Consider the following 72089-nt stretch of genomic DNA (forward strand, 5'->3'; position numbering starts at 1 on the left):
CCTCTGGTTTCTTAAGGTGTGAAAGGTGCGAATAACTCCTATTTTCCACTTGAAATAGAATAAATGAAGTGTTCTGTTCAACTGTTCTATATGCCATCGATCTGATTGAAATGATACAGTAAATGGCTGTTTATAGAGTTTTATAGGAACACATCCATGACTGTCTGATAAAGGATGGGTGTATGAGAAGTTAGTTTTAGCTTTAACATATTTCTTAAGGGAAGGAGAAAACTCCATTTCTAGAGGAAAATAAAATCTGACCAAAATGATTTGTTAGAAGAAGCTAAGAGATACTCTAACGAGATTTTAAGGAAGCTGCAACATGACTTTGGCTCAGAAGGAAATGCCAGAGTTTCTGTGGTATTTTCAAAGTATTTTTACACATTTGATAACAATCTTCTTTATAAATATTTTTGTGACAGTAGTGGTCTGTATCACACTACTTTGCATTTGCTATATGTGATGCCAAATAGAATTCTTCTCTTGTTACACTTCATGCTCCAGAAATACCAAACCACTTGTAGGTCTCCAAGTGTATCATGCTGGCTGAACATTTCGTGTTTCTCCTCTGCTGTTTGGAATGTCCTTCCCAGCTTACACGTAAGACTTACGGACTCCTGCTCTTCTAAGTCTAGGTTGAAACATCATTGCTTCTACAATTATTTCCTTGTATCAAGCTATACTTAAGAGCTCCTCATCCATGGTCCCATGGTGCCTCTTGAGGTAAATGTATCTATTTATTTCTCCATTTCATCAAGAGACTATAAACAATTTCAGGTCCAGAATGTGAGGGGTTTTTCTTGTTTTTTGTTGGTCTTGCTCTTTTCAGGACCTAGAGCAGTTGTACTTGCCATACAGTAAGAAGTCATCAATATGTAGATAATGAATGACGGGAAATTAGACAACCAACAGTGATCAGTAAATCCTCTAGTAATGGAGAGCCTCTATAATATTTTCCATATTAAAAAAGGAAACTTCCCAAATCATGTAAAACTATTTTTCCTAGGTGAGGCATCATTTTAGGATTGAAAATCAGTGAGGCCAAATCTAAACGAGGTTATTTGACAGTTTATCTGTCTTCTTTCCAACCTTGATTTTCTGAGCAGTTCCCCTCCTTAAGGCACTACTCTCCTTTCATTTTCTAATATTCTTCTCCACATAAAATCAGAAAAAGTTTAGATGCTATTTGTTTGTGCTCATTTCACGATGGATCATAAATTAGGAAGTTCCAATATGTTACCTTAGTTATATGTAAATAATGTAGTCTAGTTCACTAGTTTGGAGTACAAAGTTCCTTTTAATATTCAAATTAACTTTGAGATTTCTGGTTCAAATGGCTCAACTGAGCTCATGCTTTTTTTTACTTTTCCTTCTTGCACCCCTATGAAAACTTATAATAATGAAAAATATAAAATCTTCACAACAAAGGGAAGGAAAGATGGACAAGGATCTTAACTTGTTGGGTAAGATGGAAAATAGATGAAACAGTAACTAATATTGCAGCATAGGTGACCTATAACCTAGAAACAATGTACAGAGGGGTGCTGCCGAAAGAGAGCCAATCTGCTGTGCATCACCTTGCAGACACTCAAAATTTGCAGGTACGACGCACAGTGCGTGATGCTAAAGGCAGAAAAAGCAATGTGAGGAATAATGTATGGCTTTTTTTCCCTGAAGACATTAAGTAAAGTGGACACAATGTGGAGAGTTAAGATGAAGCGTCTGGGCAAAATCCGGGCTGCTTCGGCATTCTGGAATATGGGGGTTCCACCCTGTCCATGCTTTCTAAAGCAACACCTGCCTGTTGACAAACTCACCCATAGATTCAGAACTTCCCATAAGCGTTTCCAATTCTCCAGTCTTCAATAGGATGACCAAAGATCATGGAAATGAATGAGGAAGAACAAGACAGCAAGCAGGAAAGTTGACCTGAGAGGAAACAGATGACTTAGGAAACATAAGAGAACATTTTGTTTTTCTCTAATGAAAATCTCCTTTAAGATTCTAGATTTGTAACACAAGGGAAGTTTACCCTGAAAAAGGCACAATCAGATAAGAAGAAGATTTTCTTAACAAAAATGTTACGGAATACCTGGGGGTGGTGGGGGAAAGCTGAAGAGAAATCTCAGGAATTTGAGTAAAAACACATGGAAAAAATAACGTAAGGACCAGAGAGGATCATTGCAGTGGCTCCAACAAGAGGTGAGTTGTTTGTCATTGTGCAGGTTGTGCAGTCCACAAAATGAATGCAAAAGCCAGCACTTAAACTGAGCATTGTAAACGTTCAGAATATTGAAGCTAAAGAGAGTATTTTTCTTTATATTATTCAGCAAATGTATTTTGTATCCCAAATATCAAAGTCTAAAGATACAAGTGAGGGTGTGGAAATGAGAACTGTGATGCACTGTTGCTGGAAGTGTTAACTGGAACAGTTACTTTGAGGAGCATTTGGTCAATATCTAGTGAAGCTGAAGATGCACACATGTAATAAGCAGGACCCTATGGGACCCTCCTGGAACAGACCCCCCCCCCCAGACCCCCGCCATGTCCTCTGCCCATCTCTTGTTTGTAGAAAAACTTTGGCCAAAGAATAAATTTAATCAGAGAAGTGAGAATGCAGAAGCAAAGAAAAGCAGTCAAACAGAACAAAATAGTAATAGTTTAGTCATTTAAGTCAAGGACCTTAATTCCTCCTCGAGGGCTATAGATAATATTCTGAACCATACCCTTTGAGCCGTTTTACAGATACTGAAACCCCTCCAGGTGGAAGAAGTTAACTACATGATGACCAGACTGTAGCCATGACACTGCTGTTCCATCTCACACAATTCCAAGAACTGGCCTCAAGGAAATGGGAACAAACCAACTGTGGGACTGAAGATTAACTGTACTTAAAACAATCAAGATGATGCTGATCAGACCATCACGTGACCACTTTCTTTTTTTTAAAAAATAAATTTATTTGTTTATTTACTTATTTTTGGCTGCATTGAGTCTTTGTTGCTGCGCGCGGGCTCCCTCTAGTTGTGGCGAGCGGGGGCTACTCTTCGTTGCGGTGCGCGGGCTTCTCATTGCAATGGCTTCTCTTGTTGCAGAGCGTGGGCTCTAGGCACGCAGGCTCAGTAGTTGTGGCATGCAGGCTCAGTAGTTGTGACTCACAGGTTCTAGAGCACAGGCTCAGTAGTTGCGACGCATGGGCTTAGTTGCGTCCCACATCCTGCGGCATGTGGGATCTTCCTGGACCAGGGCTCGAACCCGTGTCCCCTGCTTTGGCAGGTGGATTCTAACTACTGCGCCACCAGGGAAACCCCCACGTGACCAATTTCAAGATGACTGTCAGAGCTAACTGTGTTGTTCTGCATGTAGTCCAACCCCCCACCCAGCTCCCACCTGTGTACCCCTTTAAAAACTCTTGCTCCCGATTGGCAATGAGAAGTCAGTTCTTTGGGACATGAGTCAACCTTCTCCCCAGGATTGCTGGCTCCCTCAATAAAGCTATCTTTCCTTTTACCCAACTTTGTGTCTCAGTATTGGATTCTTGAGTGACAAGCAGCAGAACCTGAGTTAGGTAACACACAGACTGTGACTCAATACTTCCACTTAAAGATATATTCCCTGGAGAAAATGCTACCTTTCCTTAAGGAAACATAAACAAAAATGTTCTTTGCAACATTGTTTATAATAGAAAAACAGCTTGTGTAATAGTTAAAATTACTATGTATCGGGCTTCCCTGGTGGCGCAGTGGTTGGGAGTCCGCCTGCTGATGCAGGGGACATGGGTTCGTGCCCTGGTCTGAGAGGATCCCACATGCCGCAGAGCGGCTGGGCCTGTGAGCCATGGCTGCTGGGCCTACGCGTCCGGAGCCTGTGCTCCGCAACGGGAGAGGCCACAACAGTGAGAGGCTCGCGTACCGCAAGAAAAAAAAAAAAATTGCTAAGTATCAACATACATAACTCTCAAAAACATAATGTTGAGGAAAAAGGCAAGTATGCAAAGTGGTATTCTGATGTATATTTACAATCATATATTGTATTTAAAAATAAAAATATAGTTCTATACATTTCAAAAAATGTTTTTAAATTATGTGTTGGCTGTGTTGGGTCTTCATTGCCGTGTGCGGGCTTTCTCTAGTTGTGGCGAGTGGGGACTACTCTTGGTACACGGGCTTCTCTTGTTGTGGAGCATGGGCTCTAGGCACGCAGGCTTCAGTAGTTGTGGCACATGGGCTCAGTAGTTATGGCTCGTGGGCTCTAGAGTGCAGGCTCAGTAGTTGTGGCACATGGGCCTAGTTGCTCTGCGGCACATGGGATCTTCCCAGACCAGGGCTGAAACCCATGTCCCCTGCATTGGCAGGCAGATTCTTAACCGCTGTGCCACCAGGGTAGTCCCCTATACATTTTTTAATAGTGAAAGTAGATTAAAACATTTCCAGAGAGTAAAAAAGCATAAAAACAATCCGGGTCATCTAGAAAGAACATGAATCAGACTGGCATAGGCTTCTCATAGCAATACTGAATATTATAAAATATGACCTGATACATTAAAAATCCTGAAGCTAGGACTTAAGCCCTCATTTTGCCACAGTGGTAACTATTGAACTTCCTCCACAAGCTCATATCACTACCTTTAGGACCAATCCTGTCTTTAAGTAGGATACGTTAAAGCATATTCGGCAATCTGTCTAGAATTCAGTAGAACCTTCCTCACTAATGCTAATGATCCAGCTTTGACCCTATCTTCACTTCTAATATTTAGAAATTATCTTTTCTCTGAAAACTTTTTTTCCCTATAACACACACAGTATGACATGCATAAAGGAAAGTGCACAAATCATAAGTGCTCAATTGATTATCTTGACGTGCACACACTCATTACCAACACCTGGTTAAAAAATAGAACATTATCAGGACCCCGGAAGTCTGTGTTCCCTGCCAATCACTATCTGCTCCTTTCTGCCCAAAGTTTACACTAGTCTGTCTCCGAGGGCCTGCTGCTGCACTTTATGTACAGAAAGTTGTACAGTGTATATTCTCTCATAACTGGCCTCTTACACTCCACGTTGTGTTTGTGATATCCAACCAGGTTGTTACATATAGAAGTGGTTCATTCTTCTTCACTGTTGTGTAGAATTCCATTGTACAAATAAACTGTAATTTATTTACCTAATCTACCCCCAGATTTTGGCTCTTGTGAGTAATGCTGTTCTGGACATTCTTGTGCCTTTCTTTTGGGGTACGTGAGCATTCATTTCTGTTGGGTATCTATGAATATATATATGTATTCAACTTTAGTAGATGATGCCAGTGTTTTCCAGCATAGTTGTACTAGTTGATGCTTAACTTACAGTGTAAGAGATTTCTCATTTGTTCTTAGCCTCACCAAAAATATGTCTTTTAAATTTTGTTTCTTGGGGCAGCTTATGTTATCTCATTGCCATTATAATTTGCACTGCCCTGGTGACTAATGAATTTAGGCCCCTTTTCAAATGTTCAGTGGTCATTAAATTATCCTCTTATGTGGTATCTGTTCAAGACTCTTGTCCACTTTTCTATTAGGTTGTCTGTTTTCACTAATTTGTAAGAGCTTATATATTATGGACACAAGTCTTTAGTCAATTATATCAATTGCAAATATCCTCTTCTACTCTGATTTGCATTTTCATGATTTTAATGGCGTTTTGTTGAAAAGCAGAAACTTAATAAAGCATAATTTTTCTATCACTTTTTTTTCAGTTGAAAGTGCTTTCTGTATCCTGTTTAAGAAAGATTTTCCTATCCCAAGGTAATGAATCTTTTCCTCTGCTATCTTCTAGTAACTTTACTGTTTTATATTTCATAGTTAGAGCTATAATCCACCTGGAATTAATTTTTGTGAATGACGTGCGGTATGGAAAAAGTATTATTGTTCTGCATAGTTGCCTAACTGACCTGGCACCACCATTTATTAAAAAGACTGAGGTTTCCCCACTGCTGCCTCTATGTGTGTGTGTGTGTGTGGGGGGGGGTGGTGGTTAAAGACTACTATTGTAAGTAAACATGTTTTCTTTTGAGACATTCTGTGACTTGATTATTATAAGTAGTCACAAGTAGATGCAAATGTATTTAAAGTTTTGCTTGGAAATTACAACTGAGTCATATAAGAAAATCAGAGGAAAAAGGAGAGGGCAAATAGGGTTAAGGAAGTTAGAAATGCGAGAAGGCAGAAACACATCTATAAGGGATTCCAACAATGAGGAGGTGGGTCAGAGTCCGCTAGATATGCTCTCAGATAATTAAAATGAGACTGTATGGTCTACATTAAAGCCTAGGTCATGGCCATAGGAAGGATCGGCTGCATTGGAATGCACCCAGATCTCAAGATTGACGAGGTGGGTGGCAGTGATTTGTTACAATTTAAACCTGAGACTGAGCGAAGAACCCATAGGTCACTAAAAGAGACTAGGTGGAGGCTTCCCACAAGCTGTAAGTTACTGAAGGAAGTGAGGACAGCAATGCCTAATGAAGATGCTTTAGGTTTGAACAAAAGGACTCATTGCCGAGTAACTGTATCGTGCACTCTCTATTCCTTACTCTGAAATTCTTCTCCATAATAACGTGCCTGTCAGAGATTCCCAGATTCCAGTAGCTAACACTTAGGAGAAAAACAGAAAGCCGCTAAAGTGTGAGAGTATCAGGAATTTCACTTGATACTTCTCACTTTCAAAAGGGGAAGTCTCGGTTTCCACCTCTGGCTGGTGATCATGTGGAGAGAATGAAGAAGTTTGGAAGAAGGCACACCTCGGCGGGGACAGTGGGGTGGCACAGGGCTCAGGGTTAAGAGTGAAAGAGCTTGGACCTTTATTTCATTGCAGACAATAATGTGACAGCTCTACGTCAGTTTATTAGGAATAATCTTTCACTCAGTCCATCAATAGTCATCTGATTTACTCACAAAGATCACCTGGTCGGCATATACGTGTCTAGCTATTAACAGAGCCTTCAGGTGAGGGGAAAAAACCTTTCGGCCTTTGGTGTTCCTACTGAAATGTGTTTCTAGGCTTGTAATAAATGGTATTTGTTTTCTTAAATTTAAATTTCTTAAATTTCTTAAATTTCTTAAATTCCCTCAGTGGTAAGCCAAAAAATTGCAATGTAAGCACAAAGTACTAAATATATTATCTCAGTCTGTTTAAGTTCTGAGTTACTAGTTGAACCATTTTGTTGTTGAGTTATTGGAATTAGGAACCACTTGAGAGCTTGTATCATGTACGTAACCCAATCTCTGAAGTATCTAGTACAGTGCTCTGAGTATATGGGTACTTAATAAATGCTTTTTGATTGATTACAAGAAAATCTTTAGCAAAATTCGATAACACTCACTAAAACTGAGCTCAGTTGAATTGGGGATAGGTGAAAGAACACTCAAAAATAACAAAGGGCTTCAAAATACTGTCTTCATTGCGGTTACAATAATCATTGCAAAGCAGATACACAAAAAGAAGAGGACCTAATGAAAGCTTCTAATTTCAGCAATCAAAGCCCTTATATTTTCAGTTTGCACAATTCCCAACACCTAGCCTTTCTGAAGTAGTATAAAAATACCCCTATGATTCCCTCATAATTCTAACAGCCTCTAAATTGTTGAGGGAAATCTCTGGACTGTTTTGTTTTCAACTTCTAAAATCCATGTCCTTTATCTTTCCTTAATCTTTGGGGGTTCAGCATTTTCCCGTCGAACTAGTTAGTTTTATTAGCCATTGTGCTTCTTGGTGTAGTACATTCTGCTTGTTCAGAGCACGGCCAATTCTGTTGGAAGAACCAGGAAATGACTAGAAAATAGTTTTGGAGACTGGACAGTAGTCTAATATGCTGAAGCCCTCCAAATGAGGGTTTAACTTAACCTTACAATTGTTGACATTCTATCAGTATGAATTCTGGGTTCAGTATGAATTTTTGGTATGGAAAACATTGCACCTGATCAATGTTTTTCCTCCACTCCTTATTCCCCAAATGTTAATATATTCTGGTAAGCCTTCCACTCCTGGGTAAGTGGGTGGAATCTTGGGAAATAATTACACCTAAAATCATCTCTAGGTCTTAGGAGGTGCTTTGAGGATGTACTTTAATTTGATGTCCTTACGGATCTTTCACATAAGTTCAATTCAACAAACATTATTGAATTCTCCCATGTGTGCAACATTAACGCAAGTGATGGGGTACAAAGATGAGTAGTTCCTGTTGTCAGTGGTAACAATCTAATGCAATGATACCCAGCCCTGGAGCATGCAGCTCACTTGGGGAGCCTGAAACATACCAATACCTGAGCAGACACAACCAGAATCTTTTTCTTTTGTTTTTGCGGTACGCGGGGCTCTCACTGCTGTGGCCTCTCCCGTTGCGGAGCACAGGCTCCAGACGCGCAGGCTCAGCGGCCATGGCTTACGGGCCCAGCCGCTCCGTGGCATGTGGGATCCTCCCGGACCGGGGCACGAACCCGTGTACCCTGCATCGTTAGGTGGACTCTCAACCACTGCACCACCAGGGAAGCCCTAACCAGAATCTTTTAAAATAGGTCTTGGGTGGAGTCTGGGCATCAGTGTTTTTTTAAAAGCTCCCCAGGAGATTCTAATATACAATGAAGACCAACCAACGTAATAGGTGAGCTAATACAAGTTAACATGTATTGAGGACTGCTTTATGCCAGGAACTAGTCTTTTCTTATGTTTTATATCATTTTATCCCTCCAATAACCCAATAGGATAAATATATTGCAACTTCCATTTATGGATGAGCAAATGAGTCAGGGCAAAGTTTAACGACATATCCAAGGCCACAGAGTTAGTATGTGAGAGAACCAAACATCAATGCCGGAGTCTACTGTGGAGCCCATGTTTCTCACCACTACACACACTGCCTCATGTTACCTGCCCGGCAGTGATTTAATTTGATAAACTCTTTCATGATAGCAGTTTGTAAAATATACTGAGGGAAGAGAGGTCAGAGCTGTTGATTTTGACCATAGATAGAGGAGGTTGGAGAATATTTTACAATGGAAGAACTATTTGAACTTTTAAATGATGAATAGGATTTATAGGTAGAGAGGAGAGTTCAAACAGAAGAGACATCCTCTGAAAAGGCACTCAGAAGATGGGCATGGAATATTCCAGAAACGTGCTCTGTATTTTGGGTAAATTCTCCAGTCTCTTTAAACCCTTTACCTGTGAACGATCTAGTCTCAGTACCCAGCCTGCCTATAAAGTACACTTTGCCTCGGTGCTTTTCCTCTCTCACTTTATATTTCAAGATATATAGATATATACTTTAATATACTTAACATTTTAAAACTTATAAAATGAGTAAAAGTACAAGTGGAAGCCCTTGTTGGTGTCTTGGTCAGGTCTTTCTCAGCACTGGGTTCTTCTAAGCAACAGTGTTGAGAAAGTGGGGTAGGTTTTACCTCAAGTAAAATAGTCTTCATAAATGGAATCATTAGTTTTAACTACTTCAGCTGTCGTAATAACAACAAAAAGATGTTAATGATTATCTCCATACCCATCCTCACTAGATAGCCTTTTGCTCTTGGGATGTCATCTTTATGAAATAGGCAGTAAGTAGAGTTGGATGAGATACACCAGACTCTGAGGGTTGTTGACAAGAGACCTCCATGAATGTCTCATATAGGCTGCATCTGCATATGAAATGATAAATTGAGATAGCTTTCTAGATAAATCAAGTAAAGTCCAAGAGGTAAGGTGTGGGTAGGGCTGCTTTAGGTAGGCTGATGGCATAAGAATGAGAACTCTGAAGTAAGCAATTGGTGCAGCAATACATTCCTTATAAGGTCATAGGGTTCATCCTTCCAGGCTGACACGGCCTCCTTTATACATGGTATAAAAGATCAGGAACCTGTGTTCTGGGTTCCTCTGGCACAGCCAAGTCCTCACTTAATCTGCACTTCATTGACCACCTCTGTTGACCACTAAACTTGGTGCTATGGACTGAATTGTGTCCCCTCCAAACTGATATATTGGAGCCCTAACCTCCAACGTGATGTTATTTGTGGACGGGGCCTTTGGGAGATAATTAGGTTTAGTTGAGGTCATAAGGTTGGGGCCCTCAGGATGGGATTAGTGCCCCAGTAAGAGGAGATACCAGAGAGTTTGCTTCCTCTCTGTCTCCTGTGTGAGAACACATCAAGAAGGCGGCTGTCTGCAAGCCAGGAAGAGTCCTCACCAGGGAGCTAAATTGGCCAGCACCTTGATCTTGGACTTCCTAGATTCCAGAACTGTGAGAAATAAACTCCTGTTGTTTAAGGCCCCCAGTCTATGGTATTTGGTTACGGCAGCCCAAGCTGACACTTGGGAGCACACTGATGAGGGGACAATAGAAACACTGGAAACACTCATTTGTATCCGTGATCTTAGGTGTAGTATGATTTTTGGTGAAAGCCGTTGAGAAAACAACCTTGAATCCAGTCTGAGCTGTCATTTCTGTCAATTAACCCTCTTATCTTTCCCTCTGTTACCTTGTCATTTCAAGCAAGATATTTTATTTTGCGTTCTCAGAAGATAAGTGAGTTGTGTTTGAGTTTTGGGTAGACTATCTTGACAACCAAGTAGTGTTATAAATACTTTAAGTTTTATGAAAAGAATAAACTTAGCATAACCTGCCTTGACAGAAGTGAGATGCTTATGTCTGCGAAGTGTAGTTGTTGGTGAAAAAAAAATCAACCTCAGGATCTGTGGGATTCTAGTGACACCTGCTGGACTCATCAAATGGTAGCCATCGTTGTTTGGTTAACCCTGTCTCTTCCACTGTGACAAAAGACAACCAGACCTCACAGTTAGGAGAGTGACCTCTAGCGAAAGATCCTTGGAAATTTTCTTTTTAATTGAATTTATAAAGGCTTAGAATACCATTTAGACAATATATAATTAGGGATAAGAAAGGTAAGAGTGTAAGTACTGAGCATATTCAAACTCATCAGTGATGTTCAGTTCTTTGCCCTGTGAAGAGAAATCTCCTAGATGTACCAGAATAAAATTTGATGATTATAGCCTGTTTTATTGATTTATCATTTTGCATTGACATGTTGTTTTATATCAAAAGGCTATGTAATTTAGTCATTTAGAGCAAAGGCTCTGGAGTCAGAGCCAGAGTTAAAACACAGGATTTGTCACTTACTAAATTTTTGCCCTGAGCAGGTTATTTAACTTTCCTGTGCCTCAGTTTCCTTGGCTTAAAGTGGGGACAGTTGTACCTACATCATAGAGATGAGAACATTGCCTGACACAAAGTAAAACACTCAACAACTGTTAGCTATTTTTATTACAAGAAAATTAACGAAATCCCTGCAGTTTCTCTCATTCTGTGATAAAATTACTCTCTTAGCTATCTCTTTGTTGGGAGTAAGCTGAGGACAAAAGACTCATCCCGAGGATGGGGGAGACATTTGATAAAAGGGAGGGTTCACATTTGTGCTTGTCGCCTCATATAATCTAGATGGAGAATCCACGGAGACCACATCACAGACGTCAGAAAGAGAAAAACAAATACTGTATGTTAACACATACATATGGAATCTAAAAAAAAAAAGGTTCTGAAGAAACTAGGGACAGGACAAGAATAAAGATGCAGACGTAGAGAATGGATTTGAGGACACGGGGAGGGGGAAGGGTAAGCTGGGACGAAGTGAGAGAGTGGCATGGACATATATACGCTACCAACTGTAAAATGGATAGCTAGTGGGAAGCAGCCACATATTACAGGGAGATTAGCTCAGTGCCTTGGGTCCAACTAGAGGAGTGGGATTGGGAGGGTGGGAGGGAGAGGCAAGAGGGAGGAGATAAGGGGATATATGCATACGTATAGCTGATTCACTCTGTTATACAGCAGAAACTAACACATCATTGTAAAGCAACTATACTCCAATAAAGATGTTAAAAAAAGAAAAAGATCACTCAGAGTTTCTGCAGTTTTTCATATACGATGTCCAGCATTCAATAAAAAGTTACTACTTATTTCAGCACAATATTTAGAGAAAGAAAAGATCTGCAAGTGACTCAAATGTTAGAGTTATCAGACACAGACTTTAAACTGATTATTCAGATTTTCTGATATTCATAAACTAATTTTGGTAAGGTTTATTTTGCTGGAATTTTGTCCATTTTACCTAAATTTTCAACTTCATTGGCATAGTTATTCACAAAGTTGTCTTATGTTTTTAATGTTGGTAGAACATATAGTTATAGCTTCCTTTCATTCTTTGCATTGGTCATTTATGCCTTCTTTCTTTTTCCCTTAATCAGTTTCACCAACTGTTTTATTAATTTTCTTAATCTTTTCACAAAACAATGTTTTGATACTCTTGATTCTTTTCATTATATATTATTTATTTGGCTTTTGTTTTTATTGTTAACTTTTCTTTGTGTTTATTTCCTGTTCTCTTCCACCTTCATGAGATGGTTACTCAGCTCATTGCTTTTTAACTTAATTCCTTTCTCATACAAAAGGATCATAAGTGTGCTTTAAATACTACAAGATTTTGATATACATTTTGATATGTTTTTATTGTTACACAGTTACAAATATTTTCTAATTTCCTTATAATTTTTTCTTTGAGTCATTGGGTTTTTGAAGCATATTTCCTAATTTTTAAATAGACGGTAATCTACATATGGCTTGTTATTAATTTTCATCTGAATTGCATTTTGGTCAGAGAATATAGTCTGCATGATTTCAGTCCTTTGAAATATGTTGAGACTTGCTTTGGGCCAGAAATATAACCTTTCTTTTGTTGATAAATATTTTATATATGCTGGATGCTTTGTTGATTAGATCCACATATGAATACAGCACTACCACTTGTAGTAAGTTTCACTGATGTAGTGAGTTTCATTGCTAGGCTTTGCTATAAAGAACCCGGAAGTTCTTCAAGTCTTGGAAGTATTGCGTAATCCCTCTGTGACTGCTTCGTTGTTGGCACAGTGTGGCAGCCTGACTCCATTATCTCCAAGCACATTTTCAGGCTCTATAATCTATGGACTATGTGGTTCTAATTTTTCATAACCCTATATGTACCCAGCAGGCAAAAGTGAATAAATCCACCAATGTTCATAGCAGCACTATTCGCAACAGCCAAAAGGTGGAAATGATACAACTGTGCATTGATGAATGAATGGGTAAATAAAGTGTGGTTCACGCATGCAATGAAATAATTATTCACCCTCAGAGAGGAAGGGAATTCTGACACATGGTACAGCATGGATGAACCTAGAGGACATTATTAAGTGAAATAAGCCAGTCTCAAGAGGACAAATACAGTGTAGTTCCGCTTATATGAGGTACTGAGAGTAGCCAAATTCATAGTGACAGAAAGTAGAAGGGTGGTTGCCAGGGGCTATAGGAGGGGGAATGGGGAGTTAGTGGTTAATGGGTGTGGAGTTTCAGTTGGGGAAGGTGAAAAAGGTCTGGAGACGGATGGTGGTAGTGGTTGGACAACAGTGTGAATGTCCTTAATACTACTGAACTGCACTAAAAGTAATTAAAATGGTCAATTTTATGTTATGTGTACTTTACCACAATAAAATAGAGAAGGAGTATTTGAGTGAAGGACTGCATAATAATCAGGAGTGGAAAAAAATAAAAAATGAGTGGTAAGGCTTCTAATAGAGAGTCAATGAATATGATAAGATCCTACCATATTATAATATTCATATTTTCAACATACTTCCATGATCTAGGCATTGGTCACAGAGAAAGTTTTGGGGGTAGGAAAGTTTCCTCAAATCACCCCGCTACGTTGGGGAGGAAGGGTAACATTGAAGGGAACCCTATCCGCTTCCCCAGGAACTCCACCTTTGAGAGGAGGTTATTTTTTTTTTTTTTTTTTTTTGCGGTACACGGGCCTCTCACTGTTGTGGCCTCTCCCGTTGCAGAGCGCAGGCTCAGTGGCCATGGCTCACGGGCCCAGCCGCTCCGCGGCATGTGGGATCCTCCCAGACCGGGTCACGAACCCGTGTCCCCTGCATCGGCAGGCGGACTCTCAACCACTGCGCCACCAGGGAAGCCCGAGAGGAGGTTATTAACAATCCCCATTCATGGATGAGGCCAGCAGAGGTTTGGTATTGCCCCAGGGCACATGGCATGTAATTAAGCTCTCAAAGGGAAAGACATGCTCTACTTTATTTTTTACTTTTAGTGTTTGGAATGTGGCAGGTGCTTGTTGAATAATTATTAAGTGAATAAATAAGATAGGATATGGACCCAGATTAATCTAACTTCGAAGTCCGCTCTCCTCCAAGAACCTATACAGTTACTATTAGGTCCCGTATAACTGAATTTGGGGCTGGACCGCCTTGACACTGGTAGGAATTCTTTATGCCGACTCCTGGTTAAAGCTTCGCAGAGGTGGACTCTGGGAGGACCAGAGTACCATCAAGGCACCGGGACTTCTAATTTGCTGTGTCTCCCACTCCATTCTCTCTTACTTTACCCCTTCCTTCTTTGAGGAGAATTTTGTTATAATCCCAGACTCTTGGGAGCAAAAATCATTTAATCTGGGAAACGTCACCTCTTTTGGGAATAGTTGGTAGATTTATGCTGCCTTGCCTCTCCATCTCCTACCCCCATGCAGGAAATGACTGAAGGTGTAGGAGTTTGGGAGCAAGTTTAGGCCACAAATACATGGTTTTAGAAATTCAGGGTTGGCGCATCTGTTATTTTGGATTATTTACACAAGTCATATGAAGGGCACACTGTTTCTTCAAGTCTTCAATCCTATTGAAGTATAATAAAATGATCACTTTCATATTCTTGTCAACAATGCCCTTATTTTAAAAAAAACCTTGGATGTTATACCACACGCAGCATTTTTCCAAAATTTCATTTTCTTTTTTTGGCAAGTTTATTGCATGTTCTCGCTCTCACTTTTTCTATTAACCTTTGCCAAATCTCTACTTTCACTCCCACCTCTTACAAAAGTTCATTTAAATGTAATCTGAATGAACTACAGATATATCTGTGAAGGAGAAAAACTAATTTTCAGAGAAGTTTAAATCATAATACAACAATTACATTGTATTCAAGTATTCAATTCATATATATGTTATGTATGTATATAGGTATGTCCCATAAATAATTATTAACATTAGTTACAGGTCAGAAGCCTGAGTGACGTGAACAAAACCATTCATATATTATACTGTGTCTGTTCAGGGTCATCCTTTTTTATTTTTTTAAAAATTTATTTATGTTATTTATTTATTTATGGCTATGTTGGGTCTTCGTTGCTGCACGTGTGCTCCCTCTAGTTGCGGTGAGCGGGGGCTACTCCTCGTTGCGGTGCACAGGCTTCTCATTGCAGTGGCTTTTCTTGTCGCGGAGCACAGGCTCTAGGTGTGTGGGCTTCAGTAGTTGTGGCATGCAGGCACAGAAGTTGTGGTGCACGGGCTTAGTTGCTCCGCGGCATGTGGGATCTTCCTGGACCAGGGCTTGAACCCGTGTCCCCTGCATTGGCAGGCAGATTCTTAACCACTGTGCCACCAGGGAAGCCCATCCTTTTCTTTTTTTTTTTTTTTTAACATCTTTATTGGGGTATAATTGCTTTACAATGGTGTGTTAGTTTCTGCTTTATAACAAAGTGAATCAGTCATACATAAACATATGTTCCCATATGTCTTCCCTGTTGCGTCTCCCTCCCTCCCACCCTCCCTATCCCACCCCTCCAGGCTGTCACAAAGCACCGAGCCAATATCCCTGTGCCATGCGGCTGCTTCCCACTAGCTATCTACCTTACTACGTTTGTTACTGTGTATATGCCCATGACTCTCTCTCGCCCTGTCACAGCTCACCCTTCCCCCTCCCCATAACCTCAAGTCCGTTCTCTAGGAGGTCTGCGTCTTTATTCCTGCTTTACCCCTAGGTTCTTCATGACATTTTTTTTCTTAAATTCCATATATATGTGTTAGCATACGGTATTTGTCTTTTTCTTTCTGACTTACTTCACTCTGTATGACAGACTCTAGGTCTATCCACCTCATTACAAATAGCTCAATTTCGTTTCTTTTTATGGCTGAGTAATATTCCATTGTATATATGTGCCACATCTTCTTTATCCATTCATCCGATGACGGGCACTTAGGTTGTTTCCATCTCCGGGCTATTGTAAATAGAGCTGCAATGAACATTTTGGTACATGACTCTTTTTGAATTTTGGTTTTCTCAGGGTATATGCCCAGTAGTGGGATTGCTGGGTCATATGGTAGTTCTATTTGTAGTTTTTTAAGGAACCTCCATACTGTTCTCCATAGTGGCTGAACCAATTCACATTCCCACCAGCAGTGCAAGAGTGTTTGTTCCCTTTTCTCCACACCCTCTCCAGCATTTATTGTTTCTAGATTTTTTGATGATGGCCATTCTGACTGGTGTGAGATGATATCTCATTGTAGTTTTGATTTGCATTTCTCTAATGATTAATGATGTTGAGCATTCTTTCATGTGTTTGTTGGCAGTCTGTATATCTTCTTTGGAGAAATGTCTATTTAGGTCTTCTGCCCATTTTTGGATTGGGTTGTTTGTTTTCTTGTTATTGAGCTGCATGAGCTGCTTGTAAATTTTGGAGATTAATCCTTTGTCGGTTGCTTCATTTGCAAATATTTTCTCCCATTCTGAGGGTTGTCTTTTGGTCCTGTTTATGGTTTCCTTTGCTGTGCAAAAGCTTTGAAGTTTCATTAGGTCCCATTTGTTTATTTTTGTTTTTATTTCCATTACTCTAGGAGGTGGGTCAGAAAGGATCTTGCTGTGATTTATGTCATAGAGTGTTCTGCCTATGTTTTCCTCTAAGAGTTTGATAGTTTCTGGCCTTACATTTAGGTCTTTAATCCATTTTGAGCTTATTTTTGTGTATGGTGTTAGGGAGTGATCTAATCTCATACTTTTACATGTACCTGTCCAGTTTTCCCAGCACCACTTATTGAAGAGGCTGTCCTTTCTCCATTGTACATTACTGCCACCTTTATCAAAGATAAGGTGTCCATATGTGCATGGGTTTATCTCTGGGCTTTCTATCCTGTTCCATTGATCTGTCTTTCTGTTTTTGTGCCAGTACCATACCGTCTTGATAACTGTAGCTTTGTAGTATAGTCTGAAGTCAGGGAGCCTGATTCCTCCAGTTCCTTTTTTCGTTCTCAAGATTGCTTTGGCTATTCGGGGTCTTTTGTGTTTCCATACAAATTGTGAAATTTTTTGTTCTAGTTCTGTGAAAAATGCCAGTGGTAGTTTGATAGGGATTGCATTGAATCTATAGATTGCTTTGGGTAGTAGAGTCATTTTCACAATGTTGATTCTTCCAATCCAAGAACATGGTATATCTCTCCATCTATTTGTATCATCTTTAATTTCTTTCATCAGTGTCTTATAATTTTCTGCATACAGGTCTTTTGTCTCCTTAGGTAGGTTTATTCCTAGATATTTTATTCTTTTTGTTGCAATGGTAAATGGGGGTGTTTTCTTGATTTCACTTTCAGATTTTTCATCATTAGTATATAGGAATGCCAGAGATTTCTGTGCATTAATTTTGTATCCTGCCACTTTACCAAATTCATTGATTAGCTCTAGTAGTTTTCTGGTAGCATCTTTAGGGTTCTCTATGTATAGGATCATGTCATCTGCAAACAGTGACAGCTTTACTTCTTTTCCGATTTGGATTCCTTTTATTTCCTTTTCTTCTCTGATTGCTGTGGCTAAAACTTCCAAAACAATGTTGAATAATAATGGTGAGAGTGGGCAACCTTGTCTTGTTCCTGATCTTAGTGGAAATGCTTTCAGTTTTTCACCATTGAGGATGATGTTTGCTGTGGGCTTGTCATATATGGCCTTTATTATGTTGAGGAAAGTTCCCTCTATGCCTACTTTCTGCAGGGTTTTTATCATAAATGGGTGTTGAATTTTGTCAAAAGCTTTCTCTGCATCTATTGAGATGATCATATGGTTTTTCTCCTTCAATTTGTTAATATGGTTTATCACATTGATAGATTTGCGTATATTGAAGAATCCTTGCATTCCTGGAATAAACCCCACTTGATCATGGTGTATGATCCTTTTAATGTGCTGTTGGATTCTGTTTGCTAGTATTTTGTTGAGGATTTTTGCATCTATGTTCATCAGTGATATTGGCCTGTAGTTTTCTTTCTTTGTGACATCCTTGTCTGGTTTTGGTATCAAGGTGATGGTGGCCTCGTAGAAGGAGTTTGGGAGTGGTCCTCCCTCTGCTATATTTTGGAAGAGTTTGAGAAGGATAGGTGTTAGCTCTTCTCTAAATGTTTGATAGAATTCGCCTGTAAAGCCATCTGGTCCTGGGCTTTTCTTTGTTGGAAGGTTTTTAATCACAGTTTCAATTTCAGTGCTTGTGATTGGTCTGTTCATATTTTCTATTTCTTCCTGATTCAGTCTTGGCAGGTTGTGCATTTCTAAGAATTTGTCCATTTCTTCCAGATTGTCCATTTTATTGGCATAGAGTTGCTTGTAGTAATCTCTCATGATCTCTTTTATCTCTGCAGTGTCAGTTGTTACCTCTCCTTTTTCATTTCTAATTCTATTGATTTGAGTCTTCTCCCTTTTTTTCTTGATGAGTCTGGCTAGTGGTTTATCTATTTTGTTTATCTTCTCAAAGAACCAGCTTTTAGTTTTATTGATCTTTGCTATTGTTTCCTTCATTTCTTTTTCATTTATTTCTGATCTGATTTTTATGATTTCTTTCCTTCTGCTAGCTTTGGGGTTTTTTTGTTCTTCTTTCTCTAATTGCTTGAGGTGCAAGGTTAGGTTGTTTATTCGAGATGTTTCCTGCTTCTTAAGGTGGGCTTGTATTGCTATAAACTTCCCCCTTAGAACTGCTTTTGCTGCATCCCACAGGTTTTGGGTCGTTGTGTCTCCATTGTCATTTGTTTCTAGGTATTTTTTGATTTCCTCTTTGATTTCTTCAGTGATATCTTCATTATTAAGTAGTGTATTGTTTAGCCTCCATGTGTTTGTATTTTTTACAGATCTTTTCCTGTAATTGATATCTAGTCTCATGGAGTTGTGGTCAGAAAAGATACTTGATACAATTTCAATTTTCTTAAATTTACCAAGGCTTGATTTGTGACCTAAGATATGATCTATCCTGGAGAATGTTCCATGAGCACTTGAGAAAAATGTGTATTCTGTTGTTTTTGGATGGAGTGTCCTATAAATATCAATTAAGTCCATCTTGTTTAATGTATCATTTAAAGCTTGTGTTTCCTTATTTATTTTCATTTTGGATGATCTGTCCATGGGTGAAAGTGGGGTGTTTAAGTCCCCTACTATGAATGTGTTACTGTCGATTTCCCCTTTTATGGCTGTTAGTATTTGCCTTATGTATTGAGGTGCTCCTATGTTGGGTGCATAAATATTTACAATTGTTATATCTTCTTCTTGGATCGATCCCTTGATCATTATGTAGTGTCCTTCTTTGTCTCTTTTAATAGTCCTTATTTTAAAGTCTATTTTGTCTGATATGAGAATTGCTACTCCAGCTTTCTTTTGGCTTCCATTTGCATGGAATATCTTTTTCCATCCCCTTACTTTCAGTCTGTATGTGTCTCTAGGTCTGAAGTGGGTCTCTTGTAGACAGCATATATAAGGGTCTTGTTTTTGTATCCATTCAGCTAATCTGTGTCTTTTGGTGGGAGCATTTAGTCCATTTACATTTAAGGTAATTATCGATATGTATGTTCCTATTCCCATTTTCTAAATTGTTTTGGGTTCGTTATTATAGGTCTTTTCCTTCTCTTGTGTTTCTTGCCTAGAAAAGATCCTTTAGCATTTGTTGTAAAGTTGGTTTGGTGGTGCTGAACTCTCTCAGCTTTTGCTTGTCTGTAAAGGTTTTAATTTCTCCATCAAATCTGAATGAGATCCTTGCTGGGTAGAGTAGTCTTGGCTGCATGTTTTTCTCCTTCATCACTTTCAGTATGTCCTGCCACTCCCTTCTGGCTTGTAGGGTTTCTGCTGAGAGATCAGCTGTTAACCTTATGGGGATTCCCTTATGTGTTATTTGTTGTTTTTCCCTTGCTGCTTTTAATATGCTTTCTTTGTATTTAATTTTTGACAGTTTGATTAATATGTGTCTTGGCGTATTTCTCCTTGTATTTATCTTGTATGGGACTCTCTGTGCTTCCTGGACTTGATTAACTATTTCCTTTCCCATGTTAGGGAAGTTTTCAACTATAATCTCTTCAAATATTTTCTCAGTCCCTTTCTTTTTCTCTTCTTCTTCTGGAACCCCTATAATTCGAATGTTGGTGCGTTTAATGTTGTCCCAGAGGTCTCTGAGACTGTCCTCAGTTCTTTTCATTCTTTTTTCTTTATTCTGCTCTGCAGTAGTTATTTCCACTATTTTATCTTCCAGGTCACTTATCCGTTCTTCTGCCTCAGTTATTCTGCTCTTGATCCCATCTAGAGTACTTTTAATTTCATTTATTGTGTTGTTCATCGTTGCTTGTTTCATCTTTAGTTCTTCTAGGTCCTTGTTAACTGATTCTTGCATTTTGTCCATTCTATTGTCCATTCTATCTCCAAGATTTCGGATCAACCTTACTATCATTATTCTGAATTCTCTTTCAGGTAGACTGCCTATTTCCTCTTCATTTGTTAGGTCTGGTGCATTTTTATCTTGCTCCTTTATCTGCTGTGTGTTTTTCTGTCTTCTCATTTTGCTTATCTTACTGTGTTTGGGGTCTCCTTTTTGCAGGCTGCAGGTTCGTAGTTCCTCCTGTTTTTGATGTCTGTCTCCAGTGGCTAAGGTTGGTTCAGCGTGTTGTGTAGGCTTCCTGGTGGAGGGGACTAGTGCCTGTGTTGTGGTGGATGAGGCTGGATCTTGTCTCTCTAGTGGGCAGGTTCACGTCTGGTGGTGTGTTTGGGGGTGTCTGTGGCCTTATTATGATTTTAGGCAGCCTCTCTGCTAATGGGTGAGGTTGTGTTCCTGTTTTGCTAGTTGTTTGGCATAGGTTTTCCAGCACTGTGGCTTGCTGGTCGTTGAGTGAAGCTGGGTGCTGGTGTTAAGATGGAGGTCTCTGGGAGATTTTCGCCGTTTGATATTATGTGGAGCTGGGAGGTCTCTTGTTGATCAGTGTCCTGAAGTTGGCTCTCCTACCTCAGAGGCAGAGCCCTGCCTCCTGGCTGGAGCACCAAAAGCTTTTCATCTACACGGCTTTGAATTGAGTTTCTTTTAGACCATAATATCTGTGGGATAGTTGTCGCTAGGGCATCATTTGAGACTAAAGGGAATTCTGTGCTTAACACAGAAGTTCCACGTGGCCATCTCTGTCATGCCACAGCCCACTGGATCCAGTTGCTTAATGTAGCCTGTCCAGATATTTTGTCACTTGGAATTTCAAATGACTCCTGATTTCATCAAAGATTGGGCTTATTTTTTATCTCCCAATATCCTTGCTGTTCAGGGTGATTTCTTTTTTCTCTCCCTTTGTGCTTAGTCGAGTTTCACTTGCTCCCAGGTCGTCCCGTGCAGAGGCCTCGCTGCCGACCCTTCAGACCCCCATCCTTTTCTTTTAAACAAGAACCCCAGCTCCTTTTCTTCAAATCACTACCAATGCGACACTTCCCTGGTGGTCCAGTGGTTAAGACTCCACGCTCCCAATGCAGGGGGCCCAGGTTCGATCCCTGGTCAGGGAACTAGATCCCACATGCTGCAACTAAGAGCCTGCGTGTTGCAACTAAAGATCCTGCATGCTGCAGCAAAGATCCTGCATGCTGCAACTAAGATCTGGTGCAGCCAAATCAATGAATAAATAAATATTAAAAAAATTACTACCAATGCTGGAGCATGTACAGTATCATTCCCAGGACCACCTCACTCGGCTGCCCAGGTTGTGCACAGAACAACCCTGGAAGACATCTTTTACAAAAAATATAAGTGAATGGTTCCCTCTTGCAATTGAGCAGGTACAATGTGTATAATTGTGTGTCGAGTCCTATTTTTCTGTTCACTTCTCCTTCTTTCCTAAAATGTACCTTTTCCATGCTCCATCCTTTTGGTTTTCCTCCAGACTCTGGAATCCTTTTTCCATTCAATTTCTTCATTAAATTCCATTTAGTTTCTTCAGAATTCTCAGTCAGTGGATTTCATATAACTTCTCTCCACCATTGTATCTCGTGGGACACTTAAGAGACTGTAGTTACAGCCAAGTGGAGCAGTCAGGAGGCAGCACATAACTTAGGGGGAGAGAATGGGCTTGGGAATCAGATAGACCAGCTCTGTCTCTTATCAGCAGGATGGAATCGAGCAAGTTAGTTAACCTTTCTATCTGATGTATGGAGATAATACTAGTAATTACCTCACATTCCACTGAAAAGGTTAAAGGAAATAATGCTTAGGATAGTGACTGACAGAAATTTCTCAATAAATGGTAGTTTATAAAAAGATGGAAATGTTGGGGATGTACAGAAAGAGCTGTATGGATAATTATGGATAATTAAGCCATCTGGTATACCAACAAAAAAGAACCACAAGGAAACTAAGGCCATATGCATCCCCCTATTTCTCCTCACCTATCCTCCTCCAAGCCACCCATTAAGCTAAAGCTAAGGAGGTGAGATTGAATTGTTCTCTATTGGCTTCAAGTCTGCTCCTAATTTTTATTTTGACCTGGCTTCATCTCTGTGAATGCAGATGGGGATGGGGATATGAGGGTGTGAGGGAAAAGCATCCTTTATAGTGAGATTTTTTTTTCTCGACCCCAACACTCTAAGGAACATCTGGACTCCAGAGCTTCATTCTTGTAGCATCCAGGGCAGAAGAGTTCCTTGGGAAATTTGAGGCAACAATTCATACCCAGGCCATTCCTACAATGACACATGGAAAGAAGCCCAAAGATGAGAGTCTGAAGACCCTTATCAAGATGTTTGAAGCCGGAGTTGTGTAGTTGTGTAGTGGCTACAAATTGGGCCCTAGGGCAGTGTCTGGACATCTGGGTGGTGAGTCAGGTTGCTACTGAGCATCACCACTGGACGTGTCTTCACTTGGTGGACGTGTCTTCACTTGGTCTCTCTCAAATGTTCAACACAGTAAAAAGGAACTCAAAAGAGGGTTGCCCCAACATTTGACAACCCCCCACCCAACAAAGAAGGTGTAGGCTTACTGGGGAGCTGAGAGACATTGTTACACCAATGTCACCAAAATTTTAAGTTTTCTCAGGTGCAGTTAGAGACTTTAGGACACAGGACTCATGGTGATTGTAGAAAACTGTTAAATACTGTGCAAAGAACCTTTCTTACATGATATTTTAGACAAAGTTTTGTTTTTTTTTTTACTAGTTACAGCAAAAGTAATACATACTTCCTACTAATGTTTGAGAAGTATAGGAATCTATAAAAACACGTGAACTTTTGTGTTCTTATTTTTACTTATGTTGGGGGCTGGCTGTGGGGTGGTGGGAGTCATCTAGATTATTTGGAATCATAGCCCCAAGGCCATGGAGGCAAAACATGCCTGGAAAGGAAGCTGTGCTGGGAACTGGCCTGCAAGGTGTTCCTTTCAGAGGTACGTGAGTTCTGGAGGGTCTGGGGCAGAAAGAGGCCTCATTCTGCTCTGTTTGCTGTTCCATCTGCTGCAACATGTCTTTCTGCACTTACAGTGACTATATTTGTTTCTTAGGGTTGCTGTAACAAAGTACCGTACATGCTTGACTTGAAACAACAGAAGTTTAATGTCTCACAGTTCTAGAGGCTAAAAGTCTGAAATCAAGGGGTCAGCAGGGCTGTGTGAACTGTGGAATCAGTAGGCGAGGATCCTTCCTTGCCTCTTCCTGGTTTCTGGTGACTCCCAGCAATCCTTGGTGTCCTTGGCTTGTAGCGGCCTCACTCCAACCTCTGCCTTCCTCTTCACACAGTCTTCTCCCTGTGTGTGTCTCTGTCTCTGAATTTCCCTCTTCTTCTAAGACACCAGTCATACTGGGCTAAGGCTCACCCGAATCCAGCATGACCTCATCTTAACTTGGTTAGATCTTCCAAGACCCTATTTCTAAGTAAGGTCAAGTTCATGGGTACTGGGGGTTGAGACTTCAACATATCTTTTTTGGGGACACAATTCAATCCATAACAGAGACGTTGTATTCTGAGTCCACACAGGGGAGTCCAAACAAATAGGCGAAATTCTCTCCAAAATGCAGAGCAAGCAGCAATGGCCACCACAGCCACTCAAACACGTGACATTGTGGTTTTTAAAAATTAATTAATGAATTTTTGGCTGTGTTGGGTCTTCATTGCTGCACGTGGGCTTTCTCTAGTTGCAGTGAGCGGGGGCTACTCTTCATTGCGGTGTGTGGGCTTCTCATTGCAGTGGCTTCTCTTGTGGAGAACAAGCTCTAGGCATGTGGGCTGCAGTAGTTGTGGCACGTGTACTCAGTAGTTGTGGCTCGTGGGCTCTAGAGCACAAGCTCAGTAGTTGTGGCGCACGGGCTTAGTTGCTCCGTGGCACGTGGGATCTTCCCAGACTAGGGCTCGAACCTGTGTCCCCTGCATTGGCAGGTGGATTCTTAACCACTGCACCACCAGGAAAGTCCCTGACCTTGTGTTTTGTCCATCTTTTTTTTTTTTTTTTTGGTACTTTTTTTCAGTACGTGGGCCTCTCACTGTTGTGGCCTCTCCCACTGCGGAGCACAGGCTCTGGACGCGCAGGCTTAGCGGCCATGGCTCACGGGCCCAGCCGCTCCGCGGCATGTGGGATCTTCCCAGACCGGGGCACGAACCCATGTCCCCTGCATTGGCAGGTGGACTCTCAACCACTGCACCACCAGGGAAGTCCGACCTTGTGTTTTAAAGTCCATCCTTGAATTCTTATCCGGGCCTAACAATGATCGAGTTACTTTTATTTAACCTTTTCTTCTTAATACATATTTTGGACCTCTTCTGTCTCCCTTCCTTCCCCAGATTGCCTTTCAGTTTTCACATAGCCATCTCTTTCATTCTCTCTTCAGCATCTTTGTTAATTTGGCTTTTCACATGGCTCACAGAAGGCCATCAGTAAAAAAATAAATTAAGCCCTAACATTTTTCTTTCAAATGTTATAAGCAAAAATAATCCTCGGTGGGTGGTATCATTTTTGCAGTACTGAGAAGACACCTTTCTGTCCATGATTATTTCCTCTATTTTCTCCCATTTCCTTGATATCTAAAATTGATTTGAGGTAGTAAATCTTATTTTGCAATTAAAGGAAAAGCAAATACCCCTGGCAGGGGTTGTACACTGGTTTAAGTTTATTCTGAGTATAAATGACGAGGGTGAAGTGCTCTCCCAAGAACAGGGTTGATGATGTGAGGAGTGAACACCACAGCACCGGAATTCTGAAGTAAGACAAAAGGTCGTGGAAAGGACAGAACTGTAATATGGAATATAAACTCTCCCTATTGGAAAACTTGCTCTGCAGCGTTCTTATTTATTCACTTACTTAACATTATCCACAGAGTGAAAGGAATTGAAGTCTGCATATAAAGATGCACACAATTTAGCAAGATCAACTAAAAATAAGTAAGAAAAAATAGGCATATAGAAAACGTGAGGAGGAAAGAAGGTGGGCCCAGGAGTGATGCTGGCGGACGATGCACATGTGATGCTGGCACGTGACGCAGATGAACCCCAGACCGGGCCCAAGTGTTCTGATAGCTCCTGTGGCAAAACAAGTGTGCCCACTCATAATATTTGTAGTGAACTAGAAGCTCAGCGGGTGAGCCCCAGACATACATTTTAAATAGCTCTTCCTGTTATTCTGACCTGCCAAGTCCCCAAAGGCTTACACTTTCCCTTACTCTCATCTGGTCCCTCTTGTCAACGTCTTGCCTCCCTGTCATTCCCATATTGGTGCTGAGGCAACATCACGATATATTTTCCAGATAAAGTACAGGAAAATCATTTTGCAGTAAAATAAAACGTTACAGGAAATTGCTTTCTTTGATAGCAATCAGTTGACCAAAGTAACATAAAGGAAGAAAAAAAGCTTTGAGAGTGCAGGATAGACTAATATTATCTCCCCTTATTTCTAATAGTTAAAAAATTTGAACTTAAAAAGTTTCAAATACATATAAAGGAGAAGTCCATGAATTTTAAAAGTCAATTAATGAAATGATTCTTTAATGTTGCAAAGTTCTTGGCTCTTAAGGAAAAAGTGTTTGACTTGTTAATTATTTAGGACACATCTCGGTGAAGTCATTCCCATAGATTTAAGAATGCTCACTTGTTGACTTGCATTTCCTAATTGCTTAGTGAAGTCTGCTGTTTTCTTCCCTAGGCTATGTGTACTTGCTGGGGCTCCCTGAGTGTAACATTTTTAAAGAAAATGAGATCAGGGCATAGACGTCCTTTTCCCCTGTGTATGTGCCTGTGCATAGCATTTCTGACCATGTCTGAGTATGAAATATGCGTTGATTTTCATACATTGATGCTGCGTTGGGTTTTCATTGCTGCACGCAGACTTTAGTTGCAGCGAGCGGGTGCTACTCTTCGTTGTGGTGCGCAGGCTTCTCATCGCGGTGGCTTCTCTTGTTGCGGAGCTCGGGCTCTAGGTGCGCGGGCTTCAGTAGTTGTGGCACATGGGCTTGATTGCTCCATGGCATGTGGGATCTTCCAGGACTAGGGCTCGAACTCGTGTCTCCTGCATTGGAAGGTGGATTCTTAACCACTGCGCCACCAGGGAAGTCCCAAAGCATTTGAATTTATAGTAAATGCTTTGGCCACTGTCTCTGATGTTACTGTAACTGAAGTAGCTCAGAAGCACAAAAGGTCATGTCAGGCATTTGTGTAAAATTTATTAGAGCTCTTTGTAAAGGCACCTTGTGTATTATTGCTTTGTTCGTGCACTTTACAGGAAATCCTGTCATTCTATCATTTCCTTCCATATTTCAACTGTTTCTCATTATAAATAAAAGCCTTTATTGCTAATGGTCACTGAACCACAGTGGGGTTGGGGCATGGACCTCTGTGAAGTCTCACTCACTCTCAGAATCACAGACTCACTCAAACTTGAGTATGGAAAGTGGGGTCTGAATTTCACATTCACTGTATTGCTGGGTCCAAACTGCCAGGTGTCATCAACAGACAACCTTCCAAAGGACAGACTTTACACACTAAGTCACAAACGTATTACCTCACCCATTGTTAGTTTGCCTTCTCCCTGGTTACCAAATCTAATTCTACCTCTGAGACGACGGCCATTTTTACAGGAATTTTCTACATAGACTATTAATAAAGGTCACTTATAAATATTACCCTGATATATCTGGTTTCCATACTCTTCTTCCTCCCTGTTGCCCCCTTCCCCTCCTGGAAAATGCAGAATTGTTTGTAGAAGCATCAACAGGAGACACGTTGAAACAACCCATTTGTATAGAATACATATGTTCTTGACTCACCCCTTGGAATAGAGCTATGTGACTGGCATCAGAGTATGTCGTGAGTGAGAAATAAACTTCTGGTGTTCTAAAGTGCCCAGACTTCAGGGTTTATCTGACTCCACTGCATAGTCTACTCAATCCTGCCTCCCAGCTCTTGAGTTTGAAAGTGAAGTGGTGAGGGGAGAGAGGGGGGTCAGAGAGGGGAGTCAGAGTTCCAGTACCTGCATGTAGAGCACATCCACGAGATGGCCATGTTTAAAATACGACATCTACCTGTTTCTGCATGCAGAGCACATCCATGAGATGGCCATGTTTAAAATACGACATCTACCTATTACTGATATGAAGCAGAGATAAAGATCATTCTGATGACAGGTGGGAAGCTTTTGTTTCGTTTTGTTTTGGGATGTGATGTCTGACTGTGGGAGTTACCCTTACAAACAAAATGAGGCTTTGGCACTCAGCATAGGGCACAACTCAGCCTGCATTGATGCACTGGTACCTGCGGGTACCCCAGGGGTAGCGGGAAAGCTCCTGAAGCCTGAGAAATAAATACCCTGCATGCCCCCTTCGGGCACTCATCCCATCCCCAGTGAGGCCAGATTTGTATTAAAATAAGTCATACCTGTTCTGTACTTAGTGTGGTCAAGATGTTGAAAACAGCTGTGGCTTAGAAAGCAGATGTGGCTTGAAATCCTTCAGAAAATCAGCAGCAGGGACTTCCTTGGTGGTGCAGTGGTTAGGAATCCGCCTGCCAAAACAGCGGACATGGGTTCAGATCCCTAGTCCGGGAAGATCCCACATGCCGCGGAGCAACTAAACCCGCCAGCCACAACTACTGAGAGGCCACGTGCCACCACTGCTGAAGCCCGAGTGCCTAGAGCCCGTGCTCCACAACCAGAGAAGCCACTGTGATGAGAAGCCCGCGCACCGCAACAAAGAGTAGCCCCTGCTCGCTGCAACTAGAGAAAGCCCGCGCGCAGCAATGAAGACCCAAGGTAGCCAAAAATAAATTAATACATTAGTTAATCAAAAAAAAAAATTTTAGGGCTTCCCTGGTGGCGCAGTGGTTGAGAGTCCACCTGCCGATGCAGGGGACACGGGTTCGTACCCCGGTCCGGGAAGATCCCACATGCCGTGGAGCGGCTGGGCCAGTGAGCCGTGGCCGCTAAGCCTGCGCGTCCGGAGCCTGTGCTCCGCAACGGGAGAGGCCACAACAGTGAGAGGCCCGCGTACCAAAAAAAAAAAAAAAAAAAAAAAATTTAAAAATCAGCAAAATAGTTGCAAAAATTGCCAAGGTCATTTTAAGAAAAGGTGGTTTCCTAATCCTGTTGCACAGTATCATCATCATCACCATTCGCAGCAGCGGAAGCAGCACCTGTAACCCTGCAGGTGGCTGTAGCAGGGAGGGGAGCTGGAGGGGTGCTGTACTCTCTAAAGCAGCAGCAGCAGTTCTGATTCTGGGTAAAATGATAAATTAGGCAAAATATTGTTTTGCCTTCTCATCTTCCTCTTCTTAGTCCTGGGGTACTTTCTCCTTTAACTAATGTTGTCTCTCTTTTACTCTTTTCCCTAGAAATTATTTTCATACATTTATTTATTCATCCAGCAGACATTTATTGAGTACCTTCTATGCCATGTGCCAGGAATACAAAAACGAATAAGATATAGTCCTTCGTCTCCAGGATGGTCTAGTGAAGTGAAAGATTATGAGAATAAGGGGGAAAAAATCACAAGAGAGAAATCTTTGCCAAAGGTATTACATCCTTGAATGGTTAGAGTACCAATATTCCGGCTAACAGCTGAAGGTGGTAATTAACTTCCCTACAGAGACATCCAGTTTGCCAGAACATAAGAGCTTAGGATGTTCCTCAGCTCTGGAGTATTTATGCCACTAGACTCGGAAAAGAAAGGAAGGAAAATAGTCCTTGCCAAGTTCCTATGTCTCACCATTTTCACATACATTATCCCCAGGTAACAGGTGTGGAAATAAGTGTTCACAGAAGAAGTGACCTGCTAAAAGTCCATAGTGTGCAGAAGAGCTGAGATTTGAGCTCAGGTCTGCCTGAAATTGAAGTCCACGCTCCCTCTACTTTATCACACTGCCTATACAGGAAGAACTCTCTAATTATACAACCTCAGGTGCTGTAATAGATTAGGGAACAACATTTTAGAGGCACGGAACCCTCCTAGCTTCCATTTTGTCCTCCAGGCAGGCAAATGCACGTGAGACTGGCCCTTCCTGGTGACAGCTGAACTCTCCTGCCCTTCTCTACTGAGAAAGCAAACCAGAGGACCAGCAGGCAGAGTGGATGCGCTCAGAAGGTCTGGCTCTGGATAGGCTGATCATTCAATGGGAGCTACAGAAAGCGAGTCGGGTCCAGTGCCTTTCACTGTGGTTCTCTGCCCCATCCTCACATTGCAGTTCTCAGATCCCACACCTCCCAGAAGGGCCTCCAAAAGCTCTTTCAGGGCAGGGGACGTGCCTTGAATTAATTCTGTACCCCCTTCTGTGCCCAGCAATAAGATTCAAAACTTCTTCAGAAATCTTTTTGGCAAACTCTGGACACGATATTCTTACAGAATATTGCTTGGCTCTATTAAAGAGTTGAAAATTGGCATTTCATGACTAAGGTTTTCTCATGAACTCCACCTTGAAAGCACTGTTGACTCAGACAGGAAGCGTTGTTGTGATCACAAAGAAATACACGGTTCACGGGAAAGCCTGGTTGATGCCTCAGCTGCCGCTGCCTCTGCGGTCATGTGGTTTGAGATGCTTGAGCGTTCCGGGAGTTCCCAGTCTTGTTTTGATTCCTTTTCCATGAACCTCCCTCCTATCCAGGCCCTCCTCCCTGAAAGTGGCACGTTTTCCACGTCGTTAAAAACAAAACACAACAGGACAACACATCACAAACCCAGAAATTCTTAAGCAGCACACAGTGATCATTTAAAAATCAAACACACACGCACACACCCCTCCCAACATTCCCTTCATTTCCTTCGACACTTTGCAGCTCAAGGCCAGCAACACAAACTCCAGAGGTTTTCTTTGGCAGGCAGACACCAAACATATATTTTCCATCCCTTACAGAAAACAGACAAGAAACACTCTTTTCCTTTGCTTTCTCAGCGTCGCTGGGATTATTCTTTTTGTTTCCACTGGTGACCGGTGCAGAGCTTGACCCCTGCCCGGTTCCTGGTTCTGGCCCAGGCTTCCAGCTCATGTCTCACACTGGCTTGGCCAGTGTCCCCTGTTTATGGGCTGTGAACATGGTGGTTTGCAGAAGGTGATTCAAGTTCCCCTTTCTCAAAATACCATTCTCCCTTTCTATCTTTTCCCAAGGCTGAACCACGTAATTTCTTTTCTGCTTAGCGAGGCAGGTGGGGCGAGGGCAGAAGGCCACCCCAGAGGCAGGAGGGGCTTCACTAGCGCACATGATTCTGTCCGGTCAGCTGACTGGCGAGTGGGTACATACGGGAAGCCATGTCCTGAAGTGTAAAGACAATGGACAGGTAGAAGAAACGACAAACTTCAGGGGACTGTACACACCTGACATTGAATCAGAGCAAAGGCAGGCACCCAGAGGAAGAAGGATACGGCACGGGTTGAGAGCTTAAGCTTCCCATTTTGCCTTGAACTGGCCTCTACCCAGTTCAGGGGATAAACTAGCGTGTCTGGTTCTGTAAATGGAGGTGAGAAAAATAAGAAAGGAGAAATAAAAAATTAAAAATCGTAGAAAAGTGTCAGGCAATTTGATTAAGAATGTTATAAGAGAGTAAATCTGTGTTGATACATCGTAAATACCCACAAACAGATGGTCCTTCCAATAATGTAATTCAACTGTTTGTTTTCAGACATAAAGTCTCTTTAGAAACGGACAAGCCTCAAAGTGAGGCAAGGACACTCTTAGGAGTTGCCTTTTCGGGTGACGAAATGGGCTGACAGAAGTTAAGAGGCCTGCGAGATCACACAGCTGCTTAGTGACAGAGCTGTGACCCGACTCACACATGTCCTGAGTTGAGTCCTCACCCACTGAGCCAGGCTGCCTCCTGTGTTTAAGTGAGGCTCTGGGGAAAAGCCTAGCACAGATCTCTTCCTTCCTATTCTACTGGGGTGAAAAAAATATAGTGACTTAGGATGAAAGTAAAACGGTATGAGAATATATTTGGACACTGATCCCCTGTGAAATATAGATGGACTTTGGGGGCAGGAATGGATTACATCAGATTCTCTTTTCACTTAAAGTGACATTAAGGAAAAATGGGAAGAACAAGCGGTTCTGCAAATCTTACCAGCTCTTACCTCGAGATACAGGTCTTGAGGTTGAAAATTCCAAGTCGGGATCAAACAGGACAGTTTCCTGCTTTTTGGCTCTCAGAGCAGACCAGCCTGGCACCTGATACCAAGACTTCTCTTTGAAATTTCAAAGGGAGAAATTCCCCTTTCAAAACTATAGGAATATGTAGGACCAACTTGTCTCTTCGGGGATTTATTAATAGAGAACTTCCTGTGGTTTTTAAGTTAAGGCTGGATCTCTTGCAATATACAATAGTTTATTAACCAAAACTTTGCGTTATGACTTGTTGGGTTTTGAGTGGAATTTCAGGTATCTCTCAAGCTGTCATGGGGGCAGACCAGATCATGCTCTGGTTACAATCAACCCCCAGATCTCAGTGGCTGAACACAACAAAGGTTCCTTTCTCACTCATGCTACACTTTCTAGTGGGCTGGCAGAGGGGCTTTGCTTACAGTGGTCCTTCAGATCTTCCGGCTGATGGAGAAGGTCGCCATGATAGAGGGAGCAAAGAGAGAACCCAGGAAATCTCACGCTGAAAATCAAATCCTCCAGAATAGGGGCTTCCCTGGTGGCGCAGCGGTTGAGAGTCCGCCTGCCGATGCAGGGGACACGGGGTCGTGCCCTGGTCTGGGAAGATCCCACATGCCGCGGAGCGGCTGGGCCCGTGAGCCATGGCCGCTGAGCCTGCGCGTCCGGAGCCTGTGCTCCGCAGCGGGAGAGGCCACAGCCATGAGAGGCCCGCATACCGCAAAAAAAAAAAAAAAAAAAAAATCCTCCAGAATAGAAGCGACATTGTTCATAGTCCACTGGCCAGATCAGTCATATGGCTCCGCCCCTAATGGGACCAGGAAATCCAGTCCTACTGTGTGCCCAGAAGGCAGAAAACTGGAAATACTGGAAACTAGCACCAGTGGCTCTCACACTCCATACATAAATAGATGAGACCGTGGTAAATAAAATCCTGTAAATCAAATATTTTTTCCTAATGATGTTGATGATACAATTATCTAAAAAATGGACTATTCTAAGATGCTCGTTCATAGCTATAGTCACTAAGTGAGAAGTGTGGTTCAAGGTTAGGAGGAAAATTGGATTTTAATGTAGTCATTATTACACATTGTTCATGAGCTTGGGGGAAGGAAGCTCTTCTTTGATCAGGAAGTAAAGTAGTAAGTCAAGTTTTTTGTTTGTTTTCTGGGCAGAAGATGCTGCAGTATGTTAGAGAGGTTCTAGAGTAGTGGCAGTTCGATTTTATCTTCTATAAAAATTCCAATTGATTGGTTATGGCACCTTAAAATAGCAAACTCCAAACTTCTTTGATATTTCTCATTCCTGTTGGTAAAGCACGCAACTTTACTTTTTTTACTTTTTTTACGTATTTACTTTCACCTCCCCTCATATATATATTTATTTAATTATAAATTACTACTACTTATTGCATATACTGAAAAACATTGGCAAAAATAGAGGTTAAAACTAGAAATAGGCAGTTTCTTCCTACCTCACAAAGAACTGTCTTATCTGTCCACTTTGGAAACAACAGTTCTTTAGCACTTGTTGAACTGGATTTTCAGGCTAGATTAAGGCTCAGTTCTTCTCCTTTTTTTTTTTTAATTGATTTTTATTGGAGCGTAGATGATTTACAATGTTGTGTTAGTTTCTGCTGTACAGCGAAGTGAATCAGTTATACATATACATATATCCACTCTTTTTTAGATTATTTTCCCATATAGATCATTACAGAGTATTGAGTAGCGTTCCCTGTGCTATACAGTAGGTTCTTGTTAGTTATCTATTTTATATATAGTAGACTTTGTATGTCTACTATGTCATATGTCAATCCCAATCTCCCGATTTATCCCTCCCCCGCTTTCCCCCTTGGTAATCATAAGTTTGTGCTCTACATTTGTGACTCTATTTTGTAAATAAATTCATTTGTACCATTTTTTTAGATTCCACTTATAAGAGATATCATAAGATATTTGTCATACTCCGTCTGACTTACTTCACTCCATATGACAATCTCTAGGTCCATCCATGTCACTACAAATGGCATTATTTCATTCTCTTTTATGGCTGAGTAATATTCCTTTGTATATATGTACCACATCTTCTTTATCCATTCCTCTGTTTATGGACATTTAGGTTGCCTCCATGCCCTGGCTATTGTAAATAGTGCTGCAATGAACACTGGGGTGCATGTGTCTTTTCAAATTATCTTGTCTCTGGATATATGCTCAGGAGTGGGATTGCTGGATCATATGGTAGCTCTATTTTAAGGAACGTCCATACTCTTCTCCATAGTGGCTGTACCAACTTACATTCCCATCAACAGTGTCGGAGGTTTCCATTTTCCCCACACCCTCTTCAGCATTTATAGATTTTTTGATGATGGCCATTCTGACTGGTGTGACGTGATACCTCATTGTAGTTTTGATTTGTGTTTCTCTAATAATTAGTGATGTTGAGCATTTTTTTTTTTTTTTGCCGTACGCGGGCCCCTCACTGTTGTGGCCTCTCCCGTTGCGGAGCACAGGCTCCGGACGCGCAGGCTCAGCGGCCATGGCTCACGGGCCCAGCCGCTCTGCGGCATGTGGGATCTTCCCGGACCAGGGCACGAACCCGGTCGCCTGCATCGGCAGGCGGACTCTCAACCACTGCGCCACCATGGAAGCCCAAGCATATTTTTGTATGCTTTTTGGCCATCTGTATGTCTTCTTTGGAGAAATGTCTATTTAGATCTTCTGCCCATTTTTGGATTGGGTTGTTTGGTTTTTTGATATAGAGCTGCATGAGCTGTTTGTATATTTTGGAGATTAATCCCTTGTCGGTTGCTCAGGAAACCATAAACAACCCACAGAATGGGAGAAGGCTCAGTTCTTACTGAGTAGCAATGCCTGTCAAGCAAAGGGAGAAGGATGCTGTATGTTCCAGGTGGCTGACATCTCTGATCGGAGTTAGGATTCTCTCACATGGGTTGGCTACTCTACATTCATTTTTGCGTCTTTCCTATTGTCACAAGACATCCCACCCCAGGTCTCCATTTTTAGATCATGGTAAGTTACACCCCTTGACAACTCTTCCCTGACTCTTTCAAGTGGGTTCTTCCTAAGCTGGATCAAGTGGAAATTGTACAGAGGAATCAACAAGCATCTGAAAGTTTACAACTGCAAGCAATTAAACAACAGTTAGCAAGTTGGATCCAGAAATTGTAAATTGCACGTATAAGATTTCATGTGATATGTTTCTATAATATGAAAGATGCCTGAACTTTTTTGTAGTAAATATACTTTGACTCATCTATAACATTTTATATCAAAACTAATAACAAATTTAGGAATCATAAATTTGAAGCACAGGAACTACTATGTGCTAGACATATTTTTTAAAATATATCTTTTGCATAATGGCTGATATCTTCCAGAAAAGGATTAAAGAACTTTCTGAGCTCATGGCTGGAACTACCCATGTTTTATTTATTTTTATCACAGAAAGTGATTTTATTTTATTTATTTATTTATTTAAAATAAATTTATTTATTTTTGGCTGCGTCAGGTCTTCGTTGCTGCAGGCGGGCTTTCTCTAGTTGCGGCGAGCGGGGGCTACTCTTCGCTGCAGTGCGCGGGCTTCTCTTTGTGGTGGCTTCTCTTGTTGCGGAGCATGGGCTCTAGGTACGCAGGCTTCAGTAGTTGTGGCACGTGGGCTCAGTAGTTATGGCTCGCGGGCTGTAGAGCACAGGCTTAGTAGTTGTGGTGCACGGGCTTAGTTGCTCTGTGGCATGTGGGATCTTCCCAGACCAGGGCTCGAACCCATGTCCCCTGCATTGGCAGGTGGATTCTTAAACACTGCGTCACCAGGGAAGCCCACAGAAAGTGATTTTAGAAGCATTGAGTTTTTAGGAAGCTTGAAAGGTTGAGAAAAGAATTTGGATCTAAAAGATTGACTTCTAGGTCATTGTGATTAGTGATAATACATTTTCTTCCCTTCTTGTACTTACTGAACTCAAGTAGGAAGACCAGGTACTCTGGTGTTTAGATGTTTATGCATTGTACTAGGCCAGAAATTTTGTTCAAAATACGAAATAAACATATCATCTTTCCCAAAGATTGGTATTGCAATGAGAATGTCTATTTATTTAAGTTTTAATTTATTTGTTTTGGAAAGAGGGTTTTAATGTACTGTGCAAAATTTATTGACAATCACTTCAAATCTGGCAGTGGTTTATAGGAGTATAATATGTAACTGTCAAAACCAGAAACTTCCACAAATTCAGAGGAACAGATTCTGTGTGACAAGTGTAGTTGTTTCAGAGTTTAAAGAAGTGGAAGAAGTAAAGGTGGTGACATTTCAAAGATATCTACAGGCTGCAAAAATTAATAAAGATTTTTATATTTATATATAAATAATATATAAATTATATATTATATATAAAATAATTTAGACTTTGTGTGTGTTTAACAGCCCAACCTACACAAATAGACTACTACACAAATGGGAGATGTGACATATAAACACAATTTGGTACTTGTTCCACTGAACTGTGGCTTCTAATCCTAATATGGTTCTTTTATCAAGCACTTTAGAAAGACAAACATTTTTTTCATATATCAAAAATGTTTAACTGGTGATTGACATTGCTTCTTTCCAACAGATGGTGCTATCTTACTGTCAACTATTCCAGGGCAAACACTCCAGACAAATAAAATAAATCCCTCTCTCCACTTATCAACCACTGGTTCAGGTACATCTGCCCCATGAGCCAATCGAGTATCATAATAGCTTAAGAACAAAGTCTCTTAAAAACTTTCTAGGGCTTCCCTGGTGGCGCAGTGGTTGAGAGTCCGCCTGCCGATGCAGGGGACGCGGGTTCTTGCCCCGGTCCGGTCCGGGAGGATCCCACGTGCCGTGGAGCGGCTGGGCCCGTGAGCCATGGCCGCTGAGCCTGCGCGTCCGGAGCCTGTGCTCCGCAACGGGAGAGGCCACAGCAGTGAGAGGCCTGCATACCGCAAAAAAAAAAATAAATAAAGTGGACAAAAGACTTAACCAGACAGTCACTTAACAAAAAAGGGTATCCATACAGCCAATACACATATGAAAAGGTTACTATATGAGTTTCTAACTGCTGCTATAACAAGTTACCACAAGCTTAGTGATCTATGAATGACTCCTTGGATTAAACCCAACAGAAATGTGTACCAAAACTTATCAAGATACATATGCTATGAATCCACACAGTAGTACTAGTCATAATAGCTTCCAACTGGAAACTATCCAAATCTCCAGCAACAGTAAAATGAATAAATAAATTGAGGCGTATTTGAGGCATATTCATGTAATGGAATACTAGACAGCAATGAGAATGAAGGAACTACTACTATTACTACGTGTAAGCACATGGATGACTCTCCCAAATGTAGCAGAGAGCAAAAGCATCCAGACACACAGAGTACATACTGTCTGATTCCACTTACATAAAGCTCAAAATTAGGCAAAATTATTGTACGGCATTAGAAGCCAGGATAGCGGTCCCTTTGGGGATGGAAATGTAGAGGAAGAGGCAGTGGGAAGTTTTGGCAGTGCTGGTGATGCTCTAGATCTTGATTTGGGGCTGGCTACACAGATGTGTTCATTCTCAAACTTTCAACAAGCTCTCATGGCTTGTGCGCTTTCCTACGTGTATGTTATATTTCAATAAAATGAACCTAACTTACAAAATAAGTAAATAAACCTGCATGGAGTCTTTCTGAGAATTCTTTGAAGGGGAAGTAAATCATTATCTTGTAAACTTTTCCCTTTCCCATCCCACCTTGAAGTTTTTTACTTGAAGAAAAATTTTGTTTCCTTTTCAGGATCCTCACAGTCTCCAGCTGAAGGCTGGGCCCAATTTTAAGTCAGCAGAGTAGCTGGAAAGTTGAGAATATCCTTTCAGGAAATGGGTCTTGAGTAGTTTGGATGTGTTTCACAGATTACAAAAACCAGCTTGGTGGGAATTTCAGTTTCAGTATTTAATCTACTGCCAGCTGCCCTTGACACAGATACTCCAGTGACTCATCATCTCAGGTTGTGACAATGAGATTAAGATGAGTTTGGAAATTCAGGCACAGAGAGGATCAGTTACTAGCAAGCCAGTTTTACTTTGTTTTGTCTTTTCAATAATGTAGATATTCTCAGTGACTTTCAACCCTTTGTATGACTGAAGATGTCCTTTAAGTATAAGACTCCATACAGTTCTTTAAAGTTTCTTTTTATTTCACTGAAATTGTTTGCTTGTTTACTTATTGACGAACTTGCTTTAAGAAACCCTGTAGTGAAAGATAGAAAAGGAAGACTGCATTTCTTTCCTTTGGAATCACAGAATCTCAATTTATGGAGCCCTTAAGGATCATTCAGTCAACCACATATCCAGAGACATGAGGGGACCATATTTCTGAATCTTCATGTTTTCATAAAAGAGAATGTCCGCTCTAGTTCCTTAGAGGGAACCTTAGGAGGATAACTTCTGCTTTTCTGTCATCTACCTCCACTTGGTGACTTACCTGCTTGATGAGATTGGAGAGAACCCTGAGCCCTCAGGGGCTTGGTTCCCCGTCTCTCAGAGTGGTGTGTCCTGAAGCTGTTGGCTTTATCTCTCATCCATTGGAGCATTTCCTGGAGAGGGTGATGTCTCTGCAGTGGATGGGCTTGTGGGTATTTAAGCAGAACTCATGAAAGAAAAAAAAAAAAAAAAAGAATGCCAAAAATGAAGGAAATGTTTAGTTAGAGTAAGGCTAAGCAGAGATCTAAAACCACGGAGAGGCATTTGGAGGTTGGTAAAAAAGTGAAGCAGGTCAGTAGAAGATAAGCAGGCCAGGTTTCAAAGCCAGAAATTTGAGACAGGGGCAACAAAAAGAAGTGAATCCACAGTAGAAGGGAATGGGGAAATTAACGTCCTAAAAGAGAGTGAAGAAGGGTAAAATGAAGCACAGGTAACTGCTGGCGCTGGAGGTTTGATATTAAGGTTAAGTACATTGAGCTAGGTGGCCAGGGGAACAAAAGAAAACAGATGAAAAAATATATGTGCAGGAAATGTGATATAACTCTGGAACTCACAAGAACCTGTGGTTAGGTCTGCTTTGTCTTAACTGCAAACCTAGATAAATTGCACTTGATTCCGTTTTAAGTATCATCTTTATTAAAAAGAAGATAAAAGTTTTAATTGCCTGGTAAAGGATGCATAAACATTGTTGGTCATACTCTCCCCCTACAAGAACATATTACATCTTCTGGTATTTTCTTAGATTCCTACTCCTGTCCACTTAGGTTACATGTTGAATAGAAACAACAACAGGAAACTTGAGTCTTTTCATTAACGGAGTATAAATTCTGCTGAAGATGGATTAAAAACACAACATAAAATACAACAAGATATTACCAGTTGGCAGTTGGTGGGTGGTCTGGCTTGTTAATTGTTCTAGAATAAGCCTCTTACTGTCAAACTGGAAAAATGTAAGAACCAAACAAAAATTATGACCCAAGATAGGATACTTAATTCTGATCATTAAGAATGAGAAAGGGCATTTGAAGAAGTAAAACACAGGTTAATTGAATGTGAATAAATGTCCAAGTTTAATATAATGGCTGATGGACTCACCTCTACTAACCCCTAACCTGACATCTAAGCCAAATACTTAGCATGAAAGAAATGCTAATCAGCTCTGTGGAGTTTGATCCCAGTGGAAATTTCATATCCATTGTTTCTCAGAATAAGTAGATTTATCTTGGCTTCCATTGTTTAAGGAAATGCTTTGATTCCTGCGTTCTTTCCACCCAAGGGCACAGGGAAGACTTCCAGAGTAGGAAGCAAGCTGTGTGTGTGTGTCTCTGTGGCAGACTTGGACAGTTATTAGGAATTTTCAATTCAGAATTGATGTGGGAAGATGGAAAGAATCTTATGATGAAAAAAGCAACTACAACCCAGAGGTTTGGTCCCTCTAACCTGCTAAATCAGGGCCAGTGAGACTGAAGTTTTAACTTTGTTGCTTTCACTCTTTCGTATACAAAATACATGCATTTTAATTAAATTTCTCATTCACAATAGCTTATCAGAGGGAGAGATACAGAGAACTAGAGCGGGAGAGAGAGAAGCTTCTATTGTACTTCTATTGCTGTGGATGTAAATTTGGTATTACTAAATATGGATACTTCCTAGTATTTGCTTTCTAATCAATTTTTTTTTTGCTTTTTTTTTTTTTTGATACGCGGGCCTCTCACTGTTGTGGCCTCTCCTGTTGCGGAGCACACGCTCCGGACGCGCAGGTTCAGTGGCCATGGTGCACGGGCCCAGCCGCTCCGCGGCATGTGGGATCTTCCCGGACCAGGGCACGAACCCGTGTCCCCTGCATCGGCAGGCGGACTCTCAACCACTGCGCCACCAGGGAAGCCCCTCAATTTGTTTTTTATATATCTATATCAATTGGCCATATCCAATGCTTTAGGTACCTAAGAATGATCTCATGACCGTTGGATTAGTATGTACTTACCCAAAACACAGGAAACATAGAGACCTCATTCTATACCCAGGAAAGTACTGGCAAGATCACTGGAGGTTGGCGTGTACTTGCTTATCATTAAAGTGCTTGAAAGACCCGTAGTCATGAAATATGAATGCTAAGGACCCCACTTGCAGGAAGAAAGAAGAAAAAGGAGGTGGAGGAAGACGAAGAAGAAGAAGAGGAGGAGGAGAAAGCAGGAGGAGCAGACCAGGAAAGGAAGGAAGGAAAGGAAGGAAGGAAGGAAGAAAGGAAGGAAGGAAGGAAGGAAGGAAGGAAGGAAAGGAAGGAAGGAAGGAAGGAAATGAAGGGAAGGAAGGAAGGAAGGAAGGAAGGAAGAAAGGAAGGAAGGAAGGAAGGAAGGAAGGAAGGAAGGAAAGGAAGGAAGGAAGGAAGGAAGGAAGGAAGGAAAGGAAGGAAGGAAGAAAGGAAGGAAGGAAGGAAGGAAGGAAGGAAATGGAAGGAAGGAAGGAAGGAAGGAAGGAAGAAAGGAAGGAAGGAAGGAAGGAAAGGAAGGAAGGAAGGAAAGGAAGGAAGGAAGGAAGGAAGAAAGGAAGGAAGGAAGGAAGGAAGGAAGGAAAAAGATACCATTAGCTCCCACTAGTTTAAGTATTCGTAGTTATTACCAAATTCTAGACACAGGCAGGCTGGCCACACATTTTTGTGCTAGTGCCGTGGCCTGGAATATTGACTCTTCCATGACAGCACAGATGTTTTCCACGAGTCTTTCTGTCTCTAGCTCCTCTGCATGTCAGTTGCATTTACAAGTAAGGCCAAGAGGGAATTCCGTGGCCGTCCAGTGGTTAGGACTCCACACTCTCACTGCTGAGGGCCTGGGTTCAATCCCTGGTCCGGTAACTAAGACCCCACAAGCCGTGCGGCGTGGCAAAAAAAAAAAAAAAAAAAGACAAGTAAGGCCAAGTAGTTTAATAAATAATGGTTTTCTAATATATCTTATTTGCTAGCTTTCTCTTTCTAATACGCTGTATCTTCATAAGAAATCCTCCGTGTGTGTCACAATGCGTGGTGGTACTGAAACAGGAGAGAAGCGGGCAGGGTACAACCTTTAAAAGAATGACATAGCCCTTGAGGACATAACCTGGTTAGAGCCATCTAGGTCCAAGATGATGGAAGATTCAACTTCCAGTGAAGTTGAGCCTCATTGTATACTCATTGCAATGCATTAGCTAAATGACCCACCAGCACCATGACAGTCCCAAAGTCAACCATAAAAGGCCAAAAAGTGGGCGGTGGCTGAATTCTTGGAAATCTCCGCCCTTTCCTCAAATAGTTGGAATAATCCTCCCACTCATTAGCCTATGAAATTACCCAGCCCATAAAAACTAACCACCCCATATCTCAGGCCTCTCGCCTTCTGAGATGGCCCACATGCTACAGTGTGTGTGTCTCCCTTGGCCGCTCTTACTTCCTGAGATGACCCCATGCCCCGGGGCTGCTCTCGCCTTTTGAGACAAATTGCACTCTTTCTATGAATGTGCATCTCTCTAAATAAATCCACTTCTTACCTATCACTTTTTCTCTCACTGAATTCTTTCTGTGATGAGACATCAAGAACCTGAACTTCATTAAGTCCTGAGACCAGGTGTGTGATCTCAATTAGAAGACAGTGGGCTCAAGTCCCTGCCCATGGGTTCAAGTCCCATCTGAGTTGTGCGGTTTCAGTACTACATAAGTAATAAGTACTCACTGATCCATGACTTTTGAAAAGTTACACTTTGCGTTGTTCCCCATCCACCCAGTTACCCTCTTCAGAGGGGAACATTCCCAGTTTCTTGGATGGCCTTCCAGTGACAATCTCTGCATATTCCTATAGTTACATGTATGGTTCCCCAAGCCCCATTTTTACCCAAATGATATTCTGTATTTTTTCATCCAAAGATATATCTTGATTTTTGTTGCACATCAGAATATAAGGAGTGGACTTCCCTGGTGGCACAGTGGTTAAGAATCCGCCTGCCAATACAGGGAACACGGGTTCGCTCCCTGGTCCGGGAAGAGCCCACATGCTGCAGAGCAACTGAGCCCGTGCTCCACAACTACTGAGCCCACGCTCTAGAGCCCGCGCTCCACAACAAGAGAAGCCACTGCAATGAGAAGCCCACGCACCGCAATGAAGAGTAGCCCCCGCTCGCCGCAACTAGAGAAAGCCCGCGCGCAGCAACGAAGACCCAGTGCAGCCAAAAATAAATAAATAAATAAACAAATTTATATAAAAAAAAAGAATGTAAGGAGCTTCCTCATCCTGTCTTTAAATAGCTCTTTAGCATTCTGTGCCAACGTAGGAAGTGTCATGATTTTTCAAATCAGCCAACTCTTGATTGACTTTTATGGTACTTCTGCTATTTTGCTACTTAATATTCTACTATAATTAATGAATAGCCTTAAAATATATCATCTTATAGAGGTGTGAGTATATATGTAGTGTGTGTGTGTGTGTGTGTGTGTGTGTGTGTGTGTGTAATTGGCTAGGTTAAAACGTATGCATATTTTATTTAATTTATTTTTTTTTAATTAGTTTTTATTGGAGTATAGTTGATTTACAACATTGTGTTAGTTTCTGCTGTATGGCAAAGTGAATCAGTTATACATATACATATATCCGCTCTTTTTTAGATTCTATTCCCATATAGGTCATTATAAAGTATTGAGTAGAGTTTCCTGTGCTATACAGTAGGTATGCATATTTTAAATATTAGTAGTTATTACCAAATTCCCTCCATGGAGTCATCAAGTACAACCCAGTCAGTAATGTCCAAGCACTAACACACTGCATCATTAAATTTTTCATCTTTATAAATCTGATCATTGGAAAAAAATACCTCAGTAAAATTTGAATTAGCATTTCCTTGATTTCAAGTGAGGTTGACTATCTTTTCATACGTTAAAAAGCTATTTGTATTTCCCTTTCTGTGATCTGTCTGGTAATATCTTTTACCTATTTTTCTACTGGTTTGTTGTTGTTGTTGTTTTTAATATTTATTTATTTTGGCTGCGCCGGCTTAGTTGTGGCATCCAGACTCTTCGTTGCGGCATGCAGACTTCTTAGTAGTGGCATGCATATGGGATCTAGTTAAACGACCAGGGATTGAACCTGGGCCCCCTGCATTGGGAGCACGGAGTCTTTAACTGCTGGACCACCAGGGAAGTCCCTGATTTTTTCCTTAATTCTGGGATATCTGTACATATTAGGGAAATGAGCTCTTTGTCAGTGATAGGAATTGCAAGTATTTTCCAGTTTAATATTACTTTTATGTAGCCAAGATTAGCAACTCTTTATTTAATGGTTTCTATATTTTGAGTCATATTTAAAAAGGCCTTCACCATGAGTTCTGTAAGGCTTTCTCTCTTTTTTTCTCTCCATTTACATTTAATTCTTTGATCCACCTGAAATTTATGTTGGTATAATTTGTGAGATCCTTTAATTTAAATTTGTTACAGTATCAGATGATTGCTTTGTCATTGATATGCCCACTCTCATAAAGTTAGTTACCATGTCAGTGTGGTTTATAGAACCAACAATGGCTCTTAGAAGGAATGAAACTTGAATCTAATAAGAAATAAATCAGTGTGCCCATGAAGGTTATGAAACATTTAAAGCACTACCGAGTAGATTGTTAACTGTATAAATGTTGTTTTCTGTAGTACAAGATCGCCATTGTATCATTAAAAAATATCTTCATATTGCAGATTGAAAAATGTATTTTGCGTAATTTGAGGCTGAACTTAATTGCACCTCTCAAAAATAAACACTTCCTGCAAAAGAATCAGTGTTTAACATATTGGGTAAAGTAAGTCTTATTGATGTATTTTAGGATGTTTTTCCATGTGAAAGAGGTCATTTTGTAAGCCCAGACCATACAGAAGCTTTCTGTAACTTTTGACTTCTCCAGCATGGGGGCATTGAAAGGATACCACAGCAGAAAGATAGGAAATGTCAATAAACAGATTTCAGGGCCAAAGGCAGAAGAAAAATTGTTAACTTTCTCTATCATTTTGCTAACTTTTACTGAACCTAATTAAGGAATTTAAAGTAAAAACAGATAATTCAACTAAGTAAAACATTTTGGATTTATGTCTACTTAAGAGTGACCTTGGTTGTTATTTACTCTGTTTTTGTTAAAGTGCAGTGCCTGCTAAAGAAGGCCACTGCTGCCACCCAGTTCTACAAGAATAATTAAGTCATTAGCCATAGCAGTCGCTGACCTTCAACACACCCTGAAAGGAATTCAGGGTAGAGATCAGGAATGAGGCACTCTATGCTCTGGGAAAACTGGCAGAACAGGCCTTCAGATAATTAGATATTTTCAGGAGAAATTTTTTATGAACCTGGATTCTTGCATCTTCCCATACTTAGAAAAGCACTAAAACCATTAACTAAGATGTCTGTTCCTTGGCACTAGCAGAACCTTCTACCAAGATGTGTGCTTGGTTGCAAGTACCCTTTGCCCAAATCATGTATATCCTGACCTCCCCCATTACCTCTTCATAACAGTTTCTCAGAGCTCTCTGAGAGGCAGTCTCCTGGGCAATAGTCCTCCTTAAAACACTGAATAAACTCAACTCACAGATCTTACCTTGTGCGTTTTTTTTTCCAAGTCAACAGTAGTGTAGGGCTGAAATAGAATGCATATTGTGAGTAAGTTTGAGCTTTCGTTGAAAGTTCAGTTGAACCATAGAAAGTTACTTTGGAGATAATCTTTAATCTTCTCATTTTGCTGATTAAGAAATAAAGGATCAATAAGATCAGATAACATGTCTACAGACTTCATATTACTAGCAAATAGGTTTAAAACAAAGTATTTATGGATTTATAGAAATGCATAAAAATACAGAAAGTAGGGAGAGAAAATAAAAAATCTTTTAATTCATCAGTCTTCCTAAGAGAAAGTAAAATGTGTTGCCTTATAAAGAAAATATTTGAAATAAGTTTTCAAATATCAGAAAGAGATTTAGGGGCAGCTTGGAAAGCTCAACTAAATCATTTTAGGACAAACAAGAATGATTTTTCTACGTGAAGAGTAAGTTCATGGAACTTATTTCCTCAGAAAATGCTCCCTGTTAAACTACAAAGAGGTTAAGCTTATGGATGATTATATTATTAAGAAAAACTAGAGTTTTTCTGAGTACATTTTTTACCTTTTGAGTTTAACTTCATGGAAGGCAACCATGGCTTTTCAGAATCCATCCCTGTCAGGAATAGGATAGTAGGCTGGTTTAACTCAGTAGGAAGTTTTCTTAATGAATGTCAGTTTAAATAGAAATAACATTATGTCTCTTCCAGTCACCAAAAACTTCCTTTCAGAATATTTATCCTTACAAATGAAAAACAAATATTAGGAACAGTATTTGTTCCTAATATTTGTTCCTAACAAATGAATGAGATTCCTTTTCCCTAACTGCCCATGTTATTAGAAAAACAATAAAGTCAATTGCCCATTCTGGCTGTTGGAAAGATGTCAAGAGGCACATTCAGGGAAATTCATATTTGTGGAATTATAAAAGAAATGAAGTTTTAAAAGCCAGAGTCCTGTGGCGAGAATTAAAATCTGTACAAATATTTAAATGCAAAAGGCTTTATGTTTAGAATTTGCCACAAATTCTTATCTTTCATGCTGGCTGTTTTTCTTCTAAAAAGAAAACAGGAAACGTCTCAAAAAGTCATTGGCTCTAGGCTTAAAATCAAAATGACCTTTAGAACTAACTGTAGGGTTTAAAAAAAATTAAATGAAGACTATTGTGTCACTGATTTCAAGACCTGATCTTTCTTTATCAGTTGTTTATTAAGCGGAGAGTGATGACATTTCAGGAAATTGAGGATAGATTGTCTGCAAAATATGAAAAAGGAAATATGAGAGCAGAATTCTTTTCTGAGATATGTTCCTAGTTTTATTCTCTTTGCTCCTAACTTAGCTAAGCCAGGTCCTGTGGCATGTGTCCTCTGAAGTTCATATTTTGGATTTTACCAAGCCAGAATTTCTTCTGTAAGAAAAATACTGCGTACTTATATACTTTAGATATTTATGTATATACTTTTATCAAAGAAGACATTGAGCATTTTCTTCAAAAATTTGTACTTATAATTTATTCTTTTTTTAAAAAAATTTATTTATTTATGGCTGTGTTGGGTCTTCATTGCTGCATGCGGGCTTTCTCTAGTTGCGGCGAGCGGGGGCTACTCTTCGTTGCGGTGCGTGGGCTTCTCATGGCAGTGGCTTCTCTTGTTGCGGAGCACGGGCTCTGGGCCCGCGGGCTTCAGTAGTTGTGGCACGTGGGCTCAGTAGTTGTGGCTCGCGGGCTTAGTTGCTCCGCGGCATGTGGGATCTTCCTGGACCAGGACTCGAACCCGTGTCCCTTGCACTGGCAGATGGATTCTTAACCACTGTGCCACCAGGGAAGTTCCTTATAATTTATTCTTATGATTTGGAATAAGGCTTCGTTTCTAAACAGTTTAAAATTTCCCTTGATCTCTCTTATATTCCCTATCTCTGCTATGAAAATACATCAATATTATATATGTTGTAATGTATATTGGATACATAAATCCAATAAGTAATTTGGGAATAACACTGTTTCTTTTCCTCTATATTTGGGAACAAATAGGGTTGATCTATGTGAACATGGGCAATTTGTGTTTTTTCTGTGCTACTATTAGAATATAAATTGAAATAGTCTGTAGATTCAGGGCAAAATGCTAAGGGGAGAGACAAAGGCAAGTTCTGATCACAATTATTTAACTATATCCCTTAGAAAGAAAAGATGGCCTCAAGCTGGCTGGCTTAACTTGGCATCCATAAAATGGTCATTCTTTCCTTCTACTCCATAGCCAGAGATATAGGAGAGAATAGAAATATAAGGTTCTTTTGTCTTGGTTGGTTTTCCTTCTTTTGCGTTCAATAAAACCATCTCCGATTTCATGCTTGAGTATGTGATTTCTTGAAAATCATTTAGATATTTGAGAAGTAGGATGGCATAAGGACATTTTTATCTTCATTGATTTGAACACTCAAACTAGATAGCTATCTTTTGCCAGAGTTGTCTTTGCACGATTTAAAGGGAGAGAAAAGGGAAAATGTATTACATGACTTTAATTTGTCTTCCCATAGACAACAAAATACTGAGGTATTCCTAACCTGAAACAAACATTCAGAATATAGCTGAATGTAGAAAATTACACTCTGAGAATAATTAGGATATTTCTTCCCAAGTTTGGATCTCTCACATATTTTACTTCTTACACATCTCTCTCTGTAGTCTTTGGAGTCATATTTGTAAATTTTTCCTTGCCAGCATTTGACCTCCCTTCCTGTGTTGGAGAATCAGCCATGTGTAAGTTTTGGAAGCCAAAGAGTCACTGATGTGCTTCTCCTGACTCCTGGCAGTTAGGATACCAGCCATTGGCTCAGGAATTCAGAGGCTGCTCCCTAGATGCTGAGAGGCAGATAAAGCGGTGGAGCTGGCCTGCCTGGGTTTGAGGGCCTTAGGCAAGCTGCTCAGTTTTTGTGAGCCTCAGTAGCCTCACCTGTAAAATGGGACAATCACTTCCCTCTGGGTGTCAGTGAGAATTAAATGAGACGGTGTTAACTTGCTTAGAACAGACTCCACAGAGTATAAACTCACAGTAGATGTGAATTCTTACTGTGAAGGGGCCAACAAGGCAACCAAACAAAGACAATTTAGAATCCATCTGGCAGTGGCCGTGTCTTATACCTGGAGTCTGGTGGTGGCTTAGCAACTAAGCCGTTCCTTTTACGTGACTCCGGTTGTGGATTCCTTTGGTTTTGTCCTGTTTTCCAAATGTAGTCCTCCAGCCTACCAATCAATTTTGTGAGCCACTCAATAACTTTCCAGAAAATTCTTTTTCGGCTTTAAGTTTGCCACAACCCATATCCAGATGGATATTGTCTGTGACAATCAAATGAATGTCTGACTACTGTGTCAGGCTGTTTTACTTTGGTTTCGTTTATATGCGCCTTTTCCTGATAAAGAGGGAGTTCACTTCTGAACTACAAAAGCCTACCTTGCTTTTTGTTTGTATCAGCCTCAGAGTCCTGCATGGTACTGGGTCCAGGACCAGCAGGTGCCACCTTCTCCTAGCACATGAGCTGGCACAGAGGAGGCCAAGGGAATATGTAAAGGGGCACGTTGGATGAAAGAATGAATGAACTCAATAGATGTTGTCGACTCAGGGCTCTGACATGGTTGAGCTGTGCTATCAATCCTTTAAGAAGCTTCTGGTTAAATGAAACAGAAATTCTTATATTGTTTGTTATTTTTGAAATTCTTATATTGTTTGTTATTTTGGGTGTTCTGTAATTGTAGTCAAATAGATCCTGACATTAAGATTAAAAGTGTTTTGGGACTTCCCTGGTGGTCCAGTCGTTAAGAATCTGTCTTGCAATGCAGAGGACGCCGGTTCAATCCCTAGTCAGGGAACTAAGACCCCACGTGCCACGGGGCAACTGAGCCCATGTGCCACAACTAGACAGACGGTGTGCCACAACTACTGAGCCCACTCACCTGGAACCCACGCGCCCGCTGCAATTAACAAGCCCTCGCTACCACTAGAGAGAAGCCCACACACTGCAACAAAGAGCCCGCGTGCTGCAACTGAGACCTGATGCAGCCAAAAAAAAGTAAATAAATATTAAAAAAGAGATTAAAAGTCTTTTTTCCCTTAGACTCTAACCACCCCCCCCCCCTTTTTGTTATCTGTCTACTGCCAAAGAAGTACTTCTTGCCATTTTTCTGAGAAGTAATTTACAAGTGTGCTCTACAAAATTCTGTTGGAAACAGATATTACTTTGGACCGATTTTGTATGGTTCATTGAAACCAGCACCGTTTCACTGTTTAACTGAGGAGAATCTCTTTCTGTGTGGTTGGTAGAACATCAGAACGGATGGAATAAGAGTAGATGCAATAAAAGATTGAGGCAAATGCTTTTACTTCAGAATGAGCTTTTTGTAAAGTTTTTGCATGGTTTGGCAAATTTTGCATAATTTGTCATTAAGGGATAATCAAGTTATTTGGATTAAACATGTTCCAAACATTTTTTAAAAGATGAAAAAAATTTTCTATTTCATTCTGAACTGCCTCCATGACCTGTTTTTATAAAGGTATTTTAGAAAACAGCTAGAGTCAACATAGAACAAGGAATCTGAGTGGGCACAACAAATCCTTGGAAAGAATTCTAACAGAACTTTCATCTGACCACCAACCTGAAATGCTGATCACAAACCAGAAAGTCTCTCCACGTCATCTCTCCTCAAGGGGTGTTAAATTGCAGTGCAGTCAGGAAGAAAAAACAAGTCAGATTTTAATAATATCCAGTCGTAGATGCCATCAGTAAGATGTGGAAAGAACTGTGTGATTACAGTATTATTATTTGTAATTATTTGTAATGATTTGCTTGACATGATCAACAAAGGAAAAGTAAATGATCCAAATGGGACTTCTGGCAGGGAGCTGCATTCTCATTAAAAGAGGTGTTAGTGGGCCCAACACATTTGAGTAAACACAGAATATGAACTTAATGTTAGAAAAGAGAGGTGTTCATGGAGACCACACGAATTTCTAAGGCCAAGGAATTCTGGTTTCACCCACGTCGAGTAAAACCAGGCTGACCTTTGTCAGACCTCTTGGCAGCCTGAGCCAGGATTTATATTTAAGGAAAACTTAAAAGTCAAAATTACATCGTTTACATGATGTCATGTGCTTTATCATTTCCATCTTTCAGATACACAGACATAATGGCATAAACCCTAGCGCTCAGGCATGTCAGAAAAATACCAGGAAGAATGGGGGTAGTGGAAAAGACTTCAAGTTCTTTGCCGTGAGGTCAGTAGGCTTGAAAGATAATCAAAAAATTAGAGCTGCCAGGCTGTGAATGTGTTACTGACTCAGTTTGCCAATGAGAAAAACGTGATACAAAAACTTTAACAATGACATCTATGGGTTAGTTATACAAAGACTAGAGACAATTTAACGAAACCTATTTATTTCTATGTTTTGCACAGTTGTCTTTTAAAAATACATAAGATGAAAAAAAAAAAAAAGGGAAAATTTAAGTTAGGTAAATGATGATCTGAGACAGTCTCCTGATAGATGCCTGCCAGTTCCTGCTGTAACAAATGCCAATCTTATTTTCTAAAAATCCCTGTATAAATATAAGATCTCCAAGTCCCAGATGTTCAGTGGTCTAATTCAAGTAATGTTAGATCCAAATCATAAGTGGAAGACATTAAACAATTTAGAATTACTTGTAATAGAGTAAGAGCAATACTATTATTAAATAACTATGAAAGTACAGAAACATAGCTGTTCATTGTTCTGTAAAGAAGATATTTTTCAATGGATAAAAATAAGATACACTTTTTCTACCCTGATTTTAAAAAGGATGATAAATGATGCTGCTGATCATCTTCCAGGTTTTATACTAAGAAATGAATCAGTCTTTTTTGTTTTTGGCTGCGTGGCATGTGGGATCCCATCTCCCCAACCAGGGATCGACCCTGCCTCTCGTCCCCTGCATTGGAAACACAGAGTCTTAACCACTGGACCGCCAGGGAAGTTCCAATATGAATCAGTCTTGAATGATACTCCATTCGTCTGCAAAACAGCAGTAGGTTCATTCAGAGGTTTGCTCAAAAGATTAAACTTTATGCAAAAATGCCTCCAAACCAGCTGGGGAGATGGATCCAAAAGTCACATTCTTATATAGGGAATGTGCTACGCATTTACGAATGAGACAGTCATAGGCTGGTGAGGGTAGGGGGAGAGTGAGATGCAAAGAAACTTGGGACCACTTTGTCAGTCTCTTACAAATTTGTGATTGATGGATTAGAAAGGATTACCAGAGGCAGGCTTTCCTACACTTCCGTGTAAAGTTCTTTTTAGGGCCATCTAAGACACTAGGAAAATTGGACTGTTTACAGATGTAAACCTCCCTCTCCGTGCCCCTCCTCTTCCCCCTCTCCCTAGCCCCCTCCCCATTAATATTCCCTTCATTCCCAGCACGGAATGAAGTTCCAGGTGGATGCCAAATTTGAGTCAGTTTCTCATCCCTTAGGACCAAATATTCTGCACCTGGTCCCATTTTTAAAACAATACTCTGCATGTAGTCCAGATTCTTTGATTAACATTTGTTGAATCGGAATATAGAAAGAATTGGTTTCAAAGGGGATCTGGCTTTGGGGCCTCCTGATCCATTTGCATTCATTAATGCTATTTGCAAGGTCTCTGGGCTCTGGTACCATTAGATGAAGACCAGCCGGCCCAGGTGATGGTAATTATGGTTGAGGGCCAAACCTGGAGCTACCGGAAACCCAAAGGGCAACTTGGAAAGAGAAGCTTGAGAGTTCTTCCCTCTTCGGTGGCTATTTTGCTTTTAACTGGAACAATGTACTCTTTCCATAGATAGAAAAATAGTTCTGAATTTCAGAATTTACTTGAGGAGTTTTGAACACCCGCAGTAGGAACCGTTTATGCTCACTCAAAATTTTCCACGTTCCTCTGCATTTTCTTCACCTCACGTAAAACATAGTCTTCCCTTGGGGGCTTTCCCCTCCTCACTGCTGAAGTCAAAGCTCAGCTGCTACCTTTGCAACTGCACCTTGGGAAGGTTTCCCTTTCTGGGGTTGGGGCTCTACTTAGAATGTATCAATAAGAGAATCTAGATGCCCTTTTCTAAACCTCTGTTAGTACTTCACTGATTCTGAGGCACACAGTTTTTCACATTAGTATTTCTGGAACAGAGATGCTTGTTGCAATCTGTGGCATCTCAAAAACATTTTTTGTTTGTTTGTTTGTTTTTGCGGTACGCGGGCCTCTCACTGTTGCGGCCTCTCCCGTTGCGGAGCACAGGCTCCGGACGCATAGGCTCAGCGGCCATGGCTCACGGGCCCAGCCGCTCCGTGGCATGTGGAATCTTCCCGGACCGGGGCACGAACCTGTGTCCCCTGCATCGGCAGGCGGACTGTCAGCCACTGCGCCACCAGGGAAGCCCTCAAAAACATTTTTATAAACACTCATTTGTCAGTTACTTTCATTCTTGAATTGGGCATAATTTCCAATTTCTCCAGTTGTTAAATGTATATGAAACAGCCACCATGTATGCCAGACATCAGAATTGCATTTTGTCTTGATTTCTCTGCTTTGGAGCATTGGCTCTTGCTGTTAATCTAAAAAACATTTTGGATTTTGTCATACCTGCATATTTGGGTTAGTGAATTGACTATTTCTTTGTAATAGTTTGTAAATTAAAAAAACACTTAGGTTTCAATCAACTATAAATTATATAAAATTTATATGAAATTGTATAACTATATGAATTATATAAATTTATATATCAACTATAAATGCATGCAAAATTATATAAATGCCTCTCATTAGGCACTCCAAAGGCACAGTCTTGGGCCTGAAGGGAGAGTGATTTTCTTATCTAGTGCAAGTGATTTATTTATTTATTTATTTTATTTTGATTTATTTATTTTTTAGGCCATACGGCATGTGGGATCTCAGTTCCCCGTCCAGGGATCGAACCCGTGTCACCAGTATTGGGAGCGTGGAGTCTTAACCACTGAACAGCCAGGGAAGTTCCAAGTGCAATTAAGTGATTTAGTACTGAGGGAAACACCTATAGGTACGTGAGAAAATAACAAGAAAATAAGCAAAGACTTGGCTTTAGATGAATCCCAAGGGTAGCTCTGGAGCGTGGAGAGAAGGGACTGTGCTTTTTAGCTCAGCCAGTGGCGTGCCCTGCCCGGCGGGGAGGGGTAGGAGGCCCATAAACTTGTGGGTGGTTCTTGGTGAGGACAGTTCTCCTGGGAAGGGGTAACTGTGAGCCACCAGCAGCGGGCACTTATCGAAGCTGGCCAGGGGCTTGGGGGTGGGCCGCTCTCCTGGTAAAGGGACAGGGCAGGGCACCAACAGTGTCCACCACACACCCCAGGGAAGCGGGATAGGGAGAAATTAACAGTAATCTCACAGAAATGGGAGACTTGGATTTGGCTGCCCTTTGACATTTGGAATTATTTTCCATCTTAATCAGTTTTTAAGTGACTTCTGATCAGGGAAAGTGAACCTGCACATAGTTATGTCTATAACTCAAAAGAAAAGGGAGAACTGAATCGTCTTACCTTCAGACCTTTGAGAACTTAAAGTTTATTGCTAATTTAATAAACCTGAGATCAAATTGTTCACTTTCTCTTAAACTCCTTTTATAGCTCTTTAGGAAAGTGAAGCCCAGTTGGGGATAAAAAACAAAAACACCAACACCTATTTGATTAAAAACTGAAAGGAGTGCCTTTAAAAAGAAGTAATTATTTTATTTATTTTATTAAATGCCAAAACTACTAATCGCTCATTGGTACAATTTGGAGTATCCGAGGTATTTAAAGAAAGAGACAGTCATTTTGTCTCTTCCCGTTTCTGAACACATAAAACATGAAGCACTTAAAGCTTCCTTTTCTATCTTTTAACAAAAGGGATTACCTTTTTAAAAAAGTAGCCCTATTATGACATACTGTGGCCCTGGGTTCAGTGAGCACCATTTGTGCTTAGCTCTGCTTTATTAAAATGATAACAAGTGGAAATTCCACGCATAGGGACCCAGAGGTGAGGGTTACAGGATGTCATATCTGCTCAAGAAGGAAACGTGGCCCTTGGTCAGGGTAAGAGAACCAGAATAGCTGCACTGGGAGGTTGATGCCCTTGACCGTAAAGTCAGGCTTTAGAGTTTTGAACTCTTTAAGAACATTTTGGAGTCACTTTGGCAGAGAGCTAAAGTTTTCAATGTTTATGTTCTAGACTATCTCCTTGGAAGGTTACCTGTTGCTTTTTCCTTACGACTGTATGCAGAGACAGCATAAACATTTCCCTTCTTGATAACAAGCTGCTAGGCATCGCCCCGGGTCCCAGAGTTAAGGAACTGTTTAGCACTGAAAGGGAGCCACACAGTTATGGCCTATACCTTCTAGGACATTCAGCATAAGGGACTTACCCTCATCTACACTGTAGGCTCTAGTAGGTGTCCATCTTCTAATGGCTGGTCCAGTCTCCTGGCACACACTAGGCCCCACTCATGTTTAGTCCTATTTTACTGATGGGGAAACTGAGACTCAGAGAGTTACATCAGTTGCTCAGGGTCACACGGCCCAAGGTCACATACTTAGAGTCTGATAGAGCCTCCCTTTGAGTCTAGGTTTGTTTGACGCCAAATGCCATGTATTCTCCATTGCATCGCGCTGACATTCACAATCCTGTGCCAGAATTTTACCAGTTGGTGGGCATTGCAAGTGTTTCTGCCACATGAAAAAAACTCTACCAGATATAGCAGCTGAGAGCAGAACAAGGTGCAAAAAGATTGAGATGGGAATGGGGAAGAGGATTACAAATCCAGAGACTTGGACTCCAGGGCAGCTGGTTAGTTTTAGGTGAGTCACTTAACCTAACTGGGCTCAGTCTCCCATTTGTCAATCAAGAGTGTGAGCAATAGAATTAGAAGTTCCAGTGCTAACATTTTCTGGTTCTGATCAAGGAAGTTTGGAAGGAACAACTATACGAACTTTGTCTTGAAGGGAGAAGTGAAGGAATGATGGAAGGACAGTTCAGATTAGGAGAGTAATTTAAGCTCTGAGATGAGTTCAGACAAGCTGTATTCTTGGGGTCAGTAACAGACCTCATAAGTTCGTTCACAAAGCAAAGTACAGTACAGTTTAGACAGAGGGTGAGAGCAATGCCAATGTAGAAAGGATTTGGAGGTCCATGCTTAACCCACTCGTTGTGAATCTCATCTCATCTATTTTCCCTCTAGTTAAAAGTTTCTTACTCTTCACTCTGAGATGGTGAATTGGAAATTTAATAATTCTTAAAATATAATGACATGGGAATTCGCTGGTGGTCCAGTGGTTAAGACTCCATGCTTCAACTGCGGGGTGCAAGGATTTGATCCCTGGTCGGGGAACTAAGATCCTGCATGCCACACAGCCAAAAAGCAAAGCAAAACAAAACAAACAAAACAAACAAAAATATATATGGGACTACCTGCTAAATGCTACAGAGAAGCTTTTTCTTACTGACAAGGAAAGAGATCAAATGGGGACTAGGGATTTGAGGAAACTCCCATATATGTATTGAGTGATGAGGTTGCATTTATCTTCTCTTATCCTTGCTGGGTGTTCAATGCCATCCAAGCAACAACTATGAAGAGCTGATTATACACATGGCGTTATGGATAAAAGCAGCTCACAGTCAAATGAGTCATGGGGTAAAGGATAGTGAAACTGTTAGAGAAGAGCTATGGGGCTATGGGAATTGAGCGATTAAACCAGGCCAGAGGGACTGGAAAAGGCTTCCTAGAGAAAGGGAAAATTGAACTGTAGAAGAAGGAAAGGAAGAAGAGGGAGGAAAAACCAAACCAGATGAAGGGAACAGCATGAGGAAAGGCACAGAAGCATGCCATGCCCAAGCTGATCAGAGAATGACAAGACCCCCAGGACATGGCAGGGGTGGTCCATGGAGAGTTGGAGGAGGACATAGATGAACGTGAGCTAAGGTCTCATAATGGCTCTGCACGTGCTGAGCAAAAATTTTCTGAATTTTAAAAACATGTTAATTACCATACCACATCACAAGACATAGTATGGGATTCTGGGAGTGTATCTGGGTTTGTTGGAACATTACTGTTGCAGGACAGAAAAAATGGAATAAAGTGGCTGATTGAAATCAAATGTCAAACCAAATACACTTACTGAGGTTAATAGGCTAAAAAACAGAGGGGTGGGGAACTGAATATGGGGAAGATTAACTGAATATGGGCTGAATAAAGACTCTAGTATAAAATTATATTTTAAATTTACTGTAGAGCACGGGGAACTGTATTCATTATCTTCTTATAAACGATAATGGAAAAGAATAGAAAAAAAGAATATATATATATATATATATATATATATGTATAACCAAATCACTTTGCTGTACCCTTGAAACTAACACAATATTGTAAATCAACTCTACTTCAATTTAAAAAATTATATTTAAAAAAATGAGTTCAGGTTCAGTCAGAATCATCAGAGATTGATTCAGTAGTTCAGGAAATAAAAAGTTGACTTTTACCTTGTGCTATGTTGAAACTTTGTTAATTGGACTTTACCTTAAAACTAATTAAATGAACATGCCCTACTTAAAGAAAAGCACAGTTAAGTGATGGGTGTTTCTTAGAGTAAGGTTGGTTTATTACTGTTGTTCTTGGACCAGCACTGTTGAAGGCTGTCCCCCTATGAAAATAATTTCAATAAATATTTAAAAGGTGATTCATTGCTCAAGATTGGACATTTGCACTTTTATTTTTTTCATCTGAGGGCTTAGAAAATTATTTAATAGACTCAATTAGTTTAGTCAATGCCCATGCATTCATCAAACATATATACTTCTTAGTTTTTACTGTACTTGGTACTAAGTCAGTAGGAGGAAGAGATTCATAGACTCTCCATAGGTAGAATATCACGAGTTTGCTTAAGAATCTCAGTAGGAAAATGAAAAACAAATTAAGGGACAAGTTTGAAGTATTTTATAAGCATATACACATTTTTAAAGTTAATTTTATTTATTGCATTTTATCTATCAATTATTAAATGTGAAGGGGATGGGGAGACTCACCCTCGAAGCAGTATGCCAAGGTAAAAATCTGAGTTGTTCTTAGCTATTTTTCCTCTCCTTAATTTGATCCCAGCCATCCCACTCAACCCCACCACTAATTCAGTCTATCATCAAGTCCCACTGAGTCTACCTCTGAAGTGTAAATTTTCTGTGCTTTTTTCTTCCCTGCTCTCTGTACCTTGGGCCTATTACCTATTCAGTGACTCTCAAAGCATGTTCTCAAGATCCCTGGGATCCCTGAAACTCTTGCAGGCGAGCTGTGAGATCAAAATATTTTCATAACAATAGTGAAACATTAATTTCTTCTTTCACTCTCATGCTTTAGGGAGTAGAAAGTGGAGCTTTTCAGAAGCTGCAGAAACTATGATGCTATCACGTCTCTGATGGCTAACAGAATGTGTGCTTGCATTCTTGTATTTCAGAATTCTCTTAAGTTAAATTTATAACACAGTAGTATATAGATAGATATAACTCACGTAAATGAAAGTTTTTTGGGGTCCCCAATAATTTTTAAGAGGGTAAAGAGGACATGAGACCACTAGTGTGAGAATTGCTGACCTCGATGAATGTCTTTGCTTCTCATGCTTCTGCAGACTTGTCCCTACCCCCATCACCATACACACACACAACAGAGTCTTCTTTCTGAGACATAGCTCTGGTAGTTGTCTTGAGCTTAGATGTTTACAGTGGTTTCACATTTTTGTACAGAATGACACCCTAGACAAGCATTGAAAGGTTGTCACAGTCTGGCCTAAATCTTCCTTTCTAGTTCCATCTCCTACCATATACCACATCACCTAAACCCTAGGCATCCAGAGTTAAAGATGGCTGAAGACAATTCACTCAGTACGTTTTCTTCATAACCTCCCAATCAAAATGACCTACTCTCATGTTCATTGCAGCACTATTCACAATAGCCAAGATGTGGAAACAGCCTAAATGTCCATTGATAGATGAATGGATAAAGAAAATGTGATATAAATACAGTGGAATCTTACTCAGCCTTAAAAAAATAAGGAAATTCTGTAATATGTGACAATGTGAATAAATCTTGAGAACGTTTGTTAAATGAAATAAGCCAATCACAGAAAGACAAACACTGTATGATTCCAATTATATGAGTTATCTAAAATTGTTAGATTTATAGAATCAAACAATGGGATGGTGGTTGCCAGGGGCTGGTGAGAGAGGAGGAAATGGGGAGTTACTAATCAACAGGCAGAACTTTTCAGTTAAGCAAGATGAGCAACTTCTAGAGAACATTGTACCTCTAGTCAACAGTACTGTATTGTACACATAAAAGTTTGTTAAGAGGGTAGATTGTATGTTAAATGTTCTCCTCAATAAAAAAATCACATCAAATCAAATCTTAAATTATTGCCAAATTAAAACAAAAGACCTATTCCAGAATCTGTGTTCCCAAAGTATAGTGTTTACACCGTTATTTGTTATTGCTCACAGTCTGACTTGTGTGATAACCAGGTAGATGTCTTGATTCACCTACCCTTGAATGTGAGTTCCTTAGGCACAGAGACCAGGTATCACCCATTCTTCCTGTACCTCAGACCTAGGCAGTGCTATGCTTATTGAATTTTTAAAAAAGTACTTTGTTGAATGAATAAATCCTTGCAATAACTAGATTCTATTATCTACATATGTAAGCATTTTGTAGTAGGTACAGATTTAGTTATAAAATATTAAGACTGATTTTTGCACCAAGTTACCTTATGACACATATAAAGACATTAATCTCATTATTTGTAGACATTTCTGGGTTTGTATAAGATAGCATTGCTCAGCCCAATTACCCACTTTGTTCATCAAAGTAGGCACTACTCTGCTTTGATCTTTTTCTCATCATATATCTATCCTCAGAGCATTAAGATTTGCCACCACTGGGGTTGTTAAAAAGAATATGTCATCTGATGCTGGGCTTAATTACAGCTCAGTTCCATTCCAGTCCATTCCATTCAGCAGGCACTTAGTGGGTTAGCAGCTTTGCAGGAGGCTGCAGAGATAGAGATGGAGATGGAGGTGAAGGTGGAGATGGAGATGGAACACTCCCAAACTCATTCTACGAGGCCACCATCACTCTGATACCAAAACCAGACAAAGATGTTACAAAAAAGAAAATTACAGGCCAATAACCCTGATGAACATAGATGCAAAAATCCTCAACAAAATACTAGCAAACAGAATCCAACAGCACATTAAAAGGATCATACACCATGATCAAGTGGGGTTTATCCCAGGAATGCAAGGATTCTTCAATATACACAAATCAATCAATGTGATACACCATATTAACAAACTGAAGGAGAAAAACCATACGATCATCTCAATAGATACAGAAAAAGCTTTCAACAAAATTCAATGCCTATTTATGATAAAAAATGAGAAAAACTTTTTTCTCTGGAAAGTAGGCATAGAGGGAACTTATCTCAACATAATCAAGGTCATATACAACAACCCCACACCCAACATCATTCTCAATGGCGAAAAACTGAAACCATTTCCTCTAAGATCAGGAACAAGAAAAGGGTGCCCACTCTCACCACTATTATGCAACATAGTTTTGGAAGTCCTAACCACAGCAGTCAGAGAAGGAAAAGAAACAAAAAGAATCCAAATTGGAAAAGAAGAAGTAAAACTGTCACTGTTTGCAGATGACGTGATACTATACATAGAGAATCCTAAAGATGCCACCAGAAAACTACTAGAGCTAATGAATGAATTTGGTAAAGTAGCAGGATACAAAATTAATGCACAGAAATCTCTTGCATTCCTATACACTAATGATGAAAAATCTGAAAGAGAAATTAAGGAAACACTCCCATTTACCATTGCAACAAAAAGAATAAAATACCTAGGAATAAACATACCTAAGGTGACAAAGGACCTGTATGCAGAAAACTATAAGACACTGATGAAAGAAATTAAAGATGATACAAGCAGATAGAGAGATATACCATGTTCTTGTATTGGAAGAATCAACATTGTGAAAATGACTATACAACCCAAAGCAATCTACAGATTCAATGCAATTCCTATCAAACTACCAATGGCATTTTTCACAGAACTAGAACAAAAAATTTCACAATTTGTATGGAAACACAGAAGACCCTGAATAGCCAAAGCAATCTTGAGAAAGAAAAACGGAGCTGGAGGAATCAGACTTCCTGACTTCAGACTATACTACAAAGCTACAGTAATCAAGACAGTATGGTACTGGCACAAAAACAGAAATATAGATCAATGGAACAGGATAGAAAGCCCAGAGATAAACCCATGCCCATACGGTCACCTTATCTTTGACAAAGGAAGCAAAAATATAAAATGCAGAAAAGACAACCTCTTCAATAAGTGGTGCTGGGAAAACTGGACAGCTACATATAATAGAATGAAATTAGAACACTTCCAGAACACTTCCCTGTTGGTGCGGTGGTTAAGAATCTGCCTGCCAATACAGGGGACACGGGTACGAACCTTGGTCCGGGAAGATCCCACATGTCGCAAAACAACTAAGTCTGTGTGCCACAACTACTGAGGCTGCGTGCCACAGCTACTGAAGTCTGCGTGCCTAGAGACTGCCTAGAGACGGTGCTCTGCAGCAAGAGAAGCCACCACAATGAGAAGCCCGCACACCGCAACAAAGAGTAGCCCCTGGTCGCTGCAACTAGAGAAAGACTGCACGCAGCAACAAAGACACAAAGCAGCCCCCGCCCCCCCCAAAATAACTAAATAAAAGAAAATTAAAAAAAAAAAAGAACACTTCCTAACACCATACACAAAAATAAGCTCAAAATGGGTTAAAGACCTAAATGTAAGGCCAGACAATATAAAGCTTTTTAATTTTTAAATTTAATTTTATTCATTTTTTTATACAGCAGTTTCTTATTGGTTATCCATTTTATACATATTAGTGTAAACATGTCAATCCCAATATCCCAATTCATCACCCCCACTCCCCCCGCCGCCGTTTTCCCCCATTGGTGTCCATACGTTTGTTCTCTACATCTGTGTCTCTACTTCTGCCCTGCAAACCGGTTCATCTGTACCATTTTTCTAGGTTCCACATATATACGTTAATATATGATATTTGTTGTTCTCTTTCTGACTTACTTCACTCTGTATGAGAGTCTTTAGATTCATCCATGTCTCTACAAATGACTCAATTTCGTTCCTTTTTATGGCTGAGTAATATTCCATTGTATATATGTACCATACCTTCTTTATCCATTTGTCTGTTGATGGGCATTTAGGTTGCTTCCGTGACCTGGCTATTGTAAATAGTGCTGCAGTGAACATTGGGGTGCATGTGTCTTTTTGAATTATGGTTTTCTCTGGGTATATGCCCAGTAGTGGGATTGCTGGGTCATATGGCAATTCTATTTTTAGTTTTTTAAGGAACCTCCATACTGTTCTCCATAGTGGCTGTATCAGTTTACATTCCCACCAACAGTGCAAGAGGGTTCCCTTTTCTCCACACCCTCTCCAGCATTTATTGTTTCTAAATTTTTTGATGATGGCCATTCTGACTGGTGTGAGGTGATACCTCATTGTAGTCTTGATTTGCGTTTCTCTAATATTTATTAGTGATGTTGAGCAGCTTTTCATGTGCTTGTTGGCCATCTGTATGTCTTCTTTGGAGAAATGTCTGTTTACATCTTCTGCCCATTTTTGAATTGGGTTGTTTGTTTTTTCAATATTGAGCTGCATGAGCTGTTTATATATTTTGGAGATTAATCCTTTGTCTGTTGATTCGTTTGCAAATATTTTCTCCCATTCTGAAGTTTTCTTTTTGTCTTGTCTGTAGTTTCTTTTGCTCTGCAAATGTTTTTAAGTTTCATTAGGTCCCATTTGTTTATTTTTGTTTTTATTTCTGTTACTCTAGGAGGTGGATCAAAAAAGATATTGCTGTGATTTATGTCAAAGAGTGTTCTTCCTATGTTTTCCTCTAAGAGTTTTATAGTGTCTGGTCTTACATTTAGGTCTTTAATCCATTTTGAATTTATTTTTGTGAATGGTGTTAGGGAATGTTCTAATTTCATTCTTTTACATGTAGCTGTCCAGTTTTCCCAGCACTACTTCCTGAAGAGACTATCTTTTCTCCATTGTATATCCTTGCCTCCTTTGTCATAGATTAGTTGACCATAGGTGCGTGAGTTTACCTCTGGGCTTTCTATCCTGTTCCATTGATCTATATTTCTGTTTTTGTACCAGTACCATGTTGTCTTGATTACTGTAGCTTTGTAGTATAGTCTGAAGTCAGGGGGTCCGCTTCCTCCAGCTCCGTTTTTTTCCCTCAAGACTGCTTTGGCTATTTGGGGTCTTAATGTCTCCATGCAAATTTTAAGGTTTTTTGTTCTAGTTCTGTAAAAAATGCCATTGGTAATTTGATAGGGATTGCATTGAATCTGTAGATTGCTTTGGGTGGTATAGTCATTTTCACAATGTTGATTCTTCCAATACAAGAACATAGTATATCTCTCTATCTGCTTGTATCATCTTTACTTTCTTTCATCAGTGTCTTATAGTTTTCTGCATACAGGTCTTTTGTCTCCCTAGGTAGGTTTATTCCTAGGTATTTTATTCTTTTTGTTGCAGTGGTAAATGGGAGGGTTTCCTTAATTTCTCTTTCAGATTTTTCATCATTAGTGTATAGGAATGCAAGAGATTTCTGTGCATTATTTTTGTATCCTTCTAGTTTACCAGATTCATTGATTAGCTCTAGTAGTTTTCTGGTGGCATCTTTAGGATTCTCTATGTATAGTATCACGTCATCTGCAAACAGTGACAGTTTTACTTCTTTTCCAAGTTGTATTCCTTTTATTCCTTTTTCTTCTCTGACTGCTGTGGTTAGGACTTCCAAAACTATGTTGAATAATAATGGTGAGAGTGGGCATCCTTGTCTTGCTCCTGATCTTAGAGGCAATGCTTTCAGTTTTTCACCATTGAGAATGATGTTTGCTGTGGGTTTTTCGTATATGGCCTTTATTATGTTGAGGTAGGTTCCCACTATGCCCACTTTCTGGAGAGTTTTTATCATAAATGGGTGTTGAACTTTCTCAAAAGCTTTTTCTGCATCTATTGAGATGATCATATGGTTTTTATTCTTCAATTTGTTAATATGGTGTATCACATTGATTGATTTGCGTATATTGAAGAATCCTTGCATCCCTGGGATAAATCCCACTTGTTCATGATGTATGATTCTTTTAATGTGTTGTTGGATTCTGTTTGCTAGTATTTTGTTGAGGATTTTTGCATCTATATTCATCAGTGATATTGGTCTGTAATTTTCTTTTTTTGTAGTATCTTTGTGTAGTTTTGGTATCAGGGTGATGGTGGCCTTATAGAATGAGTTTGGGAGTATTCCTTCCTCTGAAATTTTTTGGAGGAGTTTGAGAAGGATGGGTGTTAGCGCTTCTCTAAATGTTTGATAGAATTGACTTGTGAGGCCATCTGGTCCTGGACTTTTGTTTGTTGGAAGATTTTTTTTTTTTTTTTTTTGCGGTACGCGGACCTCTCACTGTTGTGGCCTCTCCCGTTGCGGAGCACAGGCTCTGGACGCGCAGACTCAACGGCCATGGCTCACGGGCCTAGCCGCTCCGCGGCATGTGGGATATTCCCGGACCGGGGCAAGAACCCATGTCCCCTGCATGGGCGGGAGGACTCTCAATCACTGCACCACCAGGGAAGCCCTGTTGGAAGATTTTTAATCACAGTTTCAATTTCATTACTTGTGATTGGTCTGTTCATATTTTCTATTTCCTCTTGGTTCAGTCTTGGAAGGTTATACCTTTCTAAGAATTTGTCCATTTTTTCCAGGTTGTCCATTTTATTGGCATAGAGTTGCTTGTAGTAGTCTCTTAGGATGCTTTGTATTGCTGCGGCAGACACTATAAAACTGTTAGAGGAAAACATAGGAAGACTTCTCTTTGACATAAGTCATAGCAAGAATTTTTTTTTTTTTTTTTTTTGGCGGTACGCGGGCCTCTCACTGTTGTTGTGGTATCTCCCGTTGCGGAGCACAGGCTCCGGATTCGCAGGCTCAGTGGCCATGGCTCACGGGCCCAGCCGCTCTGCGGCATGTGGGATCTTCCTGGACCGGGGCACGAACCCGTGTCCCCTGCATCGGCAGGCGGACTCTCAACCACTGCGCCACCAGGGAAGCCTGCAAGAATCTTTTTGACCCACCTCCTAGAGAAATGGAAATAAAAAGAAAAATAAACAAATGGGACCTAATAAAACTTAAAAGCTTTTGCACAGCAAAGGAAACCATACAGAAGACGAAAAGACAACCCTCAGAATGGGAGAAAATATTTGCAAATGAAGCAACTGACAACGGATTTATCTCCAAAATACGCAAGCAGCTCATGCAGCTCAATATCAAAAAAACAAACAAACAACCCAATCCAAAAATGGGCAGAAGACCTAAACAGACATTTCTCCAAAGAAGATATACAGATTGCCAAAAAACACATGAAAGTATGCTCAGCATCACTAATCATTAGAGAAATGCAAATCAAAACTACAATGAGATATCATCTCATACCAGTCAGAATGGCTATCATCAAAAAATCTAGAAACAATAAATGCTGGAGAGGGTGTGGAGAAAAGGGAACCCTCTTGCACTGTTGGTGTGGATGTAAATTGATACAGCTACTATGGAGAACAGTATGGAGGTTCCTTAAAAAACTAAAAATAGAACTACCATTTGACCTAGCAATCCTGCTATTGGGTATATAATCTGAGAAAACCATAATTCAAAAAGAGTCATGTACCCAAGTGTTCACTGCAGCAGTATTTATAATAGCCAGGACATAGAAGCACCCTAAGTGTCCATTGACAGATGAATGGATAAAGAAGATGTGGCACATATATAAAATGGAATATTACTCAGCCATAAAAAGAAACGAAATTGAGTTATTTGTAGTGAGGTGGATGAACCTAGAGTCTGTCATACAGAGTGAAGTAAGTCAGAAAGAGAAAAAGAAATACCGTATGCTAACACATATATATGGAATCTAAGGGAAAAAAAAGATTCTTAAGAACATAGGGGCAGGACAGGAATAACGATGCACACGTAGAGAAGGGACTTGAGGACACGGGGAGGGGGACGGGTAAGCTGGGACGAAGTGAGAGAGTGGCATTGACATATATACGCTACCAAATGTAAAATAGATAGCTAGTAGGAAGCAGCCACATAGCACAGGGAGATCAGCTCAGTGCTTTGTGACCACTAGAGGGGTGGGATTGGGAGGGTGGGAGCGAGACGCAAGAGGGGGTGGTATGGGGATATATGTACACATGTGGCTGATTCGCTTCATTGTACAGTGGAAACTAGCACAACATTGTAGGCAATTATACTCCAATAAAGATGTTAAAAGAATAGAAAAGTAAAATATAGATCGTTATAATAAAATTTGTTAGAGTCCTTATTATTTATCTTCTTACTCAGGAAGTCCAGGAAGTCAAAGGAAATGTTTACTGTTTGAAAAAACAGGGCGGTATCTGTAACCTCAGCCCAAATGAGAAGCAATTTTAGAAATTCTGTGCTCATGAAATAAAAACATTCCACAACGACATTGTTTCCTCCTCCACGCTGAGAAATTAAGTTTGAAAACCGACGTAAATATTGGTAATGCTGCTTTGATGAGCCTGAATTCCTCACAGTGAGGTTAATGAGTTAGAGGCAGTGATGAAAAATAAACATATCTAAGCTGACAGCGAAGGGAGGGTGACAGAATTCCTTTGGCTGGCTATGCACGTGGGTTCAAAAACTCAGATTCGTCATGGCGGGTGCGATGGTGTATCTGGTCCAGAATAACTTCCACAAGGAACCAGGAAGTGTAGGGAAGTGATCCAGATGAAATGCCATCTTTTACCTTATCCTTTGTTCAGCTACACTGGTCTATCAGTACGTGCTGTCCCTTAACTAATACTCCTTGGAGCCCCCAGATATGCAGCTCCTACCCCCCACCCCCCAAGAGTGTCCTCTTACCCAATCACAAGTCCTTCCTGCTATAAGACTTTCATCTTTCAATATTTAGTTAAAGTTTCATCTCCTCAGGGAAGCCATGCCCTAATATTCCAGGCATCAGATTTACGAGTCAAATACAACTAGATTAAAATCCTGGTTCTCCTACTTGCTGGCTGTATGACTTTGAACAAATACTCCTCAGTTTCCTTTTTGAAACTTGGAAAACAAATATAATAATACCTATCAATATTTCATTAGGCTGTTATAAGAACGAATGAAATACCCTTGGAAAACACCTTGCACAGGGCAGACCCTCAGTGAAAGTGGGTTCCTGTCTTCTGTGTAATCACAGTAGTTTCTTGGAATCTCTGTTTTAGCATAGATCCCACTCTACAGTGATTTTTTTTTTTTTTTTTTTTTTTTTTTTGCGGTACGCGGTCCTCTCACTGTTGTGGCCTTTCCCCTTGCGGAGCACAGGCTCCGGACGCGCAGGCTCAGCGGCCATGGCTCATGGGCCCAGCTGCTCCGCGGCATGTGGGATCTTCCCGGACCGGGCCAGAACCCGTCTCCCCTGCATCGGCAGGCGGACTCTCAACCACTGCGCCACCAGGGAAGCCCTACAGTGATTTTTTGATTGTCTCTTTTCCCCAATTGATTGCAGTCTCCTTGAAGAGAAGAAATGTTTCTTAATTTTATCTTAGAATCTTCCACACTATCTAGAAATATACTTGGCAGGAGAATGGACTTGATAATTGTTTAATGAATGAAGAAAGAATACATGAATAAATTAATAAATGAGTAGTTAACTGATATCCCCTAATTCAGTAGTCTTTAAGTTCTTGGTTTTTTCAGAGAAGTATTAAATGATTACCTTCAGGAAGTATGTTTGTGTGTGTGTGTGTGTGTGGTGTGTGTGTATGTGTGTGTGTGTGCATGTGTGTATGTGTGCTGAAGACTGAACCTGTAGAACATGAGGTCATTGGCTATTTTCTACGTCAAGTTATAAATTGGGTTGAAATTTAATTTTCACCAATGATACAGATTTAAGGAGAGGTGCATGTGTTTTTATGGCTGGGCTGGGGGCCCTTGGGGACGGTGTTTATCAATCTGACTTTTATGGCATGTGTTTGTTATAGAGAGGCATTTGGTTCTCACAAATACTGTGGGAGTGAGTTATTATGATTAGCCCAGACTTTCAATGACTAAATTTTGATTGCCTTATATATTAAGTAGTAATGCCTTTGACTGTTAATGTCTGCCATGAGTTAATGACTGGATAGTTTTTTATTTAATTGTTTATAGCAGTAGACCTAGATCACCTGGGGGCATTTGGTCTTAGATGACTCAATGGTTATTTCACATTCACCTCTATTTAATGATGTACCCATCTCTCCCATACTCATTGCCTGGAGAACTTGATAGTGAATAAAATATATAACAATACTTTAATTCCTTTAACCTGCTAGAGAGAAAGCTCATGTTTCCCCACCCTAGAGAGGGTCTGACACATGGGCAAGCGTTCATTCACCAATTCATTCATTCCCATTCATTCAAGGAATATTTATTGAGTCTACTATGTGTCAGGCACCATTTTAGGTACTGAGCATACAACAGTGAACAAGGCAGCTAAGTTTAGAGTTAAAAATATTGTTACTGAGGACCTCCTAGGGTCCAGGCACTATGGCGCACTCTGGAGATACACCAAGAAAAAATGAGTTCTGGCTGCACAGGAAATATACCAATGATGGAACATATTCACAGATGGGGAGAACGTGAATACCTGTAAAGATGGTTTTCTGCCTCCTTGAGTGTTAACACTCAAGAATAGATGCCCAGCCTTGTATGGTTACTCCAAGTCTCCACTTTTGCCCCTAAATCACGCCCCAGGCACCACAGTAAAGAGTTTCAGCAGAATTTTACAGCTCTTGAACGGCTTTATTTTTTAAATATTTATTTATTTTTGGCTGCATTGGGTGTTCACTGCTGCGCGAGGGCTTTCTCTAGTTGCGGCGAGCGGGGGCTACTCTTTGCTGCAGTGCGTGGGCTTCTCATTGTGGTGGCTTCTCTTGTTGCGGAGCACAGGCTCTAGGAGTGCGGGCTTCGGTAGTTGTGGCACGCAGGCTCGCTAGTTGTGGCTCACGGGCTCTAGAGCGCAGGCTCAGTAGTTGTGGCGCACGGGCTTAGCTACTCTGCGGCATGTGGGATCTTCCCGGACCAGGGCTTGAACCCGTGTCCCCTGCATTGGCAGGCGGATTCTTAACCACTGCGCCACCAGGGAAGCCCTGTTGAACAGCTCTAATTTTGAAACAGTTGCCCTATTGCATACATGACGTTTTTTCCTCCTTTTGGTTTTCCATTTTCTAGATTAACCTTGAATCTTGAACTTGGTGCTCATACCCTGGGTTCTCCTGGACCACAGTCAGAGCTTTCCCTCCATCTACACTTGCTCAGACTGCCTTGGCCTAACTCCTGTCCCAGTTCAGCCAGACCCAGGATTGCGGATGTTCCAGCTGACCGACACTTTATGAGGCCATCCCAAATCCAAGAGTAGAATTTGAACAAACCCAATTTATTTCAAATCTTGTTTCTCAAAATCTTTCTCAGATGTCTGTATCCATTTCCGCCTTATGTCTCTACAATACATGGACTTGAATCTTTCTTTGATACTTGAGGCTCTTGTATTGCTTAGCAGTTGATCAGCTTAAACCCTTATCCTTAAACATTACAGTAACCCTTATAAAAAGATTGTTATATTTAGAAACCAGCCTATACTTCATTAATATTCTTAGCCAATAAATCAAAATGAATTGAAAAAAATTGAAGTATAGTTGTTTACAATGTTATATTAATTTCTGCTGTACAGCAAAGTGATTCAGTTATACATATATATATTCTTTTTCATATTCTTTTCCATTATGGTTTATTACAGGATATTGAATATAGTTCCCTGTGCTGTACAGTAGGACCTTGTTCTTTATCCATCCTATACATAACAGTTTGCATCTGCTAATCCCAAACTCCCAATCCATCCCTTCCACATCCGCCCTCCCCCTTGGCAACCACAAGTCTGTTCTCTACGTCTGTGAGTCTGTTTCTGTTTCATAGATAAGTTCATTTGTGTCATATTTTAAATTCCACTTATAAGTGATATCATATGGTAAAATGAATTTATTAAGTACTAATTATGTTTACGTCACTGAACTAAGAGGGCTAAATGCTAAGAGGCATCAGAGTTCTAAAGGAATGAGATAGAGTGAGAAAGCTGACTTCATTGAAAGTCAGCAACATAATACAATCCATGATAGATACCAAATTGGCGGCATGGGTACCGAGCGCTATCAGAATTCAGAGCTGTGAGAAAATCACTTCCGAATGGGGTGGAATCTGAGCTTGGCCTTGAAGAAGAGCTGGGATTTCAATAGGAGGAGAGGAGGGGTGAAACCACAGGCAGGGTTGGTGGCGTGAACAAAGACAGAGGGGTGAGGAGGTACCAGCCTCTGCATAACATCAAAGAACTTCAGTTTTATTGACTGGCCAGAGCCTCCACGGCTTTCAGGTGGTCATTGTGTTACGGGAAAATTTGAGTTCCCAGATAAGAATGACTGGCAGCTTTCTGAAGACTTCAGTTGAAAAGCAGAAAGAGAAATGATGGTCCTGCGAGGCAGTTTGTTTAATTCTATAAACCTTGAATCTCTTTTGATACTGCTCAGGAGAGCCATTCCCTTCATCAGTGATTGGACTTTTAAGGTTTAGCTTCTCTACTAGGAAAAAAAAATCTCTTTGGTTGCTTAACTCAGGTCATTAGAGGCCTTCTCTGGAGAATTACTCTTTGTGGATAATTTCACTCACCGCCCGGTCAGATTAAGACCTTCAGGTGCAGATAATGACATTTTCCCTGGACTGTTGTTTCTGTGAACTCCGTTGTGACAGCTTATATTTAAAAGGTGAATTTGTGTAAACAATGTGTCTGATGGGATTTTAAAGTTTGGTATGAAAAGTGTTCAGTACAGCTGTGACTCAGAGAGTTTTGATTCCCTACAATTTTGCAGGAATGAATTTTCTGTATTAGCCAAATGATTTCTGGTTTTGTGCCTAGGGAAGAGTGAAGTCTGGTGGTTGGTACCTGCCAGCCAGTCTGGGTCACATTGGAGGAATACACTTCCTTTGGAGAGGGATGGGAAAGGATTGCTATTGATCAGGGGGTCTGTAGAGGGTGTTCAGAGGAGAGCAGTTGGCGTGAACCCCAATTGTAGATATTGAGGTGCCAAGGGTGCATCCAGAAAGATAGCGCTTGGCATTAAATCTAAGGGTGGAAATAAGATACATTTGCAAAGTAAGAAGTTTGAGGATTGTGGGAATTCCCTAGCGGTCCAGTGGTTAAGACTCCGGGCTCTCACTGCCGAGGGTCCAGGTTCAATCCCCGGTTGGGGAGCTAAGATCCCACAAGCCGCTCAGTGCGGCCAGAAAGAAAAAAAAACAACAAAGAAGTTTGAGGACTGAAAGCAGGACGCAGTGCAATGTGAGGAACGGTTGTTATAGGCAGTTCTTCGAGAAGGGGCTGATGCCACGATGCCTGGTGTGTGATGCAACCGGGCCCAGAGGAACCATACGGAGACTGGACTCCATTCTTTCCTGGGTGGGGGGCAGGGGGGTGTTGGTGTCCTGTATGGGTGAGAGAGGGAGCTCTGTGTCAGGACCTCAGTGTAGAGGAACAGATGGTGTTTCAGGGAAAGTCAGAGTTGGAAGGTGGGTGACCCAGTCATCCTAAGATCAAAGGTCATGGGGCCGGGCTTCCCTGGTGGCGCAGTGATTGAGAGTCCGCCTGCCGATGCCGGGGCCACGGGTTTGTGCCCCGGTCCGGGAAGATCCCACATGCCGCCAAGTGGCTGTGCCCGTGAGCCATGGCCGCTGAGCCTGTGTGTCAGGAGCCTGTGCTCCGCAATGGGAGAGGCCACAACAGTGAGAGGCCCACGTACCGCAAAAAAAAAAAAAAAAAAAAAAAAACGGTCATGGGGCCAAGTGTCCTTGGAGCAACGTGGTTCGTGCATTCCACATAGAATGGACGTGGAACCCAAGTGGCAGACACTGGGCACGTTGCTTTGTATGAATGGGATCTTGAAGGCAACTTTGAACCGCAGAGACTTCCAGTTAAGTTTCTTTGGGCTTCAAGCTGGACATATTCAAGTGTGCTCAGGTGAAATCACGTTTTTGTTTATTTCACCCTGTGTGTGAGTGTGTGTGTGTGTGTGTGAGTGTGTGCGCGCACATGCGCGTGTACACGTGTAATGTTATAGAAATCCCACTGACTCCAAGCACAGGAAGGAAATTTTAATTTCAATGAAACTGCAGTTATTTCACTCAGACTGAAAGCTGAAAAGCCTGCTGGAACCTGAAGCCTCTCCCCCAGTTTCTCATGGGAAATGCGGTTTCTTGCCTCTGTTTCTCTCTGTGCATTGACTGCGGTGTCCCCAACAGCAGACTTTCTCTGCTTTTTCATCTCACACGTGGGCCAGCTTGGTTGCCAGCCCTGATGCTACATCAGACCATCACTGGCGGGGGCTATCTATTAGTTCACGTTTTTTCCAAGGGGGAAATCGCTTGGGTGCTGGGAAGTCCGTGGATTGGCTGGCCTGGGATCACGTGTGCAGCTCCAATCCAGTCACCTATGGCTGTAGTGACAAAGACGTAGCACTGTCCCTTCAAAGGCTGGCGTGAACTGTGGCTGGAAGAAGAGTGTAGTCCTGAATCCCTCCATCTGCCGTGCTGCAGTGGGTTAGGCTGTAGTCTGACCATCCCTCTCGGAAGCAGAGTGACAGGGGCTGGTGCCAGCATGGCTGGTCCGACGAAGACTGTGGTGGCCGTGGGATAAGGAAGGGGCTCGTGCCAGAGTCTGTGGTTGTAGGATCCCAGGCAGGAGCAGCCCTGCTGCCCTGACAGTGTCCCAGGGTGTCTTTGGTCCTGGCTGTGGCCTTCCCATTTTTTGCACATCTAGGTACAGTACAACATTGGGGACAGCCCTTCCACAGCAGTGCTCTCGGGTCTGCCGGGAGATTCAGCTGGTGTCAGTGACATGGGAGCGCTTGAACCCTATCCCCGTTAACTGAGGCACGGAGGTGGCTCAGTCTCCGTATGGGTTTTCCGTTCTGAATGGGGCTAACGAACTCCAGCCTCTGGGGGAAGGTAGTGCTGAAAGGCCATGCTTTG

The sequence above is a fragment of the Leucopleurus acutus genome (assembly GCF_964270905.1).
Source record: "Leucopleurus acutus genome assembly, chromosome: 15".
NCBI lineage: Eukaryota > Metazoa > Chordata > Mammalia > Artiodactyla > Delphinidae > Leucopleurus > Leucopleurus acutus.